Source organism: Anopheles coustani, chromosome 2, assembly GCF_943734705.1.
Source record: "Anopheles coustani chromosome 2, idAnoCousDA_361_x.2, whole genome shotgun sequence".
NCBI classification, from domain to species: Eukaryota; Metazoa; Arthropoda; class Insecta; order Diptera; family Culicidae; genus Anopheles; species Anopheles coustani.
In genome coordinates, this window is record NC_071289.1 from 47,942,627 (window position 1) to 48,012,171 (window position 69,545).

General features: G+C 39.8%; 9 protein-coding genes across 11 annotated transcripts; 7 read left to right on the top strand and 2 right to left on the bottom strand.

Annotated features, from left to right (window-relative positions):
• Positions 1-1,899: 1,899 nt before the first annotated feature.
• LOC131263182 (charged multivesicular body protein 7) lies at positions 1,900-3,566 on the top strand. Its single transcript, XM_058265344.1, has 2 exons — positions 1,900-2,428; positions 2,502-3,566. Exons 1-2 carry the CDS (start codon positions 1,940-1,942, stop codon positions 3,405-3,407), a joined length of 1,395 nt encoding a protein of 464 aa, XP_058121327.1. The 5' UTR covers positions 1,900-1,939; the 3' UTR covers positions 3,408-3,566.
• Positions 3,567-5,905: 2,339 nt separating this feature from the next.
• LOC131265588 (homeobox protein GBX-1) lies at positions 5,906-16,206 on the top strand. The gene is made up of 6 exons (XM_058267872.1): positions 5,906-5,972; positions 14,364-14,495; positions 14,553-14,664; positions 15,639-15,734; positions 15,832-15,908; positions 15,963-16,206. Exons 1-6 carry the CDS (start codon positions 5,906-5,908, stop codon positions 16,127-16,129), a joined length of 651 nt encoding a protein of 216 aa, XP_058123855.1. The 3' UTR covers positions 16,130-16,206.
• A 3,009-nt stretch (positions 16,207-19,215) lies between these two features.
• Positions 19,216-22,069, bottom strand: LOC131262789 (folylpolyglutamate synthase, mitochondrial-like). Its single transcript, XM_058264864.1, has 5 exons — positions 21,706-22,069; positions 21,448-21,633; positions 20,868-21,365; positions 20,476-20,807; positions 19,216-20,389 (listed from the first exon to the last, which is right to left on the bottom strand). Exons 1-5 carry the CDS (start codon positions 21,895-21,897, stop codon positions 19,966-19,968), a joined length of 1,632 nt encoding a protein of 543 aa, XP_058120847.1. The 5' UTR covers positions 21,898-22,069; the 3' UTR covers positions 19,216-19,965.
• Positions 22,070-25,003: 2,934 nt separating this feature from the next.
• LOC131267169 (box C/D snoRNA protein 1) lies at positions 25,004-26,427 on the top strand. Its single transcript, XM_058269956.1, has 2 exons — positions 25,004-25,162; positions 25,231-26,427. The coding sequence occupies exons 1-2, from the start codon at positions 25,116-25,118 to the stop codon at positions 26,291-26,293; spliced, it is 1,110 nt and encodes a 369-aa protein (XP_058125939.1). The 5' UTR covers positions 25,004-25,115; the 3' UTR covers positions 26,294-26,427.
• Positions 26,428-26,453: 26 nt separating this feature from the next.
• LOC131267170 (vesicle-trafficking protein SEC22b-B) lies at positions 26,454-27,763 on the bottom strand. Of its 2 annotated transcripts, none has more exons than XM_058269958.1 (4): positions 27,498-27,763; positions 27,329-27,438; positions 27,008-27,263; positions 26,454-26,884 (listed from the first exon to the last, which is right to left on the bottom strand). In XM_058269958.1, exons 1-4 carry the CDS (start codon positions 27,585-27,587, stop codon positions 26,690-26,692), a joined length of 651 nt encoding a protein of 216 aa, XP_058125941.1. In that variant the 5' UTR covers positions 27,588-27,763; the 3' UTR covers positions 26,454-26,689. The 2 variants fall into 2 exon arrangements, with proteins under 2 accessions (XP_058125941.1, XP_058125940.1); XM_058269957.1 differs by having other exon boundaries at positions 26,457-26,884; positions 27,513-27,763.
• Positions 27,764-35,629: 7,866 nt separating this feature from the next.
• Positions 35,630-36,284, top strand: LOC131264481 (uncharacterized). Its single transcript, XM_058266780.1, has 2 exons — positions 35,630-35,678; positions 35,794-36,284. The coding sequence occupies exon 2, from the start codon at positions 35,898-35,900 to the stop codon at positions 36,282-36,284; it is 387 nt and encodes a 128-aa protein (XP_058122763.1). The 5' UTR covers positions 35,630-35,678; positions 35,794-35,897.
• A 3,095-nt stretch (positions 36,285-39,379) lies between these two features.
• Positions 39,380-42,166, top strand: LOC131262381 (bifunctional methylenetetrahydrofolate dehydrogenase/cyclohydrolase, mitochondrial). 2 transcript variants are annotated; one of them, XM_058264377.1, is made up of 4 exons: positions 39,380-39,452; positions 40,865-41,039; positions 41,109-41,727; positions 41,791-42,166. In XM_058264377.1, the coding sequence occupies exons 2-4, from the start codon at positions 40,875-40,877 to the stop codon at positions 41,916-41,918; spliced, it is 912 nt and encodes a 303-aa protein (XP_058120360.1). In that variant the 5' UTR covers positions 39,380-39,452; positions 40,865-40,874; the 3' UTR covers positions 41,919-42,166. The 2 variants fall into 2 exon arrangements, with proteins under 2 accessions (XP_058120360.1, XP_058120359.1); XM_058264376.1 differs by lacking the exon at positions 39,380-39,452 and adding an exon at positions 39,984-40,469.
• Positions 42,167-64,585: 22,419 nt separating this feature from the next.
• Positions 64,586-65,319, top strand: LOC131264483 (uncharacterized). Its single transcript, XM_058266781.1, has 3 exons — positions 64,586-64,750; positions 64,834-65,182; positions 65,274-65,319. Exons 1-3 carry the CDS (start codon positions 64,729-64,731, stop codon positions 65,317-65,319), a joined length of 417 nt encoding a protein of 138 aa, XP_058122764.1. The 5' UTR covers positions 64,586-64,728.
• Positions 65,320-67,352: 2,033 nt separating this feature from the next.
• Positions 67,353-68,123, top strand: LOC131264484 (uncharacterized). The gene is made up of 3 exons (XM_058266782.1): positions 67,353-67,635; positions 67,708-67,874; positions 67,941-68,123. Exons 1-3 carry the CDS (start codon positions 67,353-67,355, stop codon positions 68,121-68,123), a joined length of 633 nt encoding a protein of 210 aa, XP_058122765.1.
• The last annotated feature ends 1,422 nt before the right edge of the window (positions 68,124-69,545 follow it).

Consider the following 69,545-nt stretch of genomic DNA (forward strand, 5'->3'; position numbering starts at 1 on the left):
TGAAGCTATGCAAAGCGTGACGCATTATTTTCAAAAATTTGAACGACAACGGTTCGCTTAAAAGAACGGTTAATAGTCATGCAGTTTAGGTAGAATGCTGGGAAATATACTTTTACATATTTATATTACTTTTACATATTACTTGTAACTTATACTACACAGGATGGACAGTACCCAAGGAGAACCATGCTGCACATTCCTACCAAAGGTGTACATGTACACCTCGTAAACAACCAAAGGTGTTTTTTTGATGGACACTGGTGTTTCGAGAAGAACTAGCTGTCAAACCTTTGTTTGTTTACTGTGAAGCTCCAAGTAGCAGGCTGTGTTTTCCATTCTGCATTTGCACAGATCGGTAGCGGTTGGACATCATCGGTTGTTACCGGGAGTCACAAAGGTGGCGGGATAGCGGCGCATGGATCGACCGACTCGAGGTGGTTAACCCAGGTGGGGTTAACTCGCGTCAGATAGTAAGTAAGTGTGTAAGAACCCACACCCTTACTGATGATGATTTCAAGAACATCAACACGTTCTGAGTGTTTTCGCTGGCCATGACGGAGTGTTGCTGCACATCGTACATCGAAAGAGCCTGCTACGATCCGTGGTCGCTATTAGCCAGCATCCGGACGATTTCTGGATGTTTCGTCTGATATGGCGAACCGGACGATATGTAAATACTATAATTTTTTTAAATCGCACGACATCCCTCAGTGGGACAAGTCCTCTCTCCCAAGAGAGTTGTTGTGTCCAAAAGACGGTATATTATAGATCGGTGGTTAGCCGTTCGTAGTACCGGGGGTTGCCAGATTCGAGATTCGATCTGGAATACCTTTATTAAACGAGGAATGTATCTGTCATATTTTGCAGAAGTTTTCTGCCAAACGCGTTTGACAGATACAATCCTTCCCCAAATTCGGAATCGGGCACGACTGGTTCCGATTTTCTTTGGGCTGGAATTTATTTGTCAAAGTGGCGATTTGTTTACTTTTTGTTTTGTTGTTTGCAACGGATTTTGTTCGTTACTCAAGGATGAACAATACGCTAAATTCAAACATGAAAATGATCAAATGACGCAAAACCCATTTTGTTGAACTTTGCGTTATTGCACGAGCGGACATCATTTTTATGTCAAACGCTCTGTCTGAGCCTACTCTGTCTGGAAAAATATGACAGATAAATTCCTCGTCCAATAAGGGTAGAACAAGAAATTTTGGTTTAACTCAGGCTTTAAAAAATCCCCTTCGGAACTGTCCGGTCTTCGTTTCAGAATTCTTTTTACACTTCTTTTGCAGCAAATTTCCTATGCAATCTAGGTGTAAACAGAATTCTGAAAAGAAGCGTAAAAAAATCTGTTTACACTTGCGGTACACCTCAAAAAAGAACTCTTTTGACAACGTGACTGTGCGTTTATAATATATAGTTTTTGACTATATGTTGGCAAAAAGCGTATACCCATTCGCAGTCTTGGCTAGTTCACTTTTGACCTGTTCTAGTTAGTTGATTAATCATAAAAAATGTTTGAATTATTTTTCTATGGTAATTTTTATTGCTATTTTCGATCAGACATTTTATTTGACACATTATTACTAAAACAATTTTGTAAACCTACCTGATATTCATGGAAACATTTCAACCCGGTTGTGCAGTTGTCAGTTGCAAGACTCCGGATAATCCGTCCCCGGTTAATCTGGCCCCGGATAATCGACGTCCGGCTATAGATTCAAATCAGAATTGAATCCAATCGATGGCCAACAAATCCAATCTGATTCAAATCCCAATAGAATCAAATCTTTAGAATCCGTCAAGTTAGGATTCGAATCTTTGGAATCCGTGTAGGGTTCGAATCTTCGGGTCTTCCGAATTCCGATTCCGTCAACACTAGTAAAAACAACCATTTGGCAGTAAAACGTAGTTGCCGATTAAATTTTGTTTTTAAAGTATGGCTAGTGAAATTCGTGGGGTAACAGAAACGCCCACTACCCAACTAGAAAGATCTTTCTTTCCCGATTGTTGGAACGATGATGCACGAATGGGGCTTCTCTTGGCCGAATTTCGTCCAAGAACAGTCAATCCTGTGAGCTATGATACAAAGATGAAATTTTGGAAAGATCTCATTTCTTCATATTGCCGAACAACGGGATCAAGTGTTGCATCTATTGGTACTCTGAAAGAATCTTTTCGTCGTAAAGGTACGGTTCCGTACTGTCTGCCGGTCGTATTTGAGGATATGATTGCGAAGGGAGAAGTTCTTGCAAAAGATCAGCTCTATGAACAACAACAAAAGGCTTCGCTTGGTTGGGGACCATGGGCTGTGGAAAACCTGATGAAAGCACCGTTGAAATGGGGATACGAAAAGGCGCGCCAAACGGTTATAGGATCAAAAAGTAACATCGAATCCTGCGATTTCATTCATATAGAAACTGTGCAGGTAGGTAGTGTTACATCTACTTTTAAGCAAGGGTCGTCAACTAATTGTCGTGTATGGTTGTTTTTATTTTCAGTACCACGGAGAAACTATTGAGCAATTGATCAAAAGCCACGACCTTTGCAACAAAATAGTCAACTACGATAAGTTAGAGAAACTAATCAAGCAATCGACAAATATATCAGAATACGGGATTCGTGCGGCCTTAGTCGTGTTGAAGCAGAACAAACGATTGGTGAGAGAAACCATTGTACGAGAAGCTTTGAAGGATGAAATTATAAAATTTGCTGGATCAAAAGACACAGCACAACCAATAACAGATATAGAGCGATCTATTTACGAGATGGAACAAAATGAAATTATATTAATGACCAGCATTGGTAAAATAGAGCAAGATATCTGCAATACTATGGCTCAAGTGCGGGGGTACATTAAGGATGGTCGGAAACATTTGGCTAAGACGTATTTGAAGAAAAAGCATATTCTAGAGAAAAATATGGAACGTAAAATTGGTGTACTGGAAAACTTGCAGGTATTGCTCTCCAAAATACACGACACTCAATCGGATAAGAATGTAATAGAGGCCTACAAACTTGGAACACATGCACTTAAAAAGGCATTTGCAGATGCGGGTATAACACTCGATACCGTCGATGATGTTTTATCAGAAATGAAAGATGTATTAGAACAGCACGACGAAATGCTAAACACAATTGGTACAACACCCATCGACGACGTAGATGAACTGGAACTCGAACAAGAATTGAGCGATCTAATCGACATAAAGCTTGCGGAGAGCAATATCAATGGAGGACAGTTAGGTCCCGTACCTCCAACAGCCTCTGTCCTACAGCCAGATGTTACGCCGATTTCAACAGAAGATTTTGATAAAGAGATAGAAAAACGTTTAGCTGCACTGAGGGTTGATACAACAGACATACGTAATAGTAGTGTAGACGGAAAAATGAAAATGAATATTTAATATAAGCACAACTCATTTAAATTTTATGTTATTTTGGGATCTGTGTTTACTACAACAATTTTAGCGAACATAAACAAGGCCTAGCCTACCGAAATTAGTTATAATTCTCACTGTTCGAATTTCTTTGAAAAAATAATGAAAATAAAATAACGATATTTACCAATACTTAGTAATTAACGTTTGGTGAATGACATTAGAATTAAATTTTCCAGTTCATTTTAGGTCTTATTACATTTCTACCACATTTTTTAATAGAAACCCACAAATAACAACATTTTTGATAAAAAATAAATTTAAAAGAATTCTTTAATTGCTCTTCATTGTTCATTATAGGGAGATTTGAAAGAAGATCGTTCTTACACTTTGTTGACGGGGTCCGTACACGCTAGCTTGGCTTAACCCACGCATACTTAGATCGCCAGTTCATAACCGCGGCTGATCGCGGTGACTACAGCATTTTTTTGGCAGAAAGCGCCCATCAACAAAGTGCTGAATTGAGGCGAGAACCATTTTGAAGATTTGAATCGCTTCAAGAGTGATAAGAAAAATTGATTTATGCAATGGGGAATGTTCTTTTCATAATGTTTGCTTCCCAGCAGGATACAAACCGAGATTGAAATAAAAGTACAACTTTGCATTTACATTTGCTATTTCAGGCTTTCCAGTAACTTTTACTTTACCTTTTAACTTTTGATAATCAGATGGATTATCATGTTATGGATTATTATTAGCAGGTGACATTCTATGTGAATAATCTAGAAATTACTAATTCCACTAGCCACAACATTTTTCCCTGCACAATAAGACTTATTGCGCTGTAGTTTATGGGCTCGTCTAACCAGACGAATTTTCAATTTAAAACATTAGTTTCTCTCATATGTCTATAAAATTTATGATTCATACTTCTATGAGACTAGATTATATAGGAATTTATAGAAGTTCTAAAATAACTGGCTGTCGTTTCTGCAGAAATCAGCTTATCCACATTTAAATGCTTAAAAATACACTTCAGGCTGTTCACAAAAATTTCTAAAATTTTAAAGTTACTATGTACAATACGGTCCATACAAATGAACAAATTTATCCGTTTGCTCTGTATTGCGTATTCAGCATTTCAACCAATCTGGAACTCGCAGTTTGCGTACTACGCAAGCGCTTAGAAAATGGAGCTTGTTTTAAAGTAAAATGATTTTTCAACAGCAAAGCCACGCCCTCTTTTCACATGAAGTTTCGCTATTTAAGCCTTTAAATGCATTTTGGCTTTCAGAAACATCAAGTCGGTCACAAAGCATCGGAGACCATGCTAAGTTAACTTGTAATACTCCTTTAATTGGTATGAAAACGAGGGAGATCATTATAGTGAACCAAATGAAAGCATTTAAAAACAAGTACAGCATTCCACCACAAAAAGAACGTCGTGGAACTGCTGGAAGCACATAAAAACACAAATTTAAAATAATTACTTGATAACTCGTACGTATAATTTTAATGATCTTATGGGTCGGTCAAGCGTAATGCATTTTTGTTTCTGTTCGTTAATTTATGTTCTTTCTTGTGCAGATTAGATCTGCGTTTAGATTTAAAATTATATGTTTTCTTTTGAAAAACATCTGTTTATGCAATGGATATATCACGATATTTAAAGCATGTCTTGCATGATATTGATTCAGGAAAAACCCCACTGTGTAATTCCATCCAACATTTTAATGAATGGGGCATTGCTGCTTAATTTATTTCAAAATGAAGTGCTATTCATCGTTGTACTTTTCCTGTAAACACCAGGTATATTTTCCATTCACTGGGGTTTGTTTTATGCTGCTCAGAAATCTTTATCTCTCTTACACTCAATGTTTGTCTATAATAGAACGTATTTTATTTTCTTTGTGCTCTCTTTCTCACAGTTAGTTCACCAATCGCTATCCTTTTTTATATCCTTTATCGCTGTCGAAGAAGCGGCGGTACTGAAGGAGGATGCTTTGCGTATCTAGCCCCTCCTGGCATAACAGTTAAAGTCAGACACGAGAGAGAAGCATCGATGCCTGATTCGCAAATCATACAGGAGTTCGTCCTTTTCGTTTACCCCATAGCCTACTATTTTATGATATTTGCTCACTTGCTGCACTCTAGAAGGCGTGCTTGTGGTTTGTGCGAAAAAATGATCTATCATAATGTGCAAGCGGTGTTTAACTTTCATTTAGTCCAATAAATGCTTTCCTTCCATAACGTGTGCATGATTCGATGCTCTGCATAACATAAAGATTAGTTTAAGTTTGCCGCAGAGTGTGTGCTAGTTGAAGGTGGTTTAAATGGTGTATAAGTTAAAAAGCAGTGATTCTTAACGGTTTCGTAGTGAGACCAAAATCCAGACATGTAACCAATATCCGAGGATGTGTGCATGCCGAGAAATGATAAATTGAAATATGGAACATATACAATGAATTGATTCTCTTAGATTATTTCAACAATGCTGTCCGCTAGTGTGTGTTAATTTTTCAAACATGGAATCAACCAAATCCTTTTACATTAGGAATCTATTGGGTGACATAATAGGCGATCGACAATCAGGTAATAAGCATACAGTTAGAAACTTTTTAGTAATGGTCTGTTTATCAGGAGTGTGTTGAGGTGTTATAACGCTAAATATAAATATACACATGGTATAAATAAAGCTCTTGGATTAACCCAATAAACTAATCGGTAAATTTGAAGTCAAATTTAGATTGCGTAGTAAGTAGTATCTTGTTGGTTCTAACTATGGTACACTTATAACGGTTGGTTATCTAATCGATTGTATGGTATATATGTTTATCCGTGATTGTAAAATGTGTAATGTTTTCCCCTTTGTTACGACTATTACGAAATAAGTGATAATATTTCTTAAAACTCTTGTAAGTTGTGACGCTGAAAACCCTTCTTTTCTATGCCTGCAAGCATTCTTTTTGCATTCCTTAAAGACACATGAAAAAAAAGATGAATGATTCAATTACCTTGTTACTTTGTGTGTGATTAAACGTCTTTGGCAATTGTGACTTTGTATTGGATTTTGAGCGTTTGCACTTTTTTTTTAAATCACCCACTCTCTTTACTGCGCCAATATGCATAATGGATAATTTTGAAAAGGATTTTATTTTATATTCATATCACAACAGAAATTTTTTTTTTTCATGAAGATAAGGTTTTTAGTCTTAAAGGAGTTCTTGAGAACTCGAGCAGCTATAAGTGGAAGGCCCTAAAACCATTCACTACATTCACCATTCAATTTTTTCATTTTATAATTTATAAACTTTTATTTAAGATTAAAATTTTAACAGCAATCAAATTCAGATTTAACTACAATTTACCTCAATGTTGTTTTATTCAAATGTGTTTTGCTTTTTTTTCATGCGATATCATCAATAGCTTTCCATGAGAATAATAAAAATTTCCATGAAGAAAATTGGTTGGCAATTTTTTTTTTACTTTTTAATCGTAACCTTTTACTCGTTTTAAAACTAGAAAAGTTAACTTTTGAAACATTTTGGAATACAAAAGTTAATATAATTTTGAGCATTATTTCTATATTCTGGAATAAGCAAAACATTATTTTTGCTTGTCGATTATCTTCATTCTATTCTGAGAATTTTCGTTTTCTGTTTTTTCAGGTAAGTGAATCCACTACTCACGCGTTTGATAAGACTAGAAACTTTTTGGCAAAATAATTTCAACTTTAAAATTATAAATATAAAAAAAATATAGGCAACAAGAAGTGGATCCTTGCCATTTCATTCGCAACATTTGATATGAAAAGTATGGTGCTATACGAGTATAGAATACAAAACAGATTCACGACAGATTGCAAGAGCACGACGAATGTACAGGAAATATATGAAAAGGCGTAGTTGTTGCTGCACTATACATAAAACTAATTTTGTCTAGTTTTGTATAGTCTAAGTATCGTACATCTAACTTTAAATTACTTATTCAGCCTCAACACGGAATTCAATCGAATTAATCCGATCGAATCGAGCTGTTGATTTTCATATACAGGCTGGCTCCGGTTTGCGGGATGAAAGTTCGTTTCTCCTGGTAATACGTTTAAAATAGATTTATTTAAGAATAAAATTCAAACCCTTATTGACAATTTGCAACAAACAGTCCATTAATAATTCTTCTTCTTCTTGGCGTAACGACCTCTTGGTCATGCCTGCCCGTTGAGGGCTTACGAGACTTGTTTCCCTGCTGTACGTGGATAGTCAGTCCTCTCGTACAGGGGAGGGGGTCCGGTCTCGGTTGGGATTCGAACCCATGCCGTCGAGGTGGTGAGCCCCGGCGCTCATGGGTCGATTTTCTAACCGGTTTATTCAAATTCATAAAATTAAGTGGCTATTTTCTATAGGCGCACTTTTGGTTTTTGTAGGATACGTGTCAACATATTCATTTTTCTGAACAGTTTCTGAATTTCAATAATCAGTTGGTCCTCCAGCATGCTCGAATCCTGGAAAATCCTTACAGGCATAGTTCCAACCAAGTTCTTTAAAATCTATTTTTCAGCATCCTCCCATGGTTCCGAAGCTGCCACTTTAACATCAGTAGTATTATTGTACTACTTTTTGTTGGCGTGGATCCGTCGAACAATAGTTCCCCATATGTTTTCCACTGGATCCAGACTGCGGGCTTGCCACCCCAGGAGCTCAATTTTTCGGTCGCTAAACCAGGACTTTGTAGTGTAACTGGTATAAATGCTAGCATTATCTAGTTGGAATTTTGCGACGGTTCTTAGCTTCAAACAGAATTAAGCAGCTGTTAAGAACATCAATATAATCAATATAATATTAAGCTTTCCTGAGGCACAAAATCCAAGGCAAGCCATTAGAGATCCTCTTCCAAAATTACGTGTGAAGAAGTGCTCTAGTTCGTTTCGTATATCTCATAAATAGATGGTAAAACCATCGACACCATCTAATTTGAATTTCTGTTCGACGGAAAGATAACCTTGATTTGAAAAATAAACATTAAAATTATTAAAAATTTAACAAAATATAGATGGGTTCATTGGTTTGAAAATCTTCTATTTCACAAATATTTTACTGTGTCTCACTGACGTTCCATGTTGAGTCTGGCAAATTCGTTTGTTCGTTTTTGTCTTCAATTGGAAGACATTTTTGGTTGAGTAAAGTCGTCTGAAGCAGAAAACCTGTACCACTTGTTTATGAGTCCATGTTCGGATCTTCTGTCATACAAAATGCATTGAATCGTATGAGTAAAGAACAAGGCACGGTACTATAAACCAGCTTCGAACGATTTGTCAAACGAAGAAAACCGAGGCTGACGAAAACCGGGGCCAGACTGTATTAGAATTTGAAGCTTACTTCACAATGCTTCGCTTATCCCTCGGTGACAGCTTCGATTTATTCGGCTTTCGTTTAATGGTAGCGTTTTTCAAATAATTTCTTACGACTTCATCCGATCGACTGAGTCTACCTCCAATTTCTCAAATTGAAACACCTTCCTGCTAATAAACTACAATCACTCCTTTCTCATTCTCACTTAAAACACTTTCTCTCAGCATTTCAAAGCAATTTTAGTGGGATTTAATTTATTAAATTGACCAATGGAAAACTCTGTGAGCCAGGTGTGTAAAATTAGGTGTGCAATTATGGCAACTAACCGCAGTGTAGACATATATTTAACACACAAATGAACACTATTATTTTTTTTTAAATCAACTTAACGACCGTGTTGGTCGTATCTACCCCTTTCAGAGGCGGATTACCCATTCTAGGGGCCCCAAGCAGCTATAAGTTGGAGGCTCCAAGAACATGCAATACTTTCAACTTTCAATTCTTTATTCCAAAGTTTATAAAATTTCAATTTATATTCAACCACATATTTTGAATGAGGAATTCAATTTAAATTAAAGTACAATTTTCCACAGTGGTATTTGATTGAGAAATTTTCATTGCCAAAAGCCTGGTTTTCAAAGCCTCATTTGATTATTGCGAAAACATCAATAACTTTTCAAGAGAATCTTTTTTCACGAATATCATTTTCTATGAACCAAATTGACAAGTAATTTTTTTTTTAATGAATTTGTTTTTGCGACTTATGTAAAATTGAAATTCGTGAAATGTTTGAAAATGAAAAAGCAAGAATAATGTTAATCAAAATGACTATATTTAGAGATGTGCAGCACATTACTTTAGCAAATCCGTGTCCATTATCCTTAAGTTATTGTGAGCAGTTTTCCTCTTCTTTCATCAAATCTCTTCACTGATCTCTTTAGTTTGCGTCTGAGCATCAATCTCATATATTCATCATAATTTCAATATTATTTTATTATTTTATTATTTATTATTATTTTATTATATATTAAATAATCGTAGGGGTGATGCTTTCGAGGTGATGCTTTAGGGTGACTCCACTACTTGGATGAGGTGATGCACCAAAAGTGATGTAAAACCTTACTTTTGTATGGGACCACACCGAACGCTCATCCCATTGCATTGCATTGATTGCCTTAGAAAAAGGCTCGCTTGAGGGGAAATCGAAGCTACCACACACCTCTTGAGGAGAAATGGAAGGATCGCTATAGCAACCATTTTTACTAAGGAAATTATCTCACCTGGGGAAACCTGCTGGCCTGGGAGGAGAGGGTGAACCGGTTTACCGAAACGGTTTAAAAATTTGTAAATGGAAGAGAATACCATTACGCAGCTTCAGTCACGAGAATTATGAAGCGCGTTAAATTGAACATGCGTTCCACCATATCAGAAATGTTATCCACCATATTGGGTTGCACCATATCAAAAATGTATTTTTTAACATGGGTTTATGAAAATGAACACGCATGGTTTTTATGCACAAAACAAAACCCATATAAACACACAAATTACAAATAATGTGCTGTAGGTCAGTGGGCTTTCTTCGAGTTTATGTAATATGCGATCAATTTCTGCATTTCCTGAGACACACCGAACACCAGAAACATAATTCACAGTGACCTGGAACTTCACAGAATAGTTATCTGAATTTCGTGAGTGATCTACATGATTTTTTTAGTAACGATTATAAAACGGGCAAAGGAGATATTTTAATTTGATAGATAATGGAGTTTTAAACTATGCGAAACATAAAAATTTGTTTTCCAATAAACCTATATTACCCGGGCACCGTATTTAGTAGGTAGAAAACCGGGACCGACACATTAGTCAATTATTGATGCTTGACAAATTACGGGTATTGTCCCTGTAAGTTTTCTTTGACTAGGATTGGCTTGATGATAATTTAGAAATTATTATTCCCCGCCAATGTAAAACACATTCCTCAAGTAGAGCCTTTAGTGACCAATAGTACCTTTTCTGGCCCGTTAAATGTTGCATTATCTTTCAGCCATGAGCATGTCATAAGTCAGTCACTGGGCCAATATCATATCAGAATAACCGGGATTTTTATTGGCCTCTCACAGTTGATAGTGCGAATGAATCTTCAAACTGAGCTGAGTCTTTTAATACGAAAGGATAATATTCTTTATATTAAGTTCACTTGATTTAAATACAGATTCTCACCAAAATATTGGCCCGTCCAGCCGGGCTGAGAATTTTATGAATAAAATCGGGGATTGATTTTTAATAATTCAGCCATGGTCATGTCATAAGCCAGCCATTGGGCCAATAACATATCAGAAAATCCTGCATAAGCATTACCCACTCTCAGTATGATACAACTTGAATCTTCTAACCGGGATGAAGCTTTGAGTAAAACAACGTTTTTCTTGGATCTATCGCAATTTTACTAGATTTTGATGCAAATTCTTTCGTCAACATGGGCCCGTGTAACCGGGCCTTTTTACCTAGTTATATATTCAATAATCGTAAATGTAAGGTTTTCGGGGTGATGCTTTAGGGTGACTCCACTACTTGGATAAAGTAAGGCACCAAAAGTGATGCAATACCTTACTTTTGTATGGGACCACACCGAACGCTCATCCCATTGCATTGCATTGATTGCTTAGAAATAGGCTCGTTTGAGGGGAAATCGAAGGATCGCTATAGTAATCAGAGATTACTTGAGGGGAAATGAAAGGACCTCTTCAGGAGAAATGGAAGGATTACTATAGCAACCAGCTTACTGAGGAAAATATTTCACCTGGGAATTGAAACGGTTTTCAAAATTGGAAAGTGAAAACAATACAATTGCGCACCTCCAATCACGAAAATAATTAACCGCGTCTCATGCGTGCGAAAATTATTAACCGCGTCTCATGTAAACATGCGTCTCAGGATTACAAGAGACCAGAAATGTATCTTTTAACATGGTTTCTGAAAAATCAAAACGCTAACAATAAAAGTAAAACATGAAAAAAGATCGAAAAAATCCTTTACAATGTGAAATAGGACACCGGTAAAAAAAACAAAATATATGCACAAAACACAAAACACAAAACACAGCTACTCACAAATCTTATTTCTCGCGCTACTTCAAAGCTGACCAAATGTTTTCCCTGAAATCACTGTGCATACATTTGTTTCAGCCAAAATAAGGTATGGCATTTAAAATATGCTGTGGCCCGCAGATTAACGCACTCATACTACATGTAGAACACTGGCGAAATCAGAAGGAATATGATATAAAATGTGCAGGACATGCGAATTAAGCCGAGTAGATTGTCCTTTTTCAAACCATTCAATAGAGAAGATTGTCCTTTTTCAAACCAAAAAAAATGGCCATTGACGATTCCAAACCTTTGTTTGTGATTCGGTTTCTAAAACTACCCCTTTAGAAATAGCCCAATTTAGTAGCAATCTAAAACCGGGCAATGTTTTTGGCTTATGATAGCCGGCTGTCGCGGACCCCCGAGTAAATATCTGTTACCCAAATAAGAGAATTTTACTAGTTTTCAAAATACAGAAAATTTTCCAAGTGCGAACTTTCCGACATTCTTATGCCTCCTTCCTGCCTATATCTTTCAATCACCAGCATAGAAATAGAATATAGAAATTGTGTTAGAAATTATGATGCTTCGTTACAACGAATGACCTCACTCCCAATATAAAATCCCGTTTTTATAACCAAAATCTTTTGGGTTGGTGTGCACCAAACTAGATTTAAAGGTATTCAATTTTGTTGTTGAACTTAATTTTGCAGATGTGATCATCCTTCTTTACCCCTCTCGCAAATTTTCACAAAACATTATTTGTAAGCGATAAAGCAAAAGAACTTTAAATCGTGCTAAACATAATACGTAAATTTCGCCACTCTCATAATTACTTCTTAGATTGGCTTATCATTTATTTATACAGCCGGACGTCGATGAATTTTAAATGGTTGTACTAAGGTGGAAATACAGATAGATAATAAATGAAAAATGTATATTAATGTGGTTACGTCGGCTAACGGTAACACAAAAAAATAGCATTTTCAGCAAATAGTAAAATTTAAGATTGTAAAACTCAAAATACTGAATGAAAACACTCTTCCATTTGAAATTTCTTTCTACCCGGATGAAATCGGGTTTATCATCTAGCTAGTAAAAAAAGGAAAGCGATGGAGATTTTAAGGTAGGAAAAACCTGAAAAAATTAACATAAGCATTTATCATACGTATTAGTATCGATCATTTGACTAACCTAACTAAGGAATCGGTACTTAGGTAAGCCCTTAACGGGCAGGCATGACCAAGAGGTCGTTACGCCAAGAAGAAGAAGAAGAAGAAGTAGAAGAACTTAGGAATCGGAACTACTATGAAAACTTCAGTTTCAAGACAATAGCAAAGCAAAAATCTTACAGAGAAGCACATACGCACGTGTCGCTCACAATTTTCCAAATCGTATCATTGGTGGTAATGCTTCATATCCCTTCTATACATATACTTCCTTCCTGTTTAGTCTTGGCTACGGTGTGTGCCACAATTTGTCTTTCTTTGTATCAGACAATCAGTTTAGGAAGTTCCACTAAAGTGGCACTCCCGTTGCGATCGGAAATTGACAAAACCTTTTTGATATGATAAGAGTGAAAACGAGTGGTGGCATACAGAATTGACAAAACGAATCATCCCCGATTGTATGCAATGGATCAAGTGGAAACACGCTTCTCTCACATCTCCATCGAATCTAGAACAGTACGAAAATGATCTCATTAGTTGGCTATGAGTAGTGTGTATACGAACTGACAAGAGAATAGGAATTGAAAATCACGTATGTGAAGCACCCATTTTTGACAGAGAAGGGTTGTTCGATGGTAGGGAATAAAAAGTCAAGAATGGTCTATTATTTTTCAATCTTTATCATTAACATTTTGTTCCTACACGCCAATTTGTGCTTCGAAACGTTTCAACAATGACAGTAACCTGTAGTTAAATCTGGAAGTGCTGATAAACAAGAATTACATCAAGCAAACAATGCAACAAAATCAAGGATCCTTGTTTGAAAAACAGAAAAAAAGATTCAAGAAACGGATTGTCAAAAACCGCGCTAACATGTGCAAGGACAAAGAAAAAACAGAAATGAAAATTAACCCAGCCAGACTATACCGCCAAGTCCTAAATTAATTCTTACACAATTCATTCAAATTTTGTTCAGATAACGTTATGCATGTTTTTAGAGGTGCTACAGGATATTCAGTATGGCTCAGAAAACTTAAAAAAGTAAAAAGAGATTTTCCAAATAATTCGCTCCTCTTGTATTTTGTATTTTTTTTAATAAAAACCAGAAAGTAGCGTTTTTGACAAATCTTAAGATTTTATAAGCACGAAAATGTCATTTTCCTACAGTCATTTTCCTACAGGAAAATGTCATTTTCCTACAGTTTTCCTATCAGTCATTTTTCTACTTTCAAGCATCCAACTTAGTAAAACGAATTATAAATGATCCATAAGTCCTACAACAAACATGTTGTCGTACTTTATATATTATCTTCGAGAATGGGTTAAAGAGAGATGTTTTTTTTCCAGGGCAACGGATAACCCGGCTGACGTCATCAGAAACAGAGGACGACGAAAATAGTGAAATTGATATAGAAGATCGATCGTCTCCCGATTCTTGTATAATTGGCCCTCTTCTCCCTTTCAATAGTAATGTCGATAGTAGCAATAACAACATTGGAGAGTCAACTGGTACGCTACTGTACACGGTGGAGTATGATAATTTCATTAATCCCCCATTATTTTCAGGACCAAGCATACACATACAACCAGGGTTGATTATAAAAACCGGACGAAAGCCCCGCCGGCGAAGAACAGCCTTTACGCATTCGCAATTAGCTTATCTAGAACGAAAGTTCAGGTGATTATACCTAATAACATACGCATTCTGCATATATGGCAGAAAACAATAAATAATATTTTTTTTGATTAATGTCTGTGCTAGTGACCAAACAATAAAAATCTGCTGTCTCAAAAGCGCATTAGCTTTGATATGCTTAAGATACAACATCCTCTATTTCTATTTAGCTGGATTTTACAAAATCCCCTTAATAGTATTTAACATTTTTTACCGTACCGGGTAAACCGCCTCAGAGGATGTTGTGCAACTTAAAATAAAAATAATAACAACCATTTTCGTATTAAGATTGGTCCAAGTAAAATTTTACTACAGTAGTACGTCGATTACCCGTTGGCATCCAAGACCGAATAGTTTTGTTTTGTTTTATATGTCTTATTAATAATTGAAGTTTTATTGAGTTACACGGGTAATCTTGCCTATATATGTTTATGTCAAATATACGTTATAATACACGATTTGAGATAAGTTTATTGTTAAATATGTAATTTGTTTCACAATTTATTGCACCAACATGGGGAAACAAACTGTTTTACTAATCTGGCATTCGTTGTACAAGTTCAACATCGTTGTAAAGTTGTCAGTCTTAGTCCCGGATATCGTCGATGTCCTACAGTACATACATTGCCGCAGGTTTACACGGCGCTGCGACAATCCTGCGACCAGGAGTTTCTGCGACACTTTTGACATACGAGATGGCCGACTTAGGCTATTTTTTTATTACTTTGACACTCGCGGAAACACGGAAGTGGCGGAAACCCGGTCATAGGAAAGTCGCTGCGCCATGTAGACCTGCGGTTAGAGAAAATCAGTGGGTCTCAAGGAAATGTTTAGAAAGCCCTTTGTGGGTAGTCATTAGTGCCGACGGTCGTAACGCAAACGATTCAAGCGATTATTTCTAACGATTCGCCAATGTTATGCCACCAATTAGCTCATCACAGGAAATTATTTTTACAATTCATTTCCATTATCGACAGATGTCAAAAATATTTATCAGTGGCAGATAGAAGCGATGTTGCGGATGCGCTTAACCTTTCCGAAACTCAGGTTAAAACGTGGTATCAAAATAGACGGTAAGCGATGAACAAAGAGAAAATGCCCATAACGGGTTTGATAAGCCCAACTTGACTAATTCATATTTAAATGCTGATCTCACTGTTAACGCCACAGCACCAAATGGAAAAGACAGAACCAACTACGCCTGGAGCAGCTACGTCATCAAGCATCTTTGGAGAAGGATCTGCTCAGTGTGGCAGCCGCGGTCAATCCTGGACACCATCCTGGGCAAAATGAACCACCAGTTGGTTCAGTTGCTGTTTCAACTAATCTACAGTGCTGTCCAACCCCATCCACGTTGTCAGTGTCCACGGCATTTGTTCCATCTAATCCGTGCAATTTTCTAACGTCCGCAGCCGCAGCCGCAGTGATCTTTCGCAATGTTAGCTATGCGCACGGTTGTCCAATGTGAATTTGCCATAAGACTAACCTGGAAGGGGTGAAATCGTGTAACTCTGGGACGAAAAACTGTAAAATAATTTGTAAAAATACCAGATTGTGGTATTCCTAAAAATAAATCATACCTTTAAATGAATCTCAAAAGTAATCGTGTACAAGCTTTGAATTTGACAGGCGACGCTAACCGTAGGCATATTAAATATCTCTGCTCAGACATGAACAAAATTACCCATTCCATTCAATAAGTAGAACAATCAACGTTATATTGATATAATATCAAACGTTTGCATTTGGAAGCATCCTTCTGGTGTCGTTACTTTTTTAAGCATCCAATCAGTGACGACCCATCTTTCAATAATAAACAAAAGCTACACAATACGAGCTGTGTGCATGTAGGGGTGGCTGGGGTAATACGCACCCCTGGGGCAATACGCACCCTTTCCCATTTCCCTTGAAAAACGAGTTTTGGACGCGTAAAAAGTAGTCACCCTGTAAGATCAAACTAAAATATGGTCACCCTGTGAGTTTGATAACTCTACATCAACAGAAACGCGAAATAAACGCAAAACAAAATCATTCTCAGCTCAGACAGTTTTTGTTATAATGTGACGTACCATTCCGCTAAGGAATATTAAGTGCAAAAACCGATATTTACCCACGAGGAATACGAAATTTAGTGAATTGAGAATCAGTGCTTGAGACTGTTCATGAAAATTTCGGGAAGTATGCAGATTTACTCATATTTTAGTTGAAAATGTGTTCAACTATGAATGGGGGCAATATGCACCCAGTATGTCGGGGTAAAATGCACCAGTTTGTAAACAAACTATCTTCATTTGACAGTAGATGTTGCCTCTTTGTTGTGGTGCGTATTGCCTCTTTGTTATGGTGCGTATTGCCCCTTTGTTGTGGTGCGTATTGCCCCTTTGTTGTGGTGCGTATTACCCCTAGCAAAGGTGCGTTTTGCCTCAACCAGATACAGATCGATCAAAAATTGAACTTTTTCAAAACTGAAAAAAATACGTTTTTCTTAGCAAAAAAAGCAAACATTCCTGAATTGGTAACTAGTTTGAACCTTTATGAATCCTATCCAGTGATAAAATCAACAATCAAGAGCCAAGTTGTTAGAAAATTTTAAAGTTTTCCTTAAGGGGTGCGTATTACCCCATCCACCCCTATTCATTCTTGTTCTGTTTGCCGCTTCGTTCCGGTTAGAAAACCACCGCACAAATCATACAATCTTGCTAATGACCGACCAATCAACAACAACAGAAAAGTGGTGAGAATGTCACACGTCGTGCCGCCCCAAGCCAAATCCTTCCCAGGCTATAAAAACGAGCGCACCGTGCAAACCTTTCCCGAACTTTATTCTGCTAATAGGACAAATTGATCCTGATTACATGCCGCGAGGGATGCTACCTACTCGTCAGATAGATGATTCCTTTTGAATATACTGTAAGTGCTTTTCTATAGTCTTATTACAATGACAGCAGGGGATCATTACAAATTTCGTGATGATGTTGATTTTACTTCACCCTTGGCGTCAGTGCCCCCGGTTATTGTGAGCGAAATGCACTGCAATCCTCTTGACTTCTCGTACCTTCGTTGTAATGTCCCCTTTCTTGGCGTTCACCACAATGCTCATATCATGAAATGCTTATCAGTTATGGGTCGTTCGCATTCCCCCAAATGCTTTGTATGGTGAATCCATGAAGGGAAGAATAGTGCCTTAAACCTGAAATATGCAAACTTTGGTTTGGTTGGTTTATGGGGTTTAATGAATTGATATGTTACCCCAGGTTAAATCAATTATGAAAACATCATTTGTAATAAAATACGTGACGTTTAACGACATGTAGGTGTCAACAACCAAATTTTTGTACACAAATAAAAAATTTACCATACCACCAAATATGGTCGAATTTTTCAAATATTCTTGTAAAATAATTAATACATTTATTATTTGGTTTCGTGCGAATAGTTAAATAATTAACTGCATGTGTTCGAATTATGGTTTCACTTAAAAACATTTTATATTACGCTGAGGTTTTAGTTCTCACATGGAAATAAATAGGCATGATACACTATAGGTAGAAAATAGAAAGTTAACTTTGTATCTAACAGGTTGAAATATGTCAATTATGACCCCATATGTTTTATGTAAAATATATTTATTTGTATAATTTGTTAAAATTGAGAGCTCTTATAGTATGATCATTACTTTTGGTTATGAGATATAGTAACCAATTCTTATTTAATTCAAGAGGTAAAGTAACCACTTTGTGGTTCCGCGACAGCCGAACGGTAGCGCCGGTTAAAAAATCGACCCATGAACGCCGGAGCGCACCACCTCGACGGCGTAGGTTCGAATCCCAACCGAAACCGGTCCCCTGTACGAGAGGACTGACTATCGACGTACACATAGGGTAAAAAGAAGAATAAGATAGTAACCAATTCTTTGTAATACCTGAGAAAATCTTCGACTCGTGGGTGTGTTATTTTTGGAATATTGATTTTCTTATGTTACTCGACGGTGCAGTCTGGAAAGCGTGTAACACGAGCTCTAGACTACTGCGTAACGACCCGTCGCGCTTTGACATCATTTTTGCATGGACCTCAGCCGTCTGTCAGGAGACGTCGCTTTATGCGACGGGACTTCACGCTGCAGTCTAGAACTCGTGTTACAATTATCTCGTCAAATATGAAGAAACTTCCCGGTTGACAGAAATTGACATTGTTGCTGGTACTATGTACTTCCAGCAAGAGTCCCAACAATCTGCCATGGAAAAACTTGCTGGTACTACATGACAGCTGCAAAAAATTTGAATTTTCGTCAACCGGGTTTTTTATTCTACCAAACATACAGACCATATGGCTGCGGTGCGGTTACGTCACTTAGCAAGTCGGCGCATCCCAGGGGGACCCGCTGGGTGAAGTGTGCATTAATCCCAAGTGAGATCGGTTCCTCACCTGCACAAAATATAAGCACAAAATGTGCAGGCATGACCGAAATTGGTCATTACGCCAAAGAAAAAGAAGACTATTCCGGCCAAAACATTAGATTTTTTTGAATGCCCCAATTTCCTACAGCAATATTATTGTTTCGTTTATTTGTTCAAGAACATTACACTTTTATATAATTGTAGTTTTATAAACAAATTTCCCTATCTGTCACTTGATACCTATTTTCAACAAACTTTAGCAGGTGAATGAAAGGACATTGTAACCCCATTTTACATTATAATGAAGAGAGATTTAATCCTTCAATAGGACGTGATATTTAGTATGATTTCATTTCGACACTTCAGCACGAATCTCACTCAGCTAAGGAATGAATCAGGAACAAAGAGGAATATCATTGCACTGATTTTGTTGGCTCATTTGGTAAACGAATTGGATTCCACACGGGAAAAGGTACCGCACATAATTTAAATAAGAAGTGATCTTGAAGTGGGTTACAGCTGAGTTTTACAAGTAATGAGAGTGAAATGGAATATTACAAAAATGGCCAGTAGGTCTCCCTAATACCACTCCCCTAGGTTCATTGTGTCGCCGAATTTTCATAAACTCATGCAAGTAATGCATCAGGGAATTTATGTTGTAAATCCTGTCCAATATAACCATAATCTTTGATTTCATGAGGTATTCAATTCAAAAGGTTCACACAACGGCATTTGTTTAACTCATTGCATACTTTTTAGGTACAATCGCTCACAAATGGTGTAGTCACGCAGTAATTTCGGCTGAGGGAGGCTTTATTTGGGTTTTTACCTTTTTTATTTGTATGTTAGCTCGATTAACTGCACAAAAAATAGAAATACAAATATTTTGTTTAAAGTATTAAAGGGGTTACGTGGGCGAACTGTTTGAGTCTTTCGAGCAGGTAGCACTATATGCATAATGTTCTATTTTCAGAGCGCTTAATGTCGCTCCAAGAAGATGTATGGACCCGCTGATTAAAATATCACAGGAATGAGATGCCGATGGGATCATTTTGTCGATGTTCTGAAAAACGGATTCAACTGAGTCATGCACAAAACCATTTCGGTTGAATAGCTGTGTCTGCCATAAAGCACAATTCTGTTCGCAACGATGCAGTTGTTGTTCAAGTGGAAAATTATGATTCACGGTATCCGCTCGCGTAACAGCACAAAACGCTACATTTGGTGTAAAGAATGCTGCATCAAACTTCACTGTGCGTGACAGGATGGAAAGTAGTTTGTGTGAGTCTCTTTCACCGGTTGTATTAAAAACCAGCAACTTTTTGTGATGACTGTAAAGTAGAGGACATCAACATTTTTTAATCACATAAACAAACTGACAAATATGATATTTTTAATATAGCTCCAGAAGCATTACCTTCGAGATTTCGAAGCAAACCAGCGCGCACACACAGTAATGCTTTCCACCGTGTGAGCTCCATCTAGATACAGTGTTCTTCGATCGTTGTAAGGTACTATTTGAAGTCTTCCGGGCCAGAAACAATGATCAATGCCTTCAACAATGCTTGGTAGTACAGTACTTCCGTTCGTCGGTAGTAAATTAGGTCGAGTTCGTCGTATCCAATTGGACGCAATCTGTATGGCAAGGGAGGTGTTCAATTCTACGGCAGCACAGGCTTCTTTCATTAATAAAGGTTTAGTAACCCAATCATATTCGTTCAACCGGGATGGTGCTATATAAATTCTAGCCTATAAAACAAAAGTACATGAACTTCCGAGGAATGTAATGTAACATAATGGACAACTCACCTCCTTTTTAAGACACTCTTGGTGAATAACTTCCAGACACTTGGCTGGCTGCGAAGTTGTGAATACATCAGATCCTGTTTTGATGATTCCTGCCTTCTGCCAAGCGATCTCTTCTAACGTTTCCCCAAGGAGCATTGTATGTTCTAGACCAAGCGACGTTATCCCAACAGTCTGTGTATTCCGTAGCACATTTGTACTGTCAAACCGACCACCGATGCCAACCTCTATCACACAAACATCCACGTTTTCACGGAGAAAAATATCTATTGCCATTATAGTAAGAAAGCAAAAATATGACGGTAAATCTTCAATCCGATCCCGTGCGGCTTCTAGCCGATTGTAGATATTCCAAAAGTGTTCAGAAAACCGCTCATTAGCCACCGGAACTCCATTTAGACGGATCCGCTCTGTGACTGACACCAGGTGCGGCGAGCTAAAGAACCCTGTTCGATAACCGTGACTTCGAAGGATGGATTCTACCATGGCGCATGTTGATCCCTGTTTCCAATAGGAGTTGTGGGTGTAAAAAGTTGATTAAAAAGTAGTGGTTACACTAGTTGTATGTTCTACACCAATTTACCTTTCCCTTACTTCCAGAAACATGTATAACAGGTAAACGATCAAGCTTAGATAATGGAATACCAATGCGCTCCAAAAATTTTATAGTATCGCTGACGTGCTTAGAATCATCTTGATGTTTTCGCTTTATAGAGTCTTGAAGAACGCTGAAGTTCGATTGCAATGTGTTCAAAGTACGAATTGCGTTCTGTAAGCAGATAAATTCAAACACTAAACATCCGTTGATAACAGATCCCTAGAGACAAATATAGGTCGATACCTCGTAGTTTTGTTCTTTGACGACAAGCTCGCTGGAATCTGGGCAGGTTGAATGTAACTGCTTTTTATTAACTTGTAACACAGCGGTCTCGCAACAGCGTGAAACAGACGGTTCTATCATCATCACTCTACGGCTGATTAAGTTGAACGCCAAACGCAACATGTGGAACGATGGCACGAAATGGTTGCTCATTGACAAGTGAAGAGATATTGAAAACCCACAGTACGATGGAACCACTTATACTCGAACATTCTTAATTTTTACAACAAAACGTAAAAGTGTGTGTTAAGCTTTACTCACAATTATGCCAACAATAATGTATACATCATAGGAAAGAGGGGATTTTAAGCGTTCTTATCAACGTTAAAATTTCAACATACTAAGTAGTAGTAGTAAGTAGTTTTTAGAGAGGCTTTGAGCCGGGTGGCCTCTTTCACCTCTTTCAACATACTAAACAATCAAAGTTGTTGATCAAACTGCTAATAAACATTGTGGTCGAGAACCAAGGCAGTCAGTACTATCAGGTCATTATAACGCTCTGTTATGGCCTAAGGCACTGGTCACCAATGGTGGTTTGGCAAAGTAACTGGACTGTCAAACTGGTGAATTGACCCGCTTGGCGATTTCGAGCAATCGCCGTTAAACCGTCCCCGTTGAACGGTTTTGATCGAATCAGTTCATTTTACAGGCGAGGGGTAGGGAGAATACTACCTCCGCGACCTTCTGCTGTGGACAAGAACGAGATAGCTGCTATTGATGGTATGCCCTGACTCTTTTTTCCTCATTCGGTCATGCGTTTGCGAATAACGCGGAGTAAAAACCGGTTGAAGGTGTGCGTGAAGCTGACGGCATATGCATATGATTAGGTACGGTCACACGAGACGAACCCTGCTCGAATTTGGACGCTCGGCGAACCTTTTCTTGAATAAGTTAGTGAATCGAGCAGAGTTCGCGAACCTTTTTCGAGCAGAAAAGGTTCACCGATTTTGGTGGATAGCACGAACCAAGATGATTAAATACTGAATAGGTGACTTTTTAGCAGGTATTTTTTTAGAAAATGGCGACCGTGGCTTTTGACAGCATGGTGATAAACAGCATAGAATGTAAACAACTATGCGAGTAAAGAAAAGGTACGTGAGGTGAAACTTCGATACAGTTGGTCCCCGCAGTACGCGATACTCGATATACGCGAATTCGCAATACGCGATTTTTTACAACTGACAGCTCATAGCGTTGCTTGAGTTCTGACTAGTCAATTTTACTTTGTTTTGGTAGAATGAAGTTTTTAATATGCATTTTTTAACAGAGATATAACTATGCAATATAAAAAATGGAACACTTATTAGTTATTTGGATAAAAGATATGTTAAATAAGCGGTTCCCTCTCAGTGTCAACTCTTCAATATGAGGTATAAACGAAATGGCAGAGGAAATCCGCAATACGCGAAAATTCGATATACGCGATTGCGTCCGGTCCCAAACATTCGCGTACTGCGGGGACCAACTGTACATTTCGTCGAAAAATCGGTGACCGACTACGGCCGACGGCTTCTTAAACATTTTCCATGCGAACAAAACGAAAGCAATTGAAGAATCGGTTTGTTTGGTTCTCGAACGTTGTTGTTTGTTTATCTTCTAAGGGCGATTCCCGCCAAATTTGAGTATCAGCATACTGTCAAAAGCTATTTTTGGATTTTTTGCAGTGTAGACGTCAAAATGCTCTACATTCCGCTACCTTATATAGTGTGTATTTATCTTGGCACGAACCTTTGCCGCGAACCTTTTTGACGTTCCGTTCGATTTCCCCATTTGTTTACAATGCTTACTTTGATTTATTCTTACCAACTATTAATGAAACTACATCAAAGATTCGTTACGTGTGAACGCTAAAAGGTTCGGCGAACCTTTTTTTGGCATTCGTTTGTAATAGTGTGCGAAAGGTTCGCCATCAAAGGTTCGTCTCGTGTGACCGTACCTATTCTCTTTCAATGCCCAGCGAACGGCGGTACACTGAAAATCGAGCAGGTTTTTGCCTTTTTCTTTCGGACCCCCAGATGTCCGCTTAATACCCTTATTAGACGAGGATTTTATCTGTCATATTTTTCCAGAAGTTTTCTGCCAAAGTAGGCTCTGGCAGCGCGTTTGACTTAAAAATGATGTCCGCTCGTGTAATAACGCAAAGTTCCACAAAATGGGTTTTGCAGTTATTTTATCATTTTCATGTTTGAATTTAGCGTATTGTTCATCCTAGAGTAACGAACAAAATCTGTTGCAAACAATAGAGCAGAAAGTAAACAAATCGCTACTTTGCAATATAAATTCCAGTCGAAAGAAAACCGGAACCGGTCGGGCCAGATTCCGATTTCGAGGAAGGAATGTATCTGTCAAACACGTTTGGCAGATAACTTCTGGAAAATATATATAAGATACATTCCTCGTCTAATAAGGGTATAACGGGGGTGTCGGATTACATGCACACAACGTTGAGTCAGAGGTGACGGGCATCGGCAACTGACAAATAGCCCAGAGTGATTATTGCACTCACTTGTCATATCGAGACAACATCCCGCTAGGCGATTTTGAGTACTTTCCTCGATCCGCAACCACACCTGACCTATACTTTGGATGTTGTGTGCGCGCCTACCTGACTTGTCAAATTTCCGCTGAATCACCGAGGAATTGTCGCATCAACACAAGTAAAACAAACGAGTGTACAGATACGGGTCACCATGTTTCACACACCATGTTGGATCGAAGCGGTACGTTCATAACACAGAAGAGGAAGATAGCAAAAAATAGCCAGGGCGTGTAAGGGAGAAAGCATGCACCGAGTCTTGTACACAACATCCAAAGTATAGGTCAGGGGTGGTTGCGGATCGAGGAAAGTACTCGAAATTGCCTAGCGGGATGACGACAAAATAGTAGAAAATGATGCATTGGTGGGAATTGAAGACGAGCTGGGAGAAAGATTGGGAATAGTGGACATAGCAGAGACCGCAATACGAGAGCAACTATGTTTTTGCTCTCGTTTTGCCTGGCGCGTTTGGTGTGCGTTCCACTTCTGACTAAACACCCCCCCCCCCCCCCCCCACCACTTTTGCAGAAAACTTCTGGAACAATATAATACCCCCCCCCCCCCCGCCCCTCCCCCCCCCCCGTTAAGCGGACATCTGTGAGCGCGAAAGAAAAAGGCAAAAACTGCTCGATTTTCAGTGTACCGCCGTTCGCTGGGTAGGTTGTGGGATCACAATTTCGAGCTTACAAAATCATTGCAACAACCTCTTCTCCTTCTCCCTTGGTTGTTTTGTTAATAGAAGCGTCAAAAGGATCGGAAAGGTGTGCTTCGCACGTGTTTCAATCTTTTTCTGAATTGCATTATTTACGGGGATCGTATAAATTCGACGTACAAAATGAGTGATAGTGAAAACGATGCGGCTGAGATGCTGGAGGAGAAAAGGTAAGCGTTTTTAATACGCTTTATATATGACGTGTAGTTATATTATCATTTGTTACTTTGTGCTTCAGGTTAGGAACGTGTGAGGCATGTAATACTAATCCCGCGAAATACGCCTGTCCGCGATGTGAGGTTAAAACATGTAGTTTATCCTGCCTCAACTTGCATAAACGGGAACTGAAATGTGATGGTGTCCGCGACAAAACCAAGTACATACCGTTGGCTAAAATGACCAAAATGGATCTCATGAATGATTACTACTTTCTGGAAGAGTGCACGAAGTTTGTGGAGGATCGAAAGCGAGACAAGAACAAAGGATATACGCGATACAACAAAAATTTACCGTCTCATCTGTTTCGATTTCGACAAGCCGCATATGATCGCCAAACTACATTAAGATTTTTGCTACAGAACTTTACGAAACGCCAGAAAAATACCAGCCAACTCGACTTCAAAACTAGCACTATCTTCTGGCGTGTCGAATGGTGTTTTCCTATCGGCAATGAAGCTTTGATGTTCGTTGACGACAGAATATGCGAAAATGTGAAATTGTATGATGCTATCAATAAGTATCTTAATCCAGATGCGCAAGAATCAGTAGCAGGGCTATCAAAACTCACAAACTATCAATCTCGTGGTATATCCGGTGTTCAGTTATTATTGAAAGCTGAGGGAATCAAACAGTGCCGAAACAGGTTTTTTCCTTTGGATGTTAAAAATACGATTAGAGAGTGTCTTGCCGGTAAAACTTTAGTAGAGTATCCGACTATCTACGTAATTCTCGGGGAACATCTTCAAGATTACAATGTAGTTGAAAGTGATGATGATGTAGAAAATGAGACTCGTCAACATATTTATGATATGAATAAATCTAGTGATAACCCAAGTCGACCGGAGCAACCCATCGCTGCCGACGTAATTGCAGGACAGTTAGATCAAATGAATATTGATCGATTTGATCACGATACGCGCAAAGCCAGTGGAAATCAGTCACGTCAAAAACCAGTACAGATGAACTTTCTGTTTAGTGAAGAAAATAATGCAAATGAACCTTCATCTGATTCAGATGAAGGCAATTTAACAGAGGAGGAGAACACTCATAACACCACAAAACGACTCAAGATTACCGAATGAAACGATATCGGTCAAACGCTACACTGAATGTCGAATTTTTTGTGCTGTGCAAAGTAAAATGTTATAATATGATAATGAAGTTGATCAATGTGAAGTAAATCATTGAAATGAAATAAAACTGAATATTTGCAAAAAAAATCAACATATAGGTGTATATTTTTTGAATAATAAAAAACGTAGTGTTTATAACGACTGATTTGCTATTTAACAAAGTGTATGTAATGAAAGAGACGAAGAAATACATCAAATCCACAGTTTAGCCATCATCATGGTTGGAAATATATATAACAAGTGTTGTCCTTTCTTCATCCGTAACGTAACCCATTAGTTTAATATTTCCTTAATATGAATACACACGATAAACACGATGTCTTTACATAAAGCAATCAGATGTTATTAAATAACCCAAAAGTATAGAACAAACACAACTAGCACGATACCAGCCACTGCTCCTTTTACATAAAGTGATTTCCGGTTTAAATACGTCGCATCCTTCTTATATTTTTGGGAAAGCATGGAAAGATTTTGTGTTTTGGTGTCCAGTTCTGATAAAACCGTACCACGTTGCAAAACATCATCGATATTTTGGACCTGTTTGGGGAAAAGAGAAATATGTTGTATAGAATTCCGAAAAATAGTTACATCAAATAGATGTAGTCTTTCAAATCCACTGAATAATGATATATCATTCGAAATACTACAGAAAGTACTAACCATAATCCTTTGAACGTCTTGAAGCTGAGTGTTGATAGTATTGATATTTCTCCGTCGATCTGTCAAAGATTTCTTTGCTTTCTGAATGTATATGTCGAATTCTATAAAAGCATAAGGTCTTGTTACGGAATTAACCCTGCGTCCGTAGTTGTTGTGAAATTCTTGAGCGATGTCTTCCAAATAATTAAAGGCATTTCGCTTCGAAAACATTTTATCGCACATGACCAGATAGCAAACATCATTTTCAATTAAATAGCTAAAACGAGAAAAAAGGAAAAATGATTAAATCGCCGTACATTGGTGGTAATCACCATTACTCACTGAAATAAGTAAGGACCAGTTTCTATGCTGGAACGATTTGGTGAATTAGGACTAAGCTTTCGAAATAGAAGCTTGGCCTGATTTTGATATTCTAACACACTTCTGCCCGACTGTGTATGAAAATAACCAAATTAATAGATTAATAAGCATTTTTCTCAAATGGTGCAACGTAGCGACGAGTTACCTGTTCATCTTCTTGCATTGTTCCAACTAGTGGAAGTCCGTCGACGACTCTAGCTATCATAGTCATTAGAGCCATTTTAGATTATTGTTTTCACTTCCGTTTCTATTAAAAAAACTTCACGATGCCTTATTACTTTGCGTAGCTTAGTTTCCTAGTTTATTTCCCGTTTTTATCTAAACAAACTGTGTAAACGCATACAAGTCACCCGGAACGAAACGAAAATAGTCCAACAGGACGGCAACCTCACACGTCACCGGGAAAGAAGTTAGATTTAGTGTTGGCACAATCGGGATCGGAAGATCGCAGATTCAATCCCTAAGTGGATTCGAATCAGATTTGATTCGATTGGGACTCAGTTTGATAAATTTATCTTACTTTTTATACAACTTAAGTTATTATTTACAGTTCCCAGCGAACGGCGGTACACTGAAAATCGAGCAGTGGAATGATTAACAGTGGTAAAATAAAATATTTAAAATTTCATCATTAAACTTTTTTAAACATTCTCATTATTATTTTCGTTGTATTTTGATGTTTTTTTTCAACATTGTACTCGGGGTCCACACTACAGCGCGACGTCACCTGACAGGAGCTGAACTCCATGCAAAAAAAACCCTGCGCGATGTCGCGTGAATCGCGCTTGGTTTTTTTTGCATGGAGTTCAGCGCCTGTCAGGCGACGTCGCGTTACGCGACAGTGCAGTCTGGAAAGCGTGGTACAGTCGGACACGGGGTCCACACTACAGCGCGACGTCCCGTCACAAAACGCGACGTCGCCTGACAGGCGGTTGAACTCCATACTCGGGGTCCACACTACAGCGCGACGTCGCCTGACAGGAGCTGAACTCCATATAAAAAAAAACCATGCGCGATGTTGCGCGAATCGTGCTTGGTTTTTTTTGCATGGAGTTCAGCGCCTGTCAGGCGACGTCGCGTTACGCGACAGTGCAGTCTGGAAAGCGTGACTCGGGGTCTACACTACAGCGCGACGTGGCTTGACAGGAGCTGAACTCCATATAAAAAAAACCTTGCGCGATGTCGCGCGAATCGCGCTAGGTTTTTTTTGCATGGAGTTCTGCGCCTGTCAGCGTGTGATACAAAATAAATGTCGCACAAATCCCGCTAGTGTAGAAACAGCGAAAAACGCGACGTCACGCTAGCTCTTGCCAATTGTCAATTCGAAACGTAAACAAACCGACAGCTGGACAAAACGTAAACAAGCCACGAGTTCCAGTTCGGTAGTGAATCAGAGCGGAGGTTAGCAGTGCACAAGTTTCTTGAAAGGGTTAGCGGAAAAGTAAGGTTACGGCACGACCGCGTGGTCACGCCGAGCTGGAGCTCAGGTCAGAAAAATCCTAGCTGCCGCACATCTCGTACTGCTTGAGCCAATCAAGCGGACCACGAGTTCTTGTGTCCTGACAACGGAAGAAATTATCTCTCCCGTGGACGGCGGGTGGACATATGGCTTTTATAGCCGGTCCTAAAGGACGAGCCCCTTCATAGGAGTTCGGACAGAGTCGGTACGCCTCTGATTACGAGTAAGGGAACAAACGTTCGACTTAGCGTAGGAGGATATACCCCGACTCGCATAGCGAAAGAAGAAGAAGAAGAAGAGTTCCAGTTCGGCGTCGCATCAGAGCGGATGGTTAGCAGAGTACGATGTTCCTGAAAGGGTTAGCGAAAAAGTAAGGTTAACTTAGGCACGACCGCGTGGTGTCGCCGAGCTGGAGCTCAAGTCAGAGAAATCCTAGCCGACGCACATCTCGTGCTGTTTGAGTAATCAAGCGGATCACGACTTTCGTGCGATCTGACAAACGGAAGGAAATATTCCTTTCGTTACGGCGGGTGAACAGCCGCATTTTGACTGCGCACTAGCGTGGTTGGCTAGCAGTGCTCCTGGCCGCATGGTGGCAGTCAAAAGGGGACGCCTACAGAAAATCGAAAACCACAGAAAACCAGGACATATGGCCTTTAGTTTTGGGCTACTTTTGAAACGGGACGCCGCGCTGCAGCGGGCTACTTTTGAAACGTGGACCCCGAGTTTCGGCAGAACAATCGCGCAAGTCAAGCGCAACAGAGGTAGGGGAGTATGTGGAAATATGTATCACATTGGGGCGCTAACTCGGCAAAAATTTTTGTTGAATTTTGATGTAGTAATGCATGATATTTGTTTAGCTACGTAATTTATGCACCCTGAGTGAGTTTGGCACTTCTACATTTGGAATTTACTGAGAACACCACCTAAAACAAACATCGACGATACCAAAGTGACAGAAAACACGATTTAGATAACTTTCGCCAGGCATAGTAGGGGGCTGCATAGAAAATTCCCAAGTGACAGAAAACACGATTTAGATAACTTTCGCCAGGCTTAGTAGGGGGCTGCATAGAAGATTAATAGCAGTCTTATTAAACCAAAATTGCAAGTGTGTGCCAAGGTGTATAAATTAGAAGGTGAAGTCGTCCAGTGTAAAATGACATTTCATGACTTGACATAACACTTCTGGGGTATTCATATTGGTTTTGAGGGGGGGTATCGGAAAACGATTGGGTTTTTGACATAAGTCTTCTCAAATATGGCACCCCTTCCAAAGCGACATAAAGTCACCTTCTATATTTATACACCTTGAGTGTGTGCGTGAAACATGAACCCAGCGTGGGCGCCCTGATCCAATCCTTTCCATTATAACTTGAACCCTTCCATCCCAACTCCGGAACTGACAGCTCAAATCCATCAAATCAAAACCAAATATAAATTCGAATTCAAACAGACGATTTATTTTAACAATCTCAGCAGTGTTTCTGGAATAGTTTCTTCGCGTGTTCCAAAAACCGTCTAGTCACAATTCGTAGACATGAAACGAAAAAGACGAAAAGGTAAATATAGAAATATACAAATATACAACAAAATTACTGTTTACATTTACCTTGCTTGTAAACAGGATAATCTTCCCCGACGAACTCGAATGTTCCATCTTTCGGCGAACAGAGCGTCTGCATTATCATTGCATAAAGTCCATCCCTCGTCGATACAGTCACTGGAAATATTGGACAACTCTGGCCTTCCAGCACTATTTTGGCTTGTACGTCCTGTCTCATTTCAGAAATCATAGGAGCGAATGCTCCACTACGATCAATACGAGCAATGCAGAAACCTTCCAGCCTTTGTTGTTGAAACCTGCTGGACGGTTGCAAATAAGAATTTACTAACTTCCAAATAAGAATTATCGAGTGCCGAAGCAGTAACGCAAATAAATCAATAAACTTACCAAGATCGATAAACTGCCTCATTACAATTTTGCTTGGCCCTGGGTAAACGTGTTGCTGGCTTTCATACTGTTGATCCACTCGCTGTTTAATTCGTCTTCTGATCGAGAAAATTCAAGACGAGACGCAGGTGTGACATTTCAGTCCAGTCATTGCTGATGCTCTGCAGGAGTACCATGACAGTGTAGCGAAATTACTCCGTCGTGTAGCTTCATAGAACACTTTTTCAAGTCATTCTCGTCCAGATCCAGCACCACTAGATCGTATGCCAGGGGGCAAGTGGGCTACGTTCTTTTGGTGCCGCAGGACAAGTAAGATCGATCAGTGCAGCCTGAATACCCCTCTCGAGAATGCAAGCGCAAACTACGAAGGAAGCATGGTTAAGCTGATGCAGTCTGACCTAGCTGACTGCCTGCACGATTCAAAGGCACAAGAGATTGTCTGCATCATTTTCTTCAGCGTACTAAACACCCGGCGACTCGGCACTGTTTCCAGCGCTGCTAACCAACTTTTCACTACGCTTTGTGAAAGTAACATCTTTCATTACCGACCTACCCGATTATTGAGTGGTAACATTCTCCTCGCTGCTGCTGCTGAGCGACGAGTTTTTCTTACGACGGGCCGTATCCTCGTAACAGAGCGTTAGCGAAACGTTCGCGTCCTGTATGTCCGCCGTCTGCTGCCAACGAGTAGACGGAAGTGATCGAAGAGGTGATATTCGTCACCACCGCATTTTACACCGTATCCGCAAGCTCCTTGATCTCATGCTCGATCACCGTTGCCACCTCAGACATGAACGAGTTCGGTCCATGCTTGCCGCCACCGTAGTGTACGTGTACGCATCAGATCATCGCCACCACCATCGATCGCCGACGATTCACTTTCACGTTTGACCACCTCATCCATGTTGATCAAAATATTACCCTGCTTTTGCTCCCCCGCGCCTCCGTGGACGCGGTTTTCCATCCGCTTTTTGTTCAACAATAGAGCAATCGACTCCTGCCAACCAATCTGTTTCGCGATCATCTGCGGGGCTTTCGGTTTGATAAAAGTGTTGGTCATCAACCGTCGCGCATTTTCAAGCTTCAGTGACAGTTTGGCCAGATTGGTGTGATAAATCAAACAGAGTGCCCCGGCGTATCCCATCTCGGTGTCGGACCCAAGTTGGAGATCCCGCAAACCCAAAATAATGTGCGGCTCCAGCTCGAACGGCATTTTTTTTTGCTCGAATTATCTCGTGTAGCCTCGTGCCTCGTTGTGGTGGTAAGGGAGAGTCTGAATGAAATCCAAAACGAGAAATATAGACAACGACTAAGAAAGATTCGCAGTAAGCTTGAATATCCCCTGAATCTTACGAACCTTTTCAATGTTAAACTCTTTTTGGATGTAACACTTCACGTTTGTCAACAATGACTTCAGTACCATTTTGGTATCCTGCGGCGGAAGTATCGTACCTATCGCAAAATTCTCCTGTACCACGTCCAACATCTACTGACGTGACGCCGACAGTTCTTCCGACCGTCCTTGATGATCGTACTGATGTATTGTATGTGTCCAGAATTTCGCCCAGATATGGAAGTTAAACACCCGATTCCGCAGCAGCAGTAGCTTTATGTTACCCAAGGACATCTCGTTTTGAATCGATTCCATCAGCAAGTCGAAAGCTATCAGCACCTTTTCGTCGAATACCCGCTGGTTGCACTATTGCAGCAGCGAACTGACGATGGCGATCACATCGTTCTTCAGCACATTCCCCTTGTTTGTTGCGAGTTTGTAGAGAATTTCCGAAGCCACCTAGTTCGTTGTGCGAAGTTCTACTTCTCAAAAAACCCTATATCGTATATCAAGTTCAAGAGATGGAACATTTTAAACAAAACTTCCTTCAACGGTTGTGATTTATTCACTCCTGCCGTGTCAACAAGTTTTGATACAAACCAAAACGTTTGTTCCGTTTGTTGACGTTTTTTCATTGAACACCTACATTCGACCCGCGTTGATTATGATGCTAAATATGTTTCCGGAAAAAGACTTCTCTTACCGCATTTCTTGTTATTCCGTGAAAACATGTGTGATTCATAAATAATAAATAAACAATATCATCTTTTATTTACGTTGAACAACCCAACTGGCAGATTTTGTCTTGTTATCATATTGTTACCATGTTGTTAGTTAATTTTCGGGGCGGATAACAAGACAAAGTGTTGCACCAAAAAAGGGGTGGGGGAGCAACATTAAACCGGTTATTTTGTGGTGGTGTTAGTGCCAAACAGGGGGTTATGATGGTGTGCGTGTTATTTCACCAGATTGGCATGCACACATTTATATAATGCGTTTCGGATATCAAATGAGAAAACAGTGTTGTGTTCTGCGTAATCCGTCGACGCGGAAATTTATATTCTTCATTAAATTTGGACTCTACTTCTACACTCTGCTCTCCCGGAACACTAAATGCGGCTTCTTCCTCCGGTGTTATTTCTGTTGAACGAAACAAACAAAGGAAATGAATTAACGAATCGCTGTTATAAACGGTCATGATGTTGCTCTATCACACTGTTTACTTACCGATTCCATGATGCTTCTAAACGATCAAACTTCTCATCCGTTTTACGGACCAGATCGTTCATGAGCTGACGCCGTCGCGAACTTGTTGATGGATGCACTTTTTCTTCTATAAGTTTCCCATTGGGCACCATGAACTTTGGAAAAACACTTTACACTTTTCAACACGACTGTTCTGGCGCTGGATGTTTCGAAGACTGAAAACTTCACCGCGTCGCTATTGGCAGTTGGTGCGTGATGGCATTCATACAAACGTACTTTTTATTCTGTACATGATTGACCGACATAAAGTGCACGAACACATTTGCGTGTCGCTGTGCAGTGTGGGAATGCTACACGATCGGTTCCGCTATTGCAATGTGTCAGCCTGAAAGGGAAGATGTGAAAGGGCAGATGTGACTTCTCCCCTAGCACGCCGGTTCATCATTAGAACGAGTAGGAAGACAAGGAGTGCAAGAGAAAGCTGACAGTTCTGGACTCGCGGGGGTAGGAATCTGTGGAAACGGGGCAATGTTGCATGTCGCAGTCAGTTGGGAAGTCCGCACGATGCACAGTCGCATTACAGCCGTTGCCACCTATGTTCAGCTCTAACCCACCGATGATTGAAATAGCTCATCAACTGTTGTCTCTAAAGCAACTGCCGGCTTCTTAGTTGTCATACGTATGCATGCACGTATAAAAATTAAACACAAAATTATTCAAAAATACATAAGAATAGCTTTAAAGTATACCAAAATAATAATGTTTATTGTTCCTGGAGTCTTGCAATTGATACATTGTACCACAATTACTTTAGTTTTTCCTTATTTTTCGGCTTGAGGCAACCCAGACGCGTTAGAGACATAGTCAGATGAGTTAGAGACAAAATGAGATGCGTTAGAGACAACTGTCAATGAACTATTTCAATACCAGTTGCTTTAGAGACAACAGTTGATGAGCTCTTTCAAAATAACGTGCGTTAGAGGCAAAATCATCCGCTTTCGAGGCAAAGTTGGCTGGCAACGGCTGTACCAAATGAAAACACCAATGACAGCTCAAAACTGATGCACAGCCAGCTTAGAAAAATGTTCAAGAAGAAAACATTCATCAGGCCGTGTCTGTACACGGCGATACGAAATTCCGTACCCATACATTCAAACATCGGTGGGATTTAGGGCAATTTCACTGCATTTTTCAAAAATAACCGTCAATTTTGTCACCTGGGCGAATAGGTCAAAGCCTCTAAAATTAAAAAAAAAAGCAGTTTGTTTACGTTTCGGCACCCGAAAAAATTTTGGTAAAAATATCAATTAAAACGGAGTTTGATAACTGAATTACATTTGTGAAGGCTAGAAATAAGTAGTACAGCGAAAACTCCGATGTTTCGTGAAGAATATTGCTCGTTTTGTTCTTCTTCTTCTTCTTCTTCTTCTTTTGTTATGTGAGTCGGGATATATCCTCCTACGCTAAGTCGAACAATTTGTTCCCTTACACGTAATCAGAGGCGTAACGACTCTGTCCGAACTCCTATGAAGTGGCTCGTCCTTTAGGACCGGCTTTAATAGCCATATGTCCACCCGCCGTCCACGGGAGGGATAATTCCTTCCGTTGTCAGGACACAAGAACTCGTGGTCCGCTTGATTGACTCAAACAGCACGAGATGTGCGGCAGCTAGGATTTGTCTGACCTGAGCTCCAGCTCGACGTGACCAGGCGGTCGTGCCGCAAGCTAACCTTACTTTTCCGCTTACTACTTCAGGAAACTTGTGCACTGCTAACTTCCGCTCTGACTACCGAACTGTTTCGGCTTGTTTATGTTTAGTCCAGCTGTCGGTTTGTTTACGTTTCGAATTGACATTTGGCAAGAGCTACACTACCAGCACCGAGGCTAGATTTGTGAGCCATTTCAAGGTTACTTTTGCAAAGCTATGCCTGTTTCCGAAGGAAATGTGCCGCGTTTGGGTAACCTTGTGGGAAGCCATATTGAATTTGCAAGCTTGCAACGTTCACTCGCAGGGCGGCGCTACTGTGCAAGCAGTCAATTGATTTTATGTCTCTTTCTACCTGATGGAATAGATGTACTCAACCAAAACAGCCACCGAAATTGTTTGTTTTGATCATCTTCAGTTCAGTATCTGTTTGGCTATTCAACTTGTTTCGTGTGTTTTGGCTATTATTTTTGTGATTCAGTGTTAACCATGAGTAATCGAGGACCGCATCCTTCAGCTGTTGCTGCATTGTGCGGAAAAAATAGCATTTTGCAGGCACATCGCAGGTCCAGTGCCTTTTACAAGCGCGTTGCAAGATTGATGCCGAGACAACGGATAGCTTTGTGAATGTCGTGGCACCAACCGAGTTGTCGGGTAAATAATCTTATGTAGGTAATGTAGATTATTATGTGTAATGTAATAATTTAGTTTCATTTGTATCGGGAATCGAGCAAAACTGATGTATACCATCGCTTTGATTTCATTTTAGTTTCGGTTTCGTCGGACCAATTATTGTTGCCTTCTATCGATTTGCCGGATGAGGAACCAACTGAACAATTGGATCCGCTTTTCTCTGACACTCAGGTATACGAAATGGACTTTGTTACGGACGATGAAAAGAGTAGTGATGAAGAGAATGCGATGGACGACGAGGAAAATTCCGCAGATGACGAAGAAGATGGTCCCGATTATGCCAATATGCCAGATGCAGAGTGTGTACGATACTGGGCGTTAACTGGGAACGAGTCGCTTGCAATCGTTGGACAAATGTTCGAGATGCTTCGTGCAAAAACGGATATGAACATCCCAAAAGATCCGAGGATTGTTCTACGAAAAAAGCGGATCATAGATCTTCCAGAGGAATCCATCGAACTAGAATTTAAAGATATAAAATGTAAACTAGTCAAAACCATCGGAGAAGAGGAGGGAGAAATGATATTCTTTACTTCGTACTCTTGTCGAATAAATGCAAACTTGTAGTTTTATGGTATTGTATTGTGTATTGTGCTTTCAGTACCCTTGTCATCCTTTGCTTCGGTTCTTCAACATTTACCATAGTTTGTAGCCAATTCACTATGTCCGTTTTATACGCTGGCTCTGCTTCTAGACGCTCATTAAATTGGACTTATTGAGTGCCGGGGCTGACCACCTCGACGGCGTGGGTTCGAATCCCAACCGAGACCGGACCCTCCCCTGTACGAGAGGACTGGCTATCCACGTACAACAGGGAAACAAGTCTCGTAAGCCCTTAACGGGCAGGCATGACCAAGAGGTCGTTACGCCAAGCAGAAGAATTGATTATATTGTCATATTGTCTTATATTAGTTGACTAGACTGCATCTGTTTGCACGGATCTGTTTGCACGAATATATAAATACAAAACTACGAAAGATTTTCTAAACTCACCAGGCGTAACGGGATTAGAAATATGCTTTAGAAAAAGCTGTTTTGGTGCTGGTGGACCTGTTAATGAAGCTATTTTTGTTTGAAAACGCAACTAAAGCATTGTTATATTTAGGTATAACTTCAACTATATCTTCCTCTGTGAGGGCCAACTCTTCCAAAATCCGACGCTTCTTGGCCGGTCCTAACATGTCATTCGATGCAATATCCATCGCTGGAAATTTAAAAAAATTGAAGATATGTTATGAAATCGCACTGGGTGAATTTGTTAAAACATTTTTGCTCAATATATATAGGCATAGTATCATCTCCAGTTACAACGGCACCAACGGTTCAACGCAATTATCGTGCATCGACGATCACAACCCACCCGGGTTCAAAACAGTTCATCCGGCCGTACAAAAAAAGGTAATTGAATGGAAAAGTACTAACCTAACCAAACTGTCTCTCTCTCTCTCCCACAGAAATATGAAGCAAGAAAATCAGCCGCTCGCGAACACACGGAAGTATCAGGTGTAGAAATTGCATAATCGCCAAAAGGATCACAATTGCATATGAATATGCAGAAAACCACACAAATAAATCTTTTTTTCGTGTTTTGAAAAATTTCAGAGTTATGATGGTTCGTGGTAGATGGCGCCGCTGCCATCGTTTTGACAGCCCGATGGTCACAAAATGCTTCCTTACCACACTCACATCACAATCACTACCACAAACTTTATGTACCGAAAATCCCGTCATTGTGATATCACGGTGTCATAAAATACCACTCGTTTTGCTACCGGTGTAGCGCGACGTCGCGTTTTTCGCTGTTTCTACACCCCCGCGGTACAAAATGAGTGCTTGCACACAATTTCCACCCGTTTCACTGACTGTTTTACCCACCCTACCCTAAAAACTGCTGCTTGCACACAACCGCTAGCTACTCTTCACCCACCGCCTTCCTGCTTCACCCCCTATGGGGTCCATGGTTCAAATATCTCTCACTCTCCTCGAAACCTAACTACATTTGCCACAGTAGGAAGGTTTGATTTACATCTGGTCAAAGTTTTATTCCGGATATTTTTCTACAATGTTACTGCCGATTTTTAGTGCGATTGATTAATATATACAACCGGACGCACTTACAAATAAATAGTATCCAATCAAACATATTTTTTTATGGTTTATTTCTTCGCAAACACGTTTTTTGCTCACCAATTAGATTTATTTTTGACCATCGTATTTTTCCATAGTAGCCGTCAGCATTCCTGCTGTCTAAAGACAAATCAGTGTAGTGATGGGATAGCTCCAGAAAAGAACGACATCTTCGCATCCGATCCAGCAAAGGAGCGAGTCCTTTCGTAGATAAAAAAATATGATATTATAACACCATAATCTTTATTCATTTATTCATTATTTTATGCTACTGATTAAGTCACGGACAAAACGAATATTAGAATTATATTCGCTGCTCGATCAAATACTGCTTTTTATAGTTGACTCGTGCGTCGAAAAGATAACTTGATTGCTCAGGCAAGTACGCAGTAAAGCCTGAAATTGGCAAGTGGTTAATGCTAGTCTACCTGTCCCGTGTGAGCAAGGAGCTGGTATTCAGGTGGCTATATGATTTCACAGCTTATGTAATTACAAGCTTTCAAACAATTTGTTACCGGTAAATGATTGCTCCGGAGCGAACAGCTTTCGTCAAATTGTCTGCATGCCATTCATTTGCCACTTACCAACGAGTGGGTCAATCTTTAAGCACAATGAATCTTCATAATGCAATATGAGGAGCCAATAAAACTTAATTTACGGTTGGAATGAAAAATTTCTTATATGGAGCAAATGAATACATACGATCCAGCTCCAACGTTCCAACTCTAGTTCAGTGTTGATAGCTGCCAGCAGCTCTTGGAGTGCGTCGTGTGCAGTAAAAATATAAGTGTGAAAAATAGTTGTGTTTTCAATCTAACCAAGCTCGTTAATAGATAAGATTGGTTAATAAAGTGTTTGCTTTCATTTAAACATGTAAAGCAGATGAAAATCGATCGTGCTTCAGTATTGTCAACGCTCTTCCACTTGATGCTGGCAATGGAAAGAAGATAAGTATTCCATCTTTATATTGTGCATAATTGTACATAATAAGTGATATAGTCTTTCTTCTTTTGCAGGTTTTGCCAGAATTAGACCTAGGAGTAGTGCCAGTGAAGTGTAAAAAGAGAAATTAAATTAATAAAACGGTAACATAACCTAAAGGTAAATTCCAAAATAGTTGTTGTTTACATGTTCGGATGACATTTCCCTCGTGGGCATTGGTAGACCCGGAAGGTATGGGGAAAAATGTGGGAAGGGAGAAACGAGGAGGGGTAACCCATAAAAGAAGGAGAGTGAGTTCTTTCCTCTCATTTTTCGAATTACTGAACGCCATATATCAAAAAGACTCCTATTGCTTGGCGTTCAGTAATTCAAGCATATGGCGTTCAGTAATTCTAATGTATGGCGTTCAGTGATTGCATACAAGTTTTTGTACACCGGGGACTAGACATCGTCTAGCGCGATTTGTGCTACATTTTTTTTTATATGGAGTTCAGCCGCCTGTCAGGCGACGTCGCGTTTCGGGACGGGACGTCGCGCTGTAGTGTGGACCCCGAGTAGCAGTTTATTTTGACGTTTGTAGATCAACATGAAACCTAAATATTTACGAAGACAGCCTCGTGTACAATAGTACAAGTTCCTCCAGTACAATAACAAGTTAATTGTTCGGTAAGTACGGTGTACAACGTTCAGGATTCAATTAAAACAATTTGTAACGAGTACTAATTTTTAAAACTGCTTATCAATTTGCTTAATATTTTGTAGATGCACTCTTTTCTAGCAACATTTATTGACTAAGCGGGAATGTTCTCATGCTTGGAGTAAATGTGTTGGCCTATCTACGGCAGTGAATTGTAGCAATGAAAAAAACTGTTTTGCTTCCAATATTAGCCCTCCGATTGTTTCCCAAGTGTGTGGTGTACTTTTTTTTTTCCTGACGTTATGATGATGTTTGCGTTACTATGAAGTAAAACTTTATTGGTAAGGAGAGGGAGGCGCTTTTAACGAAGGCCTCTAGTCTCATGACCAACCTTATCGTAGTTACTGGTTTTAATTCAAGTTCAAATCGTGTAATGTTGCGACTACAGAAAAATACTAACACGAAAGCAAAGCTGTAGTGTCTAAAGATATTCTAAAAACAAAACGTTTTCTTTAACCCCATAACCGACCATTAAAGACTAATTCAGTAGGCGTGCATATTTCTCAATTTTTAAATGCCGTTTAATTTAGCGTGTAGGTCATCGATGTCAACATGTTAGTGCAACATATACTACGAGTAAGGCAGGCTCATGTTGTACCTAGGTACGGAATTGACGTCACAAACATAACTCGGACTAAACCCATTTCTACGTCAGAGTTAATAAACACACCTTATCAAATCCTTAAAATCGATCATCTACATCCTGCGCCATTCAGTATACGATCGACAGTGTTTGAGCGCGGTTCGAATAGCAATACGTTCCATACAGACTCCAATAGATCACCACCCTTCGATAGTTTTCGATTATCTTCGAAATTGTGGTTCTACCTGTACGTAAACGTACCAAAGCGAAGCTTGACAGCGAATATTAACGAAAATACGGTATTTAAAATGGTACACGCCAGAGATGCATCAAAGGTTGAAAAATCTTTAACAGAATCCAAATCAGTCATAACCAACAATCGAAAGTTTCACATTAATAGCAGGTAAGAATACGAAAAAAGATTAATTAAAAATTAAGTTTCGGAAAAATGTATTGCATCAACTTTCTTCTATATTAGTTAATTAACCAATATTAATTATGTAGTTACTTTCAAACCTGAGCAAGTTTTTGAAATAGTGTTACACTTGGTTCTTGTTGGGTACAATTTCTAAAACTTTCTGATGATCGTCGTTCATTTTGGATGATAAGTGCATAAAAAAAACAAAGCAATACTGAACCATCCATTCGATGGCGAGATAACGAGATGTTTGTGCATGCCCCAGTTAAAGAGTAGAGTCAATGCTTGTGTATGTGTAACGATAGTTTGACTGATAGATGATTGAGTTTGATGATGAGTCAAGGGAATAGAAAACATCTAGATTTCTTTGTTCATCATAGTGTCGCAAGTATGGCAAAGCTAATCGATGGCAAGCAGATCGCTAGTGAAATTCGGGCAGAATTGCGGGAACAACTTGTGCTATGGAAGGCTCAAGGACATCGTGCACCTCAACTGACGGCCATCCTTATTGGGGACGATCCAGCGAGCGCCACATATGTGAACAATAAGATGAAGGTATGTTGATATGAATAGTATACGTAAGTGAAAGATGATGTGAAGCCACATACTTATCTCTTCAAATAGGCTGCTGAAGATGTTGGTATCAATAGCAAGACAGAGCGATACAATACGGATATAACCGAGGAGGAACTGATAAACCGGATCGACGAGCTAAACGCAGACGACGAAGTAGATGGGATACTGGTGCAATTACCAGTACCGGATCATATAAACGAACGGAAAGTATGTAATACAGTATCATGCGATAAAGATGTCGATGGATTCAACGAGCGTAACGTTGGAAGGCTGTGTCTGGATATGAACACGTTGATTCCTTGTACGCCTTTGGGTGTACAAGAGCTTATAAAACGAGCGGATATCGAAACATTTGGCAAAAATGCAGTAGTTGTGGGACGATCGAAAAATGTAGGTATGCCAATAGCTATGTTGTTGCATGCAGATGGCCGTAATGATACTTGTGCGATGGATGCTACGGTAACAATATGCCATCGATTCACACCACCAGAGGAGTTGAAACGGTTCTGTCGTTTAGCTGACATAATAGTTACGGCCACTGGCGTTCCCGGGCTTATTACAGCGGATATGGTAAAGGAGGGAGCTGCTGTGATTGATGTGGGAATCACCAGAGTCAATGACCCTGCTACGGGCAAAACGAAGTTAGTTGGAGATGTAGATTTCGAGAGTAAGTTAAAAACTTAAGGGGGGCTAAATACAATGTGTGTTACCAGTTTGCTTTTTTTTCCAGATGTTCGTAAAGTAGCAGGCTATATTACGCCGGTTCCTGGTGGCGTAGGTCCGATGACGGTAGCTATGTTGATGAAAAATACAGTAATTGCAGCGAAAAACTTGGCTGTAAAACGGAAGGAAGTATAAAACCATTTCGTAGTATTACGAGTAATTCTATAGATCAAGCATAATTGCAACCGTTAATCTTTTTCCTCAGTGTAAAACATATGAAAAAATGGTATAATTTGCTGGGTGTTTTCTTTCAGTTACTTAACATTTGTTGCAAAAAATCAGACGTTTGATTTTACAGGCTCTTGCCAAGTAAACGGATATTAAAACGTAATAAAATTACTTGTTATTCGTACAATCCTATCAAACCTTTTTTCCGTCAGGCTTTTTAGGTTTTAAGGAATATAATTAACTTACGTACCCTGTTGTGCAATCAGGACTTTGCGATCCGCAGGTCAAATTTGTTCGAGGTAACGTCGAATCCCCGTCTTTCGAGTTGTATTGCGCCTCGTCGTTAACGAAGAGCATCTAATCCAACGTCTCTCCTTTCAAAATGTGCCAACAGTCGTTTTGTGTCAAAGTCCACATCTTTAAGGCATATGTAATGCCTGGTACTAAGAGCGTTCTGTGCGGTCCATGATTTACCGATCTTGTAGAATATTCATGGTGGAAAAGTTAAATTAAGCTGTTTTATAGTTGTAGGTGCTGAACTAGTATTGCAATATTCACTAAAAGTACTAAAGAGTTCAGAACAGAAAATGTATGTTTAAAAATGAATGCTTTTACGTGAACCACAAAATCCCATGTTATGCCCCCCTAGCCGAATTCACTGCCATGGCTACAGCACCACCACGCCGCCGTTTCAAATTCATGTCGTCGGCTAAACTCGTCGCGGTTCATTGGTTCATGCTATCCTGCTTCTGTCCTGTGAAATATTACTTAAAAAGTAAATTAATGATTTAAAGTATTTTAACTTGCAACCTTCACTGCATGATTAGTTTCAGCCGTCATGTAATTTTAAGCGAGCCGTTGACGTTCAAATATTTGAAAGAATGCATGTGGTGTGCTCTGCATAGCCTCAGGCGCTAACGTGTACCTGGCAGGAATACGAGAAGCAGGCAGGGTGGTGCCTCATTTACCATTTTACCTAACAAATTCTCTTTTTCGGTAGACCTAGCGCAGTCCGCTCGCTGCGCTCGCTGTGGGCGCGTCGCCGTTTCCAAATCATTTCTTCGGCTAAACTCATTGTTTCATGCTGTCCATCATGTGTGGTATTGTTTACTTACTAGTAACTTAACATGTAAAAGTATATTAACCCGCATTCAACCTCCACTGCGTGATTAGTTTAAACCGTTATGTTCTTTTAAGCGAACCGTTAGCGATCAAATATTTGAAAAGTATGCATGCGTCGCGCTTTGCATAGCTTCAGGCGCTTAATGTGAACAAGTAGGAAGAGGAGAATCTAGCCCGGGGCCTCATTTACTCTTTTACCGTTTAAACCGTTATGTTCTTTTAAGCGAACCGTTAGGCAGCGCTCTGTCAGCTATCGAACAAGACAAACACGACAAACACGACAAAAAAAACGAACAAACCCATGCAATCGTATGGAGGTGCTCTGTCAACCTGCATCGAACATGTCAGACAAAGGCAGCGCTCTGTGAGCTATCGAACAACCCAAGTGACAGAAAACACGATTTAGATAATTTTCGCCAGGCTTAGAAAGGGGCTGCATAGAAGATCCCAGGTGACAAAATTGACGGTTATTTTTGAAAAATGCAGTGAAATTGCCCTAAATCCCACCGATGTTTGAATGTATGGGTGCGGAATTTCGTATCGCCGTGTACATACACGGACTGATGAATGTTTTCTTCTTGAACATTTTTCTAAGCTGGCTGTGCATCAGTTTTGAGCTGTCATTGGTGTTTTCATTTGGTAATGCGACTGTGCATCGTGCGGACTTGTTCAGCGTAAATAAAAGATGATAATCTTTATTAATCACACATGTTTTCACGGAATAACAAGAAAAGCGGTAAGAGAAGCCTTTTTCCGGAAACATATTTAGCATCATCATCAACGTCGGTCGAATGTAGGTGTTCAATGAAAAAACGTCAACAAACCAGAGGTTTGTATCAAAACTTGTTGACACGGCGGGAGTGAATAAATCACAACCGTTGAAGGAAGTTTTGTTTAAAATGTTCCATCTCTTGAACTTCATATTCGATATAGAGTTTTTTGAGAAGTAGAACTTCGCACAACGAACTTGGTGGCTTCGGGAATTCTCTACAAACTCGCAACAAACAAGGAGAATGTGCTGATGAACGATGTGATCGCCATCGTCAGTTCGCTGCTGCAATAGTGCAACCAGCGGATATTCGACGAAAAGGTGCCGATAGCTTTCGAATTGCTGATCGAAGCGATTCAAAACGAGATGTCCCTGGGTAACATAAAGCTACTGCATAAGCTGCTGCGGAATCGGGTGTTTAACTTCCATATCTGGGTGAAATTCTGGGCACATACAATACATCAGTACGATTATCAAGGACGGTCGGAAGTACTGTCGGCGTCACGTCAGTAGATGTTGGACGTGGTACAGGAGAATTTCGCGATAGGTACGACACTTCCGCCGCAGGATACCAAAATGGTACTGGAGTCACTGTTGACAAACGTGAAGTGTTACATCCGAAAAGAGTTTAACATTGAAAAGGTTCGTAAGATTCAGGGGACAAGCTTATTCATTTTCCTATTTTTCTCGTTTTGGATTTCATTCGGGCTCACCCTTACCACCACAACGAAGCACGAGGCTACGGTTGATGACACTTTGGCGCCGAGGAAGCTGATCAAGTTCATTACCGCTAAACACGAAGCGAAATTCGAGCAAAAAAATGCTGTCCTGCGATTCTACGATCCATCACTTGAGTGCCACAACCTTTAATCGGGGTTGTTTTCCTTCACGCTGCCGTTCGAGCTGGAGCCGCACGTTATTTTGGGTTTTCGGGATCTCGACCTTGGGTCCGACACCGAGATGGGATACGCCGGGGCATTCTGTTTGATTTATCACACCAATCTGGCCAAACTGTCACTGAAGCTTGAAAATGCGCGACGGTTGATGACCAACACTTTTACCAACCCGAAAGCTCTGCAGATGATCACGAAACAGATTGGCTGGCAGGAGTCGATTGCTCGATTGTTGAACAAAAAACGGGTGGAAAACCGCGTCCACGGAGGCGCGGGGGAGCAAAAGCAGGGTAATATTTTGATCGACATGGATGAGGTGGTCAAACGTGTAAGTGAATCGTCGGCGATCAATGGTGCTGGAGACGATCTGATGCGTACACGTACACGACGGTGGCGGTAAGCATGGACCGAAATCGTTCATGTCTGAGGAGGCAATGGTGATCAAGGAGCAGGAGGATACGGTGTAAGATGCGGTGGTGAAGAATATCACCTCTTCGATCACTTCCGTCTACTTGGTGACATACAGGACGCGATCGGTACGCTAACGTTCGCTAAGTCGTAAGAAAAACTCGTCGCTCAGCAGCAGCAGCGAGGAGAATGTTTCCTCTCAATAATCGGGTAGGTCGGTGATGAAAGATGTTACTTTCACAAAGCGTAGTGAAAAGTTGGATAGCAGCGCTGGAAACAGTGTCGAGTCGCCGGGTGTGAAGTACGCTGAAGAAAATGACGCAGATAACCTCTTGTGCCTTGTAACGAGCAGTTTGTGGCTAGGTCAGACTGCATTAGCTAAACCATGCTCGCATCGTAGTTTGCGCTTGCATTCTCGAGATGGGTATTTAGGCTGGACTGATCGATCTTACTTGTCCTGCGGCACCGATAGAACGTAGCCCAATTGCCCTCTTGCATACGATACGAGTGGAAAAAGTATTCTATGAAGCTACACGACGGAGTGATTTCGCTGCACTGTCATGGTACTCCTGCACAGCATCAGCAATGACTGGACTGAAATGTCCCACCTGCGTCTCGGTCTGCGAATAACATATTTCCACATCTCTCTCGATTCAGCCGTTTGCACTGTACCAAAAACAACATTGTGGTTCGAAGATAAACAGAGATGCGACTCTAATTTTCTCGATCAGAAGGCGGATTAAACAGCGAGTGGATCAGCAGTATGAAAGCCAACAACACGTTTACCCAGGGCCAAGCAAGATTGTGATGAGGCAGTTTATCGACTATGGCAAGTTTATTGATTTATTTGCGTTATCGCTTCAGCACTCGATAATTTTTATTTGGAAAGTGTTATTTGCAACCGTCCAGCAGGTTTCAACAACAAAGGCCGGAAGGTTTCTGCATTGCTCGTATTGACCGTGGTGGAGCGTTTGCTGCTTGTAGAGGCTATGATTTCGGAAACGAGACAGGACATACAAGCCAAAATAATGCTGGAAAGCCAGGGTAGGCCAATATTTCCAGTGACTGTATCGACGAGGGATGAACTTTATGCAATGATGATGCAGACGCTCTGTTCGCCGCAAGATGCAGCTAACCCTGTGATACAGGACGAGCCGCACGCTAGGAAGCAGGTTTACTCCATGGTAGCTCGATAAATGCAGTGTTTGCGATTTTGTTGCATTCGAGTTCATCGGGGAAGATTATTCTGTTTGCAAGCAAGTTAAATGTAAACAGGTAATTTTTTGTATATTTGTACTTTTCTATATTTACCTTTTCGTCTTTTTCGTTTCATGACTACGAATTGCAACTAGACGGTTTTTGGAATTGGCGAAGAAACTATTCCAGAAAAACTGCTGAGATTGTTAAAATAAATCCTCTGTTTGAATTCGAATTTATATTTTGTTTTGTTTTGATGGCTTTGAGCTGTCAGTTCCGGAGTTGGGATGGAAGGGTTCAATTTATAATAGTAAGGATCGGATCAGTGCACCCACGGTGGGTTCATTTTTCACGCACACACTTGCAATTTTGGCTTAATAAGACTGCTATTAATCTTCTATGCAGCCCCTTTCTAAGCCTGGCGAAAATTATCTAAATCGTGTTTTCTGTCACTTGGGATGGTATAAACATTGAATGTTCCAAAGATGACAGCTCGTGGTTACCTGGGATTTCATCCTATCGGTTTGAAAGCTACATGCAAACGTTGAAACGCAAGCCCCGATCAGGATAGAAGAGCTTAGAACAAGTTGTTAATGGGACAGCAGAGATAGCAGCATTTTTGTTTATTTTTTATGTTAGCACACTTTTTGTTTTATTGTTATTGAAAGAAAACATTGAATGAAACGAGTAGTTTTATTTCGTGATGGAAAAATAAAGTTAAATATATAGTTATGCTGACATCATGATGCCAACATTATGCTGACGCCAGGAAGCATACCAATGCAGCAAACCCACGGTCAACGCAACATGATCTCCCTTCATGTTGCGCCACCCCTAGCACCAGCCGCAGTACCAGCCGCAGTACCAGCCCCAATACCAGCTCCATCACCAGCTCCGGCATCTTCAGCATCAGAATTAAAAGTTAGTTAGTTACCGTCTTCTGAAGCAGATAGTTCTAATTCAAATAAACGTATAATTATATACATGAATCCTTTTAAATATTGCAGAGCTATGTACAGAATAATTTCATTGAATAAAAAAACTTATCAACTATAGAAATATACATATCTACACTAAACTTACTCCCTCAAACGGCGAGCAACAGGATTTGTTATGTCGTTATGATGCAGTCTGGCCGGCGCGTTTTTAAGTTTAGATTTAAAATGAGTAGCGATAAATGATCTATGTACACTTAAACTATTGTTACTAGCTACTTTTTCTAATAATATTAAAACATTTTTAAAGCTTTCCATTTAAGGCTCCTGTCCAGCTAAGCTGGGCTAGGCAGTTTTTCTCAAACAGTGCTTCTACGGCACCATTGAGCCGAACGCGATAGTCAACTTCACTATTTACACTGAGCAGCCAGGTTTCCATCTGACGCGCATACTCCTCGCGGTTCCCTAGAGCAGCATTGAACTGTTCCAACTCCTGCACATTTTCCAGGGGCTTAAATTCAAAAGACGATCGAACGCGAAGTGATGCTCGCGGAATACTTGCATCCAGCTAGCGGTCTAATTTTGCCAATGCAGTGCCGACACGTCATTTTCTTTAAATGCTTGTGGTGGAGGATTTGGAGCCAGCCAAATCAACGGGGGTGGTGTTGATTTGGACACTTAAAACAATTTTATGATGTGTAATCGAACGACGCTTCGATACACTTTTTTGAACCACGGGCTGTGCGGTAGAATCCGAGGAAACATTTTTTTCAGAATCCTAAAAAGAGAAACCCGTTAGATTATATTGCACTTTTGCACGGTGCTTTTTATAACCCGCCGCGGTTCAACGCGATGCATCCTGACGAAGAACGCAGAAAACCACTGATCAACTCCAAAGAAGGTATGTACACTATCATATACGAAACTTACCATTTCTCAACTTTTCACAGGCAGCTCCAATTGGTGTTAGTTTCCTTCAACTGGGCATCCAACACTGATTCTCCAACAGCACACCGCCCACACACACACGACTAAGACAGATTGACACCACATGACCAACATCCAGAAAAATAATAGTTGAAAGAAATATCGACAGAGTGAAATAAAAACACCAAGACCCAATAGAGGGAATAAACATGACGATAGAAGGAACTACAAATAGCAAGGACAAATTTGGAAGAGGAGTTTAGAACAGAGTTTTTTTTTTAATGTTTTGCGAATCGGTACAGAGTCTCTTTGCTTTTGAGGTGTTCTCACGACAAGCTCGCGAGCACACGAAAAGCGTTCGGAAAAGTTCTGATAATAACTTCCTAACTCCACAATCTGAGAAGTCTATCAGACTTCTCAGACTAGGGCTGATTTTGTGGTTTTTGTTGCTTGGGTCACTACTAAAAATCCGGCCCATACTCGCTGTGTGGAACGTGTGGCCCTTAATCGTTCGTGTGTCGCGTAACGCTGTGTGTGCACGCCCGACCGCTTGTACACTTCCCTACCAGCCATAGCTTCGGGTGGAGATAGGTAATTCAATGGGCCAGAGCGAGATGGTGATATTCTTGCCTCTTTTACACCAACGCAGAAATTCCCTCGTCCCGCCACCGCCAGAAATCTCTTCTTACCGCGCCCAACTGCTGCCGCGGCAGCCAATCCGAACTGACAAATCGAGGTTTGTGATTGGCTAGCCGAACCCTCATGTGTGAAGTCCTTAAAGCGCGCATGCGCATTGCAATACGATACGAAGTTTAAATGCCCTGCGCGAAGACCCAGCGCGAGCGATCGAATATCCAGCGCGAGGGATCGCTAAATGAAGAGCAAAAACCGAAACGCGGTGGCCATATGAATTCGCTCCGCGAGAGGTTTAAATGGCTAGAGCGGGTTGAGCGTATACCGACCCCGTTGACAGAGTCTCTTACGCTCTCTCGATTTCATCACGTCATCCCTTTCCAACACTCGAAAAAAAATTGTCTTTCTCCCTTTTCTGGGTGTTAGTTTTTGGACACGATCAGTTTTGCTCTAGTACACCAAGTGCACTCTCGGTTGCAAGTCAACTTTGAGCGAATCTGTAAAAGCAGCCAGGATTGTAAACAACACGGGAAATGTTATCCGATGTTGTTCTTCAACAAATTTAGTTATTCCACATCTTCAAAGGTAGTGTTTTGTATTGTTAAAAGTTTATTCAAGTAGTGAAGTGTGAAAGAAGTGATTGTCAGGCGGCACAAACAGCAGCTGATGTATGAATTGGACCACGGCGAAGATGAGGCTTCGAAGCAGAATGAAGGCCTTTCTGCACCACCAGGGATGGAATGGCGATCGTGGTAAAACTAACGGATAAGTATTTAAACAACTTAAGCAGTAAAATATTAATATTGTATTGTATTTGATTGTTTTAATAAATTGTCATCCTCGCGATTTTAAAAGATACCAAAAACACATGCTTTTATTTGACAAGAAAGAAATGGGGTGGGAGAAGAAACAGCAGAGAGCAAGCGAAGCGTGAGCGAGGAAGCACAGAGAGCGATGACGTCACAGCGTGCATTCTCTTCTGGCTTATACGAGGGTTGCCTTTTAAGTTTCGGGATTTGAAAAAACTGGTGATGTAATCTGTTAGTTAACAATTTTATCGTATAGTTTGACGTTTTTGAGGTTATACGTACTCAGAACGTTTTGACATACGAGCGCTATTTGTGTTGTTAAAAAAATGTTCAAAGTGTCAATGTCCGCCAAATTGTGGAATTGTGTCGTGGACATTTTCGTGCAATTATTTTTTGCAACTTTCGGTGTGAATTGACACAGCAGTAGTGCATGAATGAACTTAATTCAACTTTTGGCGATGAAGCTCCATCAATGATCAGTATTTATCGATGGTTTGGAGAATTAAATCGTGATTGGAGTTCACTCCAAGATTAATTTCGTGAAGGTCGTCCAAAATCAGTTGTCGTTCCGAAAACAATTGATGCTGTGCGTGAACGGATATGGCAAGATCGTCATGTGACTTTTTGTGAGATAGAGACAACCTTAGGTATTACTGGGACCAGCATATACTTAATATTGCATGAACATTTATCTGTCAAAAAAATTTGCTCGTGTTGGATTCCACACAATTTGTCAATCTCTCAGAAAAAGACTCGTGTCGATTGGTCCGAAGAAATGCTCGAAAAATACGATTGCGGTGCTTCAAAACTCGTCTTTAATATCGTGACAGGTGATGAGTCGTGGATTTACGTGAATGAGCCAGAAACTAAACTGCAACCGGCTGTATGGGAGTTTCAAGATGAGCCGAATCCAACCAAAGTTGTTCACGCACGAAGCACTTCCAAGCAAATGGTCGCATGTTTTTTTCGGAAAAACTGGATTTATCGCAACCAAACCTCTAGAACAACGCAGAACAGTCTATTCTGAGTGATACACAACAATTAGTTTGCCAGTTGTCTTCCAAGAAATCAAGAAATTCAACCGCCGTCGACGGATCACCCGTCACCACGACAATGCGAGCTCTCACACATCGGCTCAAACAACTGCAGTTTTGAGTACTCAAAACATCGATTTGATGAGTCATCCGCCATATAGTCCTGGATCTAGCACTAAATGACTTCTTTTAATTCCCTTACGTAAAAAACAAACTTAGAGGTCAACGTTTTTCAACACCTGAAGAAGCGAAGATCTCTCAAAAAAGGCTCGTGTCGATTGAAACTTTAGACATTTTTTTAACAACACAAATAGCGTTCGTATGTCAAAACGTTCTAAGAACGGATAACCTCAAAAATGTCAAACTATACGATAAAATTGTTAGTTGGTAGATTGCATCACTAGTTTTTCCATATCCCGAAACTTAAAAGGCAACCCTCGTACTTTGACTGTATACAAGCCAAGTAAAAGCCGAGTTAAAGCCGTTTTTTTATATGGACTTCTGTCAGCGGGGGATGCATTCCCATACAGTCCATACAAACGACTACCCACACAACACATATGCATGTAAATCGAATATCAACTTGAAATAATCATACTTCTATGCAATATGATTGAATCGTAAATGATGCAAAAATAATGCCTATACGTACAAAAGTGGAGGCGTTAACCGTACATTGTTTAAAATGTATATGTTTAGTCGTATATTTTCTAACTCGGCATCATATACGACTTACGATATACATCAGATGTACATTGCTCGTATATCTATACGTACGCATAAAGAAAATCGTATAACATTCTTAATCGGCATCATATGCAACAAAGAATATACATTGCTCGTACATTGTCTATGCATAATGCGATTCCGATTCGAAATATACTAATATGAGATTCAATTTATTCAACTTAATACGACTTCGTGTTGTGTGGGTACGCAGTAGATATATAGTTATGTGAAACACAAGAAGGCAATGCGCCACGCGCGAACTAGCGGCCACAACGCCACGCGCGAGCCAGCGGCCACAACACCACGCGCGAGCAACTGGACACCAGCATGGAATCGTGGGAACGGACGCTTCCGGACACCAGCAGCCAGACGCATCGTCAGCGCAATCGGCGCGGCCAACGTAGCCGTACTATTTCCAATAAAGCAGTCTTCAGTCTTTAGTCGTCCAAGCTCGGACCAACATCGTAAAATAAAAAGTTCATTTTTTAAAAAATCCGAAAGGAAAGTTATCCTATAACTGGCGCAGCCGTACGGGCCTTTTCGCTGTGGAATCATCCGGTTAAACACCATCTCCCGACACGAGGACGATTAGTGGCGGTTCCCGACGTTTGAATATCAATTCAGAGAAAAGGACTCAGATCTACTCTTCAAAATTACCAACCGAAGCTGGACATCGACTGGACTCAACCCAACACGTGGAACCCAGGTACCAATCGAATTTTCGATTAAACACGAAAGGTGAGTTAGTAAGTTTTAAGTGTAGTGAGTGAAGTGATTGAAACTCTATCACAAAACGCTTAAACATACAAGTGCATAACTAGTGAAAAAGAAGAAAAATACGTATTGTCCAACGCGTGACAATCGTGTGGAAAAAAGTTGCCTATGCCAAAATTTTCCCCTTTTCCAAAAGTGACAGCACGCACCTTTACTACTATGGAGGAACACAATTACCAAGCGGTATGTGACTCCATCCGACAATTGGAAGCACGCATTAGTGCTCTCCAATCGGAAAACAACGCGCTGAAGTTGCAGAGCCAAAGCCAATTGGCTAGCTCGCTCTTTCGCATTCCCGATCCAATTAGGATCATACCTTCATTTGATGGTAACAAAAAACAGTTGACAGCATGGTTAACTACTGTTCGTAGGACACTGAGCCTATTTACGAACAACACAACCCCACCTGAATTGCTTGCTATTTACGAGCAAACAATAATCAACAAAATCGAAGGCAGGGCACGTGACACAATTTGTGTGAACGGGAATCCCTCAACCTTTGAGGAGGCGGCTGAAATTTTACAGTCAGTGTATGGCGATAGGAACACCATTGCCACTTACCAAACGCAACTCTGGTCTATGAAGATGAACGAGTCGCTGAACATTCATTATAAAAAAGTAAAGGAAATTATGATTAGCATGAAGTCGGTCGCAAGAGAGAACGACTTATATGCCAAACATTGGCAGGCTATAAATCACTTCCTTGAACAGGAATGCTTAGCCGCATTCATTAATGGACTGAGCAAGCCCTACTTTGGTTATGCACAAACCGCACAACCAAACGACTTGGAATCAGCATATGCATTTTTGTGCAGATTCCAAAACGCTGAAAAAACAAAAACCCAAACTCAGGCCGTATTTGAACAAAACCAATCCGGAAAAGCATTCAATAACAAAAAAGACAAAACTTCGGAGAAAAAATTTAACTCATACTCTCCAAAACCGCAATCAGATAGACAAAAGCCAACCCCCATGGATATTGACCCTACCCTCAGGGTAAGCAATAGAAACAAAATTTTCGCACACACAACCAATAACGATGAAGACTCAGATTCAGCTGAGGAAGTCGAACAAGAAACCCCAGAACAGGAGGAAGTAAATTTTCAAATCTTAAGTCACGAAAACTTTCCGATTTAGCGACAAATGGCTTACCCTATCTTTGCCAAACAATAGAAGGAAAAACTGCAAAAATCCTTATTGACAGTGGTTCAAACAAAAATTTCATATCTCCAGAACTTGTGCCATCGACCTTAAGAAAAAAGTGCCCAATAACCACAGTTACAAACAGCAAAGGAAAACATAAAATCAACGAATGTTACTACTCTGACATATTTGGTAAAAAGAATGTGAAATTTTACGTTTTTAAGTTTCATAAGTTCTTCGATGGAATCCTCGGATACGAAACTCTATCAAGTTTGCAATGTCACATTGACACACGTGAACACAAACTAATCTTTCCAAACAATACAGTACCATTATCCATAAAACATTTAGGACTTCCAGATGTAACTCTGAACGCTCATACCGTACAAAAAGTTAAAATTCCGGTAACTCATAAAAACGGTGACGTCTTCCTGGAAAAAAAGATCAAAATCCTAGACTCTGAAATTTCACCTGGTCTTTATAAATCTCAAAACGGATTTATTACAGCACTTGTAACCAATTTTGGCAATGAAGTCAAATTTGTATGGACACGTCCTGCTGAAGTTCAACCAATTTCAGACACAATCGAATTAAATTGTAGCATTTCAAACGAAACCGAAACAAGTTCGATTCCTATTAAAACAATAGAAACACTGATTCGCACAGAACATCTGAATTCGGAGGAAAAAACCAAACTTTTACAGATCTTGCAGAAAAACTCTCAAATAATACACAATGAAAAAAATAAACTTTCATGCACATCCTCTATTAAACATTGTATTAACACAACAGATGAAATCCCTATCCACACAAAAACATACAGATATCCCTACGTTCATAGGCAAGAAGTTGAGAAACAAATTAACGAAATGCTTGCCCAAGGAATAATTCAGCACTCAATTTCTCCTTGGACATCCCCAATTTGGATAGTTCCAAAAAAATCAGATGCTAGCAAAAAACAAAAATGGCGGATTGTAATTGATTACCGCAAATTAAATGACAAAACCATAGATGACAAATACCCTATTCCAAATATAGAAGAAATTTTGGATAGACTTGGCCGTAGTTGTTATTTTACAACTCTTGATCTAAAATCAGGCTTCCATCAGATCGAAGTAGAACCAAAAGATCGTCCAAAAACCGCTTTTAGCACAGAAAAAGGACATTTCGAATTTATTCGGATGCCTTTTGGGTTAAAAAATGCTCCATCTACCTTCCAAAGAGCAATGAATAGTATTCTGAACGAGCTCATTGGTAAATGCTGTCTTGTTTATCTAGACGACATCATAATTTTCGGAAGTTCATTACAGCAACACATGGAAAACCTTAACAAAGTCTTGACAAAACTCGCAAAAGCCAATTTAAAAATTCAACTTGACAAATGTGAATTTTTAAAAAAGGATTGTGAATTTTTGGGTCACATCGTAACCCAAGACGGTATCAAACCTAATCCTAACAAAATAGAAAAAATATTAGATTGGCCAATTCCGAAAACCACCAAACAAATAAAAGGATTTCTTGGAATTCTCGGATACTACCGTAAGTTCATTAAAGATTTTGCCAAACTAACAAAACCACTAACAAAATGTTTAAAAAAAGATGCTAAAATAATTCATACCGAAGAATTTATTTCATGTTTTAGTGAATGCAAGCAGCTTCTTACATCCGACCCGATATTGAAATATCCGGACTTCAACAACAAATTTATACTGGAAACAGACGCCAGCGACTTTGCATTAGGCGCAGTACTTTCTCAAAAGTTTGAAGATAACAAAGAGCACCCAATAGCCTACGCATCTCGTACATTAAACGACACTGAATGTAAGTATTCGGCTACAGAAAAAGAGTTACTCGCAATAATTTTTGCAATCAAACACTTCAGACCATACCTATTTGGAAAAAAATTTGAAATTCGTACAGATCATAAACCACTGGTTTGGTTGAGACAAAAAAAAGATTTGAACAGTAAATTACTGCGATGAAAACTCGAACTAGAAGCATTTGAATTTGATATAAAATATAAAAAAGGAACCCTTAACAATAATGCAGATGCCCTATCAAGAATCGAAATTAACGCTAACACTAATAGCAATGACATGACTCAGCATTCGGCTGACACTGACGATAATGAGTACATTCCTGCAACTGAAAGACCATTAAATGTATTCAAAAACCAAATAATTCTTGAGACAAGCAACGAGGACAGTACGACAGCCTCTACACTTTTCACAAACTATCATCGAGTAGTTATTAAACGACACGTTTTTACCCCAGCAATCCTAATAAACATCCTGAAAGAATATACATCCACTAGATGTGCAAATGGAATCAATTGCTCAGAAAAAATATTAGCGACTCTACAGATTGTGTACAAAAACTATTTCTCAAGAGTGAAATCATTCAGAATATTTTGGACCCCAAAAACGATCACTGATATTACCGACGAAATAGAGCAGAATCAAATCATTCAAGTGCAACATGAAGCAAACCATCGAGGCATCGTTGAAACATCCAAACACATTGCAAGATCGTATTTTTTCCCTAATATCAAGTCCAAAGTGACCAAATTCATTAACTTGTGTAAATTGTGCTTGAGGTCAAAATATGAACGACATCCATACAAACAAAAATATAAATTCACGGAAACTCCCACAAAACCATTGCAAATAGTGCATATGGACATGTTCATCATACATGATAAAAATTATCTAACTTTTTGCGACAAGTTTTCTAGATTAGCAATGGCTATACCAACTAAAACACGTAACACGGTACATATTTTGAAATCACTCACAAGGTTTATAGCAGCTCTTGGAAAACCGAATCTTTTAGTAATGGATAACGAACCAACATTCACTTCAACAGTGATACGTTCATTTTTAGAAGAAAACACGATAGAATACCATTACACAAGTGTAGGACAATCTTCTTCAAACGGAACTGTTGAAATAGTGCATAGAACGCTTAGAGAACTTCATAACATTCTCTCCAATAAGGAAACAACTAAAAATTATCCAGAATCTACCAAAATGAATTTAGCCGTAGCCATTTACAACGATTCGATTCACTCCCAGATCAATATGACTCCTAGAGAGTTATTCTATGGAATAAAATATGATACACCAATCTCAGAAAACATTGAAGAGAGAATTGCTCAAAAAGAAAAACTCTACAATGAAATATATCAAAAATCCATAGGAACAAAACAACAAACCCTCAACAGGCTAAACAAAAACAGAGAAGAATATGAAATATTCGAAGAAAACGATACAGTTTATGAAAAGAAACGTAATAACTTGAAACACCAAGAACGGTACAAAGAAACAAAGGTTAAAGAAAATAAGGAAACAAATATCATCGATCAAAACCAGAGAAAGCTCCACAAAACAAAGCTAAAAAGAAAACGAAAAAAATAAAAAATACTTTCAAATTTTCTTTCTTTACAGCATCTAAACATTATGATAAAATTTTTTATTTTTTTCTTATTAGCAATAAGCAAGCTAAAAGCTACTAACTATAAAGAAATTACCAACGATAACGGAATAATCGTTACTAAGTTAGGTTTAGTAAGGATTCGAGCTGGATACACTCGATTAATACATAAAATTGATTTGAAAATAATTGAAACAAATCTTGATTACATAGAAACAACAGCTAATTCTATAAAGCCAATCGAACATCATCTAGGTAGAACACTTAAATACAAACTGCAACATGCAAGAAATCAACTAAGTGGTCTTAAGCCAATAAGACAGAAAAGAGGTCTTATAGACGCACTAGGAACAGCTATTAAATTCATAGCAGGAAATCCAGACAGTGATGACTTGAAAAATATTCAGGAACATCTTTTCCTTATTGAACAAAAAGAAAATGGACTCATAACCAACAGTAATAGACAGTATAAAATAAACTCAATTTTTGAGGAAAAATTAAACAACATAACAAAAACACTACATAAAGTCACGCAAAATATTCTACAAGTTTCGAAAACACCAAGTGATTTGGAAGTTGTTAGCATGATTTTCGAAGTAGATGAAATTATTCAAATACTAAGAATAATAGGAGAACAGATCGAATTTGCAAAATTAAACATTGTTCACAAGGACCTCTTTACTCTAGGAGAAAAAGAAAAATTGTACAATTTGTTAAAAAATCAGATGATCAGCATGAACCAGCTTGACGAAGTCTTCAAATACTGCAGCGGGAACATCGCCTTCTCCAATAATCAAGCCGTCATGTTAGTCAAGATACCCATGCTTGAAAAAGAAACGTTCGAACTCCTAGAACTCCATACTCTGAACAGAAACGGAAGTAAAATCGACACACATGTCCAATATGTTGCAAAGAACGCTAACCGCATATTCATACAAAATAACATATGCGAAATATGCGAACCAACTTGGCCAGTTGAAGACCAATGTATCTTCAACATCCTAGTTCACAAAACCCCAATATGCCCTATAAAAACTGCACTTCAAAAGTGGGCAGCCAAAGAAATCCTTCCAGGGATAATTTTACTGGATACACAGAGGCCAATAACGGTATACGACTCATGTGGTGTTGCAAAGAATATCAGCACACCAACAATCATAGAAGCAGAGAACTGCACAATTCAGCTAAAGAACCTCACATTCAACAGCAGAGCAATAATCACACACGAATACCTAATCCCAACCTACGGAAAATACCCGAAGAAAGCAGCGGAATCCGAAGAAGACGTTGTGTTGATTAAAATAAACAACCTAGAGAAACTAGCTGAGCAACACTTCAACAAAAATCAGAAACACACAATCATAACAGCAACAAGTGCAATTTTGCTGTTAGCTGCAATTTTGGCATACTCGTGTACCACATTCTGGAAGAACAGGAAAAATTCCCATCAATTGGATCGAGGCGCTCCAATCTTAAGGGGGGGGAAGTTATGTGAAACACAAGAAGGCAATGCGCCACGCGCGAACTAGCGGCCACAACGCCACGCGCGAGCCAGCGGCCACAACACCACGCGCGAGCAACTGGACACCAGCATGGAATCGTGGGAACGGACGCTTCCGGACACCAGCAGCCAGACGCATCGTCAGCGCAATCGGCGCGGCCAACGTAGCCGTACTATTTCCAATAAAGCAGTCTTCAGTCTTTAGTCGTCCAAGCTCGGACCAACATCGTAAAATAAAAAGTTCATTTTTTAAAAAATCCGAAAGGAAAGTTATCCTATAACTATATATTAGGCCTTTAGCACACCGTTCTCAACAAAGAGCGACGGTCTTGCGGTAGGTGCGCAGAGACCGGAGTGGAAACAACGCGGTTCAAGTCCGCGTAAGGCCGCTAATAGACGGCGCGCGTCCGACGCGTCCGCGTCCCGAATGTTAACGAACATCAGTCAAAATGGGGTCTAATTGACGTTTAACGAATTGTCATTTACCCGCGTGGGACGCGCATCGTCTAGGTGACCACCCGCCATTTTGAACGCGGGTCGTCAACTTAACCGTTGCCCGTTCAACCGTCTACCCGGGTAGTTTTTGGAATTTTGTTTTCAAATAACTATTTCTATCGTACTGCTAAAGAATAATTTTTTTTCCAAGGAATTTAAATAATTTTAATTTGCGTTTTTTGGTTGGCGCACCTCAAACGTCCATCTGTTGCCGAGTAGTTCATACATTTTGACGTCGGATCGATTTGAAATTTTCAGTGAAGATACTTGAGGGTATTTTCCAAATCATTGTTTAACTTTTACAATTTTAAAAACTCATTAAGTATATTAATTTGAGGTTCCAACAAATTTCACCTTTTACATCTACAACCATTTATCTGTGTAGTTCATGCTTTTTACATAGAAGTTTGCCTTTTATGTATTTTAACACTGATATGTTTGCACTTAGATTCTCAACTACTCGAAATTGTTTGAAAAGTTGCAAAAAATAATGTACAAATTAATAAACTTTCAGTCGCTTCATGCTTCAACTGGAAACACTTTTTTTCGTTATTTTATTCTTTTTTCGTCGGGAATGTTGTTCCTAGTAATTCTTGTATTTGTCTGTTCTGTTTTTATCTATTCTAAGGATCGAGTTTTTCCATAACTCTCACTTTTACTTAGCTTTTTTGTACCTCGAATCACATACATAGTCGAATAGAAGCGTATTAATAAACGTGTTTTTGGCGCACATTTTCTGAACAAATTGATGTGTAGCATACTTGTATTTAATATAAGATTAAGATTTTAGGACTAGGCATAATTGCTTGAATTAAAGGATTCGTGTTTCCGCATGAAACTATTCTATTTGAGCATTTAACAACATTGAATTTCTACATCATTTTTGAAAAAAAATTGAAAAATTTCCGGAAATTTCAAGTAGTTAAGATTCAATGATCAAAGATACGCATACTGAAATACAGAAAATGAAAACTCCTATCAAAAATGTTGGAGCTACACAGGTTTGGGTTATAGATGTGAAAGGTGAAATTTTTTGGAACCTCAAATTAATATACTTAATGAATTTATAAAATTAAAAAAATTAAACAATATTTTAGAAAACACCCTCAAGTATCTTCACTAAAAATTTCAAATCGATCCGACGTCTAGAAAAAAAAGTTATTTGGTCTGAAGTACAGGAAAACGGAATCTCCCATACAAAATGTATGGACTACCCGGGTAGTCCGGTTGAACGTCTACGTACGTAACTTTGGTTGAACGGATGATGGTTAAAGAAACTTTATTTTAGGTATTTAAGAAGAAAAACTCATTCTTACTTAGCGTTGCAGGTGTAATGTGTGTTTTCATACAACATCCACTCAACGAATTAACTATAACGGAACATTTATATTGAAACGTCAATGGACGCGCTAGCGCGTGGAACGCAGAGTTGCTTGCTCGAAGCAACTCTGCGTCCAGGCAGGCGCGTCCGCTAGCGCGTGCCGAAAGTGTCCTAAAAGATGTCAGTTTGACAGAGTGTAGATCACATTCGGGACACGGGCGCGTGGGACGCGCGCCGTCTATTTTCGGCCTAACAGCTCGTGACATGAGAATGTGTAGAAGGAAGAGAAGAGAAAAAGGGCAAAGGCCCCGAAAGGGGCTTCCATTTTTCGTTTTTGTCGTGGCAACTTCGGTTTTTATCTTCGGCTTTTGCTGCATATTACCAGAATATGCACACGAGTATGCGTTAAATATACAGCGTCGGCCCCATACCGCTTCGTTCCATGGGTTGTTTCGTTTCTTTTCCGTCTTGCCGTTCTGTTCGGTGAACTGTTGGATGGAAAACAAACAGAAATTGTTTGCCAAGTTCAATAAATGTATGAAATAAAACTAAAATATCTCTTCAAAACTCAATAGGTGTGTAAAAACCCACAGCAGAGAGTTCCAACTGATGATGATTTGTCCGCGCTTTTCACACATTTCAGTGTCTCGACAAGGAGAAAGAAGCGGCTTAAAATGAACATCAATGCGTTCTACGTGTTTTCACTGGCCATGACGGAGTGGTGATGCACATCATACATCGAAGGAGCCTGCTACGGTCCGTGGTCGTTGTTTGCCAGCACGAACCAGAGAAGGGGTCAGACGATTTCTAGATGTTTCGTCTGATCGCCTTCCGAACCGGACGATAATTTATTATTATTATCGATATATCGATAACAATAAAACAAACAAAAATATTTTCCTGCATGAAAATAATTATTATGGGAAAGAAAAGATATCCTGAACTCAGCTCATATAATCTACCACGAATGCGTATACGTTTTTTGCGCGAATAGTATGAAAAGAATTGTTTTTCCCTTCTTTTCAGAAGTCGGTTTACGCCTAGATTGCAGAGGAAATCTGCTGCAAAAAGGGGTAAAAGAATTCTGAAAAGAAGAGCGGGCAGTTCTGAAGAGAATACTTTTTTTTTCTTCCGTTCAGCGATTCAGATTCATTAATTTTGTTGAAAGATTCATACAGATTCATAATTCTGAATCTGAAATACACAACTCTAGTTAATTCTCATCACACCCCAACTGGCGAACACTTTACACTTTTTCACTCGACTGTTCTAGCGCTGGATTGGGTCCCAACTGACGGCGACATGCAACATTGCCCCGTTTCCACAGATTCCTACCCCCGCGAGTCCAGAACTGTCAGCTTTCTCTTGCACACTTTGTCTTCCTTCTCGTTCTAATGATGAATTGGTGTGCTAGGGGAGAAGTCACATCTGCCCTTTCACATCTTCCCTTTCAGTCTGACTCATTACAATAGCGGAGCCGATCGTGTAGCATTCCCACACTGCACAGCAACCCGAATGTGTGTTGGTGCACTTTATGTCGGTCAATCATGTAGAGAATAAAAAAGGTCGTCTGTATGAATGCCATCAAGCACCAACTGTCAATCGCGACGCGATGAAGTTTTCAGTCTTCGAAACATCCAGCGCCTGAACAGTCGAGTGAAAAAATGTAAAGTGTTGTACCTTCCGCAAAAGTGTGTTGAATTTTCAATGTTCATGGCGCCTAAACGGAAACTAATAGGATCCATCAACAAGTCGAGAACAGTGTCAGCTCATGTGCGATCTGGTCCGGGAAACGGATGAGGAGTTCGATCGACCACGAATGCGTTGGCCGGATCTTAGAATCGGTAAGTAAACAAAGTGGTAGTGCAAAATCATAACCATTTATAACAGCGATTCACTAATTCTATTCCTTGGTTTGTTTCGTTCAATAGAAATAACACCGGAGGAAGAAGCCGCCCTTGGGAGAGCAGAATGCTGAAGAAGCTGAGGAATTCGACGAAAAATAAAAATTTCCGCGTTGGCGGCTCGAGCAGAATACAACACCGTCTTATCCGTCTCATTTGACATCCGAAATGGATTATATCCCAGGTGACAAAATTGACGGTTATTTTTGAAAAATGCAGTGAAATTGCCCTAAATCCCACCGATGTTTGAATGTATGGGTGCGGAATTTCGTATCGCCGTGTACATACACGGACTGATGAATGTCCCAGGTGACAAAATTGACGGTTATTTTTGAAAAATGCAGTGAAATTGCCCTAAATCCCACCGATGTTTGAATGTATGGGTGCGGAATTTCGTATCGCCGTGTACATACACGGACTGATGAATGTTTTCTTCTTGAACATTTTTCTAAGCTGGCTGTGCATCAGTTTGGAGCTGTCATTGGTGTTTTCATTTGGTAATGCGACTGTGCATCGTGCGGACTTGTTCAGCGTAAATAAAAGATGATAATCTTTATTAATCAAACATGTTTTCACGGAATAACAAGAAAAGCGGTAAGAGAAGCCTTTTTCCGGAAACATATTTAGCATTATCATCAACGTCGGTCGAATGTAGGTGTTCAATGAAAAAACGTCAACAAACCAGAGGTTTGTATCAAAACTTGTTGACACGGCGGGAGTGAATAAATCACAACCGTTGAAGGAAGTTTTGTTTAAAATGTTCCATCTCTTGAACTTCATATTCGATACAGGGTTTTTGGAGAAGTAGAACTTCGCACAACGAACTTGGTGGCTTCGGGAATTCTCTACAAACTCGCAACAAACAAGGAGAATGTGCTGATGAACGATGTGATCGCCATCGTCAGTTCGCTGCTGCAATAGTGCAACCAGCGGATATTCGACGAAAAGGTGCCGATAGCTTTCGAATTGCTGATCGAAGCGATTCAAAACGAGATGTCCCTGGGTAACATAAAGCTACTGCATAAGCTGCTGCGGAATCGGGTGTTTAACTTCCAATATCTGGGTGAAATTCTGGGCACATACAATACATCAGTACGATTATCAAGGACGATCGGAAGTATAGTTGGCGTCACGTCAGTAGATGTTGGACGTGGTATAGGAGAATTTCGCGATAGGTACGACACTTCCGCCGCAAGATACCATAATGGTACTGTAGTCACTGTTGACAAACGTGAAGTGTTACATCCGAAAAGAGTTTAACATTGAAAAGGTTCGTAAGATTCAGGGGACAAGCATATTCATTTTCCTATTTTTCTCGTTTTGGATTTTATTCGGGCTCACCCTTACCACCACAACGAAGCACGAGGCTACGGTTGATGACACTTTGGCGCCGAGGAAGCTGATCAAGTTCATTACCGATATGCTAAACACGAAGCGAAATTCGAGCAAAAAAATGCTGTCCTGCGATTCTACGATCCATCACTTGAGTGCCACAACCTTTAATCGGGGTTGTTTTCCTTCACGCTGCCGTTCGAGCTGGAGCCGCACGTTATTTTGGGTTTGCGGGATCTCGACCTTGGGTCCGACACCGAGATGGGATATGCCGGGGCACTCTGTTTGATTTATCACACCAATCTGGCCAAACTGTCACTGAAGCTTGAAAATGCGCGACGGTTGATGACCAACACTTTTACCAAACCGAAAGCTCCGCAGATGATCGCGAAACAGATTGGCTGGCAGGAGTCGATTGCTCGATTGTTGAACAAAAAGCGGATGGAAAACCGCGTCCACGGAGGCGCGAGGGAGCAAAAGCAGGGTAATATTTTGATCGACATGGATGAGGTGGTCAAACGTGAAAGTGAATCGTCGGTGATCAATGGTGCTGGCGACGATCTGATGCGTACACGTACACGACGGTGGCGGTAAGCATGGACCTAAATCGTTCATGTCTGAGGAGGCTGTGATCGAGGAGCAGGAGGATACGGTGTAAGATGCGGTGGTGAAGAATATCACCTCTTCGATCACTTCCGTCTACTTGGTGACATACAGGACGCGATCGGTTCGCTAACGCTCTGTTACGAGGATGCTGCCAGTCGTAAGAAAAACTCGTCGCTCAGCAGCAGCAGGGAGGAGAATGTTTCCTCTCAATAATCGGGTAAGTCGGTGATGAAAGATGTTACTTTCACAAAGCGTAGTGAAAAGTTGGATAGCAGCGCTGGAAACAGTGTCGAGTCGCCGGGTGTGAAGTACGCTGAAGAAAATGACGCAAATAACCTCTTGTGCCTTGTAACGAGCAGTCTGTGGCTAGGTCAGACTGCATTAGCTTAGCCATGCTCGCATCGTAGTTTGCGCTTGCATTCTCGAGATGGGTATTCAGGCTGCACTGATCGATCTTACTTGTCCTGCGGCACCGATAGAACGTAGCCCAATTGCCCTCTGGCATACGATCCAGTGGAAAAAGTGTTCTATGAAGCTACACGACGGAGTGATTTCGCTGCACTGTCATGGTACTCCTGCAGAGCATCAGCAATAACTGGACTGAAATGACCCACCTGCGTCTCGGTCTGCGAATAACATATTTCCACATCTCTCTCGATTCAGCCGTTTGCACTGTACCAAAAACAACATTGTGGTTTGAAGATAAACAGGGATGCGACTCTAATTTTCTCGATCAGAAGGCGGATTAAACAGCGAGTGGATCAACAGTATGAAAGCCAACAACACGTTTACCCAGGGCCAAGCAAGATTGTGATGAGGCAGTTTATCGATTATGGTAAGTTTATTGATTAATTTGCGTTATCGCTTCAGCACTCGATAATTTTTATTTGGAAAGTGTTATTTGCAACCGTCCAGCAGGTTTCAACAACAAAGGCCGGAAGGTTTCTGCATTGCTCGTATTGACCGTGGTGGAGCGTTTGCTGCTTGTAGAGGCTATGATTTCGGAAACGAGACAGGACATACAAGCCAAAATAATGCTGGAAAGCCAGGGTAGGCCAATATTTCCAGTGACTGTATCGACGAGGGATGAACTTTATGCAATGATGATGCAGACGCTCTGTTCGCCGCAAGATGCAGCTGACCCTGTGATACAGGACGAGCAGCAAGCTAGGAAGCAGGTTTACTCCATGGTAGCTCGATACATGCAGTGTTTGCGATTTTGTTGCATTCGAGTTCGTCGGGGAAGATTATCCTGTTTGCAAGCAAGGTAAATGTGAACAGGTAATTTTTTGTATATTTGTACTTTTCTATATTTACCTTTTCGTCTTTTTTGTTTCATGACTACAAATTGCAACTAGACGGTTTTTGGAACATGCGAAGAAACTATTCCAGAAAAACTGCTGAGATTGTTAAAATAAATCCTTTGTTTGAATTCGAATTTATATTTTGTTTTAATTTGATGGCTTTGAGCTGTCAGTTCTGGAGTTGGGATGGAAGGGTTCAATTTATAATAGTAAGGATCGGATCAGTGCACCCACGGTGGGTTCATTTTTCACGCACACACTTGCAATTTCGGCTTAATAAGACTGCTATTAATCTTCTATGCAGCCCCTTTCTAAGCCTGGCGAAAATTATCTAAATCGTGTTTTCTGTCACTTGGGATAGTTGTGTGCGTGCCATTATGGTGAAATAGCACGCACACATTCGTAACCTCTGTTTGGCACTAACACCACCACAAAATAACCGATTGAATGTTGCATCCCCACCCCTTTTTCGGTGCAACACTTTGTCTCGTTATGGAGATCGAAAATTAACAAACGAGATGATAACGATATGATAACGAGACAAAATTCGCCAGTTGGGACACGTATGCAATGCAAAATCTACTAAGTGTATCTGTGCCAAACTTGGCTGGAGTGTAGTTATTTTTTTTTTCTTTCTAATGCCCTCCTTCCGTTTCCCCCTTCAGAATACCTATGCCTTAAAAAGATGAAAAATAATAATTCAACAATTATGGAATGGATTTTTACAACATTTGGTACACATACTATTTTAACATGTAGCCATATTGTGATAATATTTCATTCATTTGGAAGGGGCAAGGGGGACTACCATCCTACCCCCTGGCTCAACAATGGTTACAATGCAATATGCGTATCATTTTCAAACTATTTTGGGTCACTAAATCGAATGGTTTGTGTGCTCAATCTCATCTCTCCTACGTAGCAAATATTCTCAATCACACAAAATCGGTCTAATCAATTCAATCAAACACAATTATAAAAAAGCCAATTTTTCAAGTGTGAAATGTCCAACATTTATATGCTTCCTTCCTGCCTACAACTTTCTATCACCTGAACGATAGAAAATATCTAAAAATTTATGATGATATCCTCCTTACGACAGATGCGACGGATTAAAAAAAGACACTGTTTAACACCGCAAATATCGCGGGGTGATGGTAGAAGTGCTCTTAAATAATTGTCGAGTCCTGGTCCAACTGTGATTTAGGCACAGTTTTTTTTCATACTTGCTTTAATAGATTAATTTTAATTGCTTGCGCAAAGCTGGAAGCATAGTTAGGTAATGAATACAAAATGTATATTTACATGGTTTCATCGACTAAAGGTAATACTAACATTTTCAGCACATAGCAAAATTTAAGATTGTTAAACTAAAAACTGATACTGAATGCAAACACTCTTCAGTTTGAAATTGATTTCTACCCGGATGAAATCGGGTTAATCAGCTAGTTAAAATTACAAAAATAAGTTAACATTATTCAAAATTTCTTATTGAAAAGTACTGCAATTAACCATTCCGACGACGCACGCTTGATAATTGCAAAGGAGTTTAGTCACACCTCGTTGAAGCCACACTACGAGGCTCCAGAGAGGCCACTATTACCAATCTGGTAGTTGAGTGGATTCCGCTTGATTCTTCGAGTGCACCGAAGCTTGAAATAACCGTTTGCAATGCGGCGTGCAATTGTGACTATTAAATCCATAATTTGCATTGACAGATTATCTTAAAAACTTTGATTTTGAGGAGAACAAGAACTTACGAGTGTTGTGTTTTTTATTATGCCTTGCAATGACTCCAGTATGAAACAATCTAATTTCAAATACAACTGCAGCCAAGTCAAAGAAATCTAACAATGAAGAACAACCTTGTGCCTAAAACAATCCCCTCAATCCAAATTTGAATTGTTTTGTTATTATAAAGACAGTCTATCCGAAACAACCAGAGTACAGTCTGGTTTATACTGCGAACAGAGAAGGTGGGCTCTCGCTTTCTGAGATGTAGACATTTTGTTCAACGTTATTTGCAGTAGACAATAGTGAACAGATTATCTTTACAACCGTGCATAATTTATATGAAAGGCTATATGTTAAATAAGTGACATTAGTGAACTGTTTCTTCATCTTTCCATCACAATGGCATGTTTTCAATCTCGTGAACATGGAAATTTGTGTGTAGTGGGATTCATTCTACTAAACGCTTTTGCTTACTGCTTTGCCAATACCAAACCCAGTACAACTTTAACTGATAATAGCCGTTGGAAAGTTGTGGACATACATACTTCAGGATCAGATTTAAGGCAACCCGAATATTACGATACTCCTTACGGCAATAGGAAGGATTTCGTTACTTCGAGTTATGAAGACAAGTACTCTGGCAATAGCCCTTCATACGGAACGAAAAATCGGCTCGGATTCAGTAAGTCAAGTTCAGTGCAAAGCAGTTTAGTTTGATGTCATTGTGTTTTTCATGCTCGCTTTGTCGTTTTAGCTCCATTTAGTAGCGGCAGCATATATACCCCCGGTGGTTTATATGATAGGAGACCTTCATTTGGGACTGCCCACCCAATTGACTATGGAGTACACGATTATGAGACTCCGTATGAGTATGCTCAACATGGACATGGATATGGCTTGAACTATTTACAGGGCGGCAAGGTAAAACTTGAGTTTTAAATTGCCATAGCTTGCAATACTTCTTCTTGAACTTCTTCTTTGTTTTAGGATATAACGAGAACCGTCCTGATACCGTTGGCAGGGGCGGCTCTTTTGGGAATTGCTGCAGCGTTGGTGGCTAATCCTGTATTGCTGCATTTGGGTGTTACTGCAGGAAAACGAAAGCGTAGAGATGTTGAACCAGCGCATAATCTAGCCTATCGCGCTCAACTACCACAGACACATTTATGATGGAGGGTAGGTTTGTGGATCATAAAATATTGTGTGTGAATAAGCCAAACTTGAAACAAATAGGTCCCCTTCGTATTTGATAATTTAAAAAATAAAAAGAATCCATCTGAAATTGATAGGTCCCCTTCGTATTTGACAATTTAAAAAATAAAAAGAATCCATCTGAAATTGATATATCCAGAGAAAACAAGACAGACCGGTGTTGTTTCACAAAATAGGCACAGTTTTTGTTGATAATTTGATATGGAATTGAATCTTTGTTGCACATCAATGAAGCAGAACCATTTTCAAAACATATCGCACAACCGACGTAGGAATCTTTATGCACATTCCCTCATAAGTACCAAATACACCTTTGAACATATATTTTTATCAGAATACAAAATACAACATACGGCTAGATAAACAGGAGCATACAGGTTATTTCTACTGTTTCTGCAATACTTTTTGTTGCAGCTCGGTGCTAAAGATGGTAAACTTTCGGTTAACCGTCACCCGTTCAACCAAACCTACATACGTAGACGTTCAACCGGACTACCCGAGTAGTCCATACATTTTGTATGGGAGGCTCCGTTTTCCTGTACTTAAGACTTAACAACTTTTTATCTAGACGTCGGATCGATTTGAAATTTTCAGCGAAGATACTTGAGGGTGTTTCCCAAAATATTGTATAACTTTTATAATTTTAAAAATTCATTAAGTATGTTAATTTGAGGTTCCAAAAAGTTTCACCCTTCACATCTATGACCCAAACTTGTGCAGCTTCAACATTTGAAATAGGAGTTTGCATTTTCTGTATTTCAGTATACGTACCTTTGATCATTGAATCTTAATTACTTGAAATTTCCAGAAATTTGTTCAATTTTTTCCAAACATGTTTAAGAAATGTTAAATGTTCAAGTAGGATTGTTTGATTCGAAAACACGAATTCGATAATTTAAACATTTATGCCTTACGTTTAGGTATTAACATCTTAATCTAATATTAAATACAAGTATGCTACACATCATTTTGTTCAGAAAATATGCGCCACAAACACGTTGGTAAAAGAGTAAATGAGGCCCCGGCCGCCATGTTTTCGATCGTGGCTACACCTCTTTTGGGCGTTTAAACTGAATGTATGCAATTGGTGATACATTAATCCGTTAAATTCAACCTACGAGTATTTGAATGGTAGTGTGTACCGTTAATTTCGGCTACGCAATCAACCAAGGGGTGCGGTATGAGGGGGGCCCACGGGCCTCCCCTTATTACTCAAAACTATAACAAACTCTCTTTTTCAGTAGACCTAGCGCAGTCCGCTCGCTGCGCTCGCTGCGGGCGCGCCGCCGTTTCCAAATCATTTCTTCGGCTAAACTCATTGTTTCATGCTGTCCATCATGTGTGGTATTGTTTACTTACTAGTAACTTAACATGTAAAAG

What these genes read in the sequence shown, in the direction of transcription:
- LOC131264484 (XM_058266782.1), top strand. Translation starts at nt 67,353, where the DNA reads ATGGCATGTTTTCAATCTCGTGAACATGGAAATTTGTGTGTAGTGGGA. An exon ending in GAAAAATCGGCTCGGATTCA is followed by an intron (nt 67,636 to 67,707) that starts GTAAGTCAAGTT and finishes TTGTCGTTTTAG; the next exon opens with CTCCATTTAGTAGCGGCAGC. An exon ending in ACTATTTACAGGGCGGCAAG is followed by an intron (nt 67,875 to 67,940) that starts GTAAAACTTGAG and finishes TCTTTGTTTTAG; the next exon opens with GATATAACGAGAACCGTCCT.
- LOC131264481 (XM_058266780.1), top strand. Translation starts at nt 35,898, where the DNA reads ATGGACTTTGTTACGGACGATGAAAAGAGTAGTGATGAAGAGAATGCG.
- LOC131262381 (XM_058264376.1), top strand. Translation starts at nt 40,036, where the DNA reads ATGTTAGTGCAACATATACTACGAGTAAGGCAGGCTCATGTTGTACCT. An exon ending in AAGTTTCACATTAATAGCAG is followed by an intron (nt 40,470 to 40,864) that starts GTAAGAATACGA and finishes TGTTCATCATAG; the next exon opens with TGTCGCAAGTATGGCAAAGC. An exon ending in ATGTGAACAATAAGATGAAG is followed by an intron (nt 41,040 to 41,108) that starts GTATGTTGATAT and finishes CTCTTCAAATAG; the next exon opens with GCTGCTGAAGATGTTGGTAT.
- LOC131264483 (XM_058266781.1), top strand. Translation starts at nt 64,729, where the DNA reads ATGAGGCAGTTTATCGATTATG. An exon ending in GAGGCAGTTTATCGATTATG is followed by an intron (nt 64,751 to 64,833) that starts GTAAGTTTATTG and finishes ACCGTCCAGCAG; the next exon opens with GTTTCAACAACAAAGGCCGG. An exon ending in TTATCCTGTTTGCAAGCAAG is followed by an intron (nt 65,183 to 65,273) that starts GTAAATGTGAAC and finishes AATTGCAACTAG; the next exon opens with ACGGTTTTTGGAACATGCGA.
- LOC131265588 (XM_058267872.1), top strand. Translation starts at nt 5,906, where the DNA reads ATGGAATCAACCAAATCCTTTTACATTAGGAATCTATTGGGTGACATA. An exon ending in TATCTAGAACGAAAGTTCAG is followed by an intron (nt 14,665 to 15,638) that starts GTGATTATACCT and finishes CATTATCGACAG; the next exon opens with ATGTCAAAAATATTTATCAG. An exon ending in ACGTGGTATCAAAATAGACG is followed by an intron (nt 15,735 to 15,831) that starts GTAAGCGATGAA and finishes TTAACGCCACAG; the next exon opens with CACCAAATGGAAAAGACAGA.
- LOC131267170 (XM_058269958.1), bottom strand. Translation starts at nt 27,587, where the DNA reads ATGGCTCTAATGACTATGATAGCTAGAGTCGTCGACGGACTTCCACTA. An exon ending in ACTGGTCCTTACTTATTTCA is followed by an intron (nt 27,264 to 27,328) that starts GTGAGTAATGGT and finishes TTCTCGTTTTAG; the next exon opens with CTATTTAATTGAAAATGATG. An exon ending in AAGACGTTCAAAGGATTATG is followed by an intron (nt 26,885 to 27,007) that starts GTTAGTACTTTC and finishes TTCCCCAAACAG; the next exon opens with GTCCAAAATATCGATGATGT.
- LOC131267169 (XM_058269956.1), top strand. Translation starts at nt 25,116, where the DNA reads ATGAGTGATAGTGAAAACGATGCGGCTGAGATGCTGGAGGAGAAAAG. An exon ending in GAGATGCTGGAGGAGAAAAG is followed by an intron (nt 25,163 to 25,230) that starts GTAAGCGTTTTT and finishes TTTGTGCTTCAG; the next exon opens with GTTAGGAACGTGTGAGGCAT.
- LOC131262789 (XM_058264864.1), bottom strand. Translation starts at nt 21,897, where the DNA reads ATGAGCAACCATTTCGTGCCATCGTTCCACATGTTGCGTTTGGCGTTC. An exon ending in TCAAAGAACAAAACTACGAG is followed by an intron (nt 21,634 to 21,705) that starts GTATCGACCTAT and finishes ATCTGCTTACAG; the next exon opens with AACGCAATTCGTACTTTGAA. An exon ending in TTTGCTTCGAAATCTCGAAG is followed by an intron (nt 20,390 to 20,475) that starts GTAATGCTTCTG and finishes TCTACTTTACAG; the next exon opens with TCATCACAAAAAGTTGCTGG.
- LOC131263182 (XM_058265344.1), top strand. Translation starts at nt 1,940, where the DNA reads ATGGCTAGTGAAATTCGTGGGGTAACAGAAACGCCCACTACCCAACTA. An exon ending in TTCATATAGAAACTGTGCAG is followed by an intron (nt 2,429 to 2,501) that starts GTAGGTAGTGTT and finishes TTTTATTTTCAG; the next exon opens with TACCACGGAGAAACTATTGA.